Source organism: Vigna unguiculata, chromosome 5 (assembly GCF_037176805.1).
Source record: "Vigna unguiculata cultivar grain cowpea cultivar isolate G323 ecotype 2 chromosome 5, ASM3717680v1, whole genome shotgun sequence".
Lineage (NCBI taxonomy): Eukaryota > Viridiplantae > Streptophyta > Magnoliopsida > Fabales > Fabaceae > Vigna > Vigna unguiculata.
The window spans coordinates 38,433,467-38,505,555 of record NC_140796.1 but is presented as its reverse complement, the minus strand read 5'-3'; the positions used below and the strand labels follow the sequence as shown (position 1 = coordinate 38,505,555).

Genomic DNA, 72,089 nt, shown 5'->3' with positions numbered 1-72,089 from the left:
AATTTAAGAGAAACCAAATATTCCCCTCTAATATTCAGTAAGTTTGTTGTCCTATAAATTACATTTCTCTGATTTTTATTATATTTATTATTTGCTATCCATTGTTTCCTTCATGCCATATTTAGTGAGGGAAGTTTAGTGAAACAAAACTCCTTTGATAAGCTTGAACTTAGTATGTTACCTCCATCCAGGGATTTGAATTTTTAATATAAGTTGCAATGCAAGTTTAGCTTGCTCTCTTTGAAGTTGAAATATTCTTCTTCCTTCTTCAAAGCTACTACCAAATGCCGAGCGAGCGATAACATCACTAGCCAGATTCTGAAGGAAAGGCCATGCATCTATTTCACATGATCCGTCTGAAGACAACATTCCTTCCCATTTGTTAACCAGATCATTGCAACTTTCGAAGAACAATGGTAACATAGTCTGTGGTGCAACAAGGAAATCACTTGGAGTTAGTATCACTTCACTCAAACTAAACACAAACACATGCAGACTTCAATATGCTGTTTCTTATAAACCAAGTTTATGTTCTTCAGAAATTTATATGCTGCATTCATGCAATATGGTTGCATAAAAATAGCAGGAAGAATCTACTTGTCACCTCATATTGTTTCTTGCTTTTCTGAATTACAAGTTTTCATATGTTTAAATTATGACAAGAAATAAAGTAGGGAAGAAGCCGAAACATAATACATTAGAATATTTCGAGCTGAAAGCAAGCATATCTTATATTTTACTTACAAACAACGTTTATATTTATAATTATTGAAAAGTAAAATCACACAAAAAGTTAAGAGAAGTAAATATCAATAACTAAGAGGTTTGCTCTTGAAGCAAAAGTTGTAATTAATTGACGTGCTCCTTAAGTAAAAGTGGTATTCTATTATGAATTTATTAGCCATCCAAACTAAACAGAAATATAAAGACACTTGCAATGCATAAAGCAGATATTTGACAGCACAGAAACAACATTATCTTCAACAACGATAACACAAGGGCGGATGCGTTCAAGTTAATAAAATTTAGATATTGTGCGTGGTTAACTGTCAAACAAAAGGACTTTTCTTTTTCTTTCTATGATTCTGCTACCCTTTTTATCATTATTTATTATATTAAATTATATTTTGTCTTTGCTGAAAATATGTTGCTTGCCAAATCTGTGGTGTATTTCTAGGGAAGTAAACATTTCCTTGTTAATGAAGAAGAAAACAAACACATGCACATACAAAACCCAATTCGCTATTTCTTTTCTGAAATGTTTTAAAACAGATCAGAAGTCTATATCTATATATAAAATGCAAACAACTGACCTTTAATTTTTCTAGATTGAAAGCGGGGTTGATCAACCTTCTGTGCTTGCTCCACTTTTCTCCTTCGTGGTCTATAAGGCCGGTTGCTAGTAACTTGACAAGTGGATTTGTTGAATCAGGCTTTGGGAAGTCATACATCTTATTAAGCACATCTTTGATTTGCTCAGGATCTAAGATCGTCACCCTTGGCGTTGGTCCTAGCCAGATGAAGGACTTCTTACCTGCATACCATCGGCTATTTATGAGGATAGAATTAAGAGGACATGCTACCTTGTAAGCGGATTGTTCTCATTAGAGATGAATTAGAAACCATGGGAACCTTTTGCTACACAATGAATGCACTCCTTAAGTGTATTAAGATGGAAAAATTAGCTTAATATCATGTATTTATTTACCCCAATATTCTGTTTAAGTTTATAGGAAATTTTATCTCAGCATAAAAACCTTCACCATATACTAGTTAAGATTTCATCATTTATGGTCCCCAATTCATCATAATCTGGTATGTCGGACAATGCAGGGAGCACCTTTTGGAAACAAAGGAAACAAAGTGATGAAATTGATTCCTGCATTATAATCTGTTATGTCCTGACTGGGGTTTGTTTCTAGTGGATTTTTACTCTGCTACATTAGCAAGTGTGTGCACAATGGTTACATGTTCTCTACACATTCCAATCAATGAAAAGGAAAATGATAGAGTACTACCATAATATTCAGTGTATGTACAAGGAGAGCTAAATTAGGAGACTGATGCGACAAATTGAGATTTCACCTTTCTTTCTGAACTTTCCTCTGTTTTGTGCGAATTTTCTAAAGGTGTTCCACAACTTTTTTTCAAAGAAATGACTTCATTTTACTTTCTCGGATTACTTGGAAGTTTTAAAAGATAGGGCTAGTTTGTGTTAAGCCAAAATCAGTGTAACTTTTCTCTTATTTTTCCTAAAAGATCTTTCATTATAAAAAATTTTCAAAGAGCCTATTTCCACTCTTTAATCTATCTAAATTTCTGTAACAAAAATTAACACCCCATATACAACTCCTCAACGATCTTGTAACATAAACCCAACAAACACAACACACCGAATAATGGAGGATAAAACACAGTCACTGTATGTAGAACACTAAAAAATGAAAAGGGGCGAATGAGAATGAATTATCAAAATAAAATAAAAAAATGTTTAAAGAAGGTAAATAGATGAAAACTGCAAAAAAAGAATAGAAAAATACCATGTGTGTTGACACTATGATGAATGTAGGAAGACACGCGTGGCACTATGTCATCAGAGAGATTCATGGGTCTGGACAAGGCTTCCTTTCTCATTTGGAGAAACTCCTTGCTGTCTCCAACAAAAAGCTTGTATGGATTGCCTTGAAAGCCTTGCTCTCTTAGCAGTTTTTCAAGTCTCTTTGGTTTCAACCATAACCAGTTCAGAATCTTCCATCCCCATATCAGAACCAGTATCACTATGAGTGTCACAATTGTGGCCCATGCTGCTTCCATTTCTGTCTTGATTTTAGTAAGGGCAACGAGAACCCAGAAAGATGATAAAACCTGAGGAACCAAAACCAGAAGTCTTCACACAACTCAAAGAGGCAAAGACTATTGTGTTCGTGTTCCACACAACTCTTCAAGATATCAATTTCAACTTCGTTTGGTCTTTTTGTCTTCTTATGATTCCAACAAGAAAGTAACGATGATTGTTATGTTTTAGTTATAACTTCTAAGGTAAATAGTAGATTATAATAATAAATGGTATATTTTATTTTAAGCATAGTTCTCTGTATTTATTTTTTTTAGTTTCAACTAGGTTCTTATTTTCTTAGCATTGTGTTGACCACTTTAAATATGTATCATGTCTCATTTCATCAATTTTTTGTGATTGTTTTAATTTTTTAATTTTTTTAAAATTATTTATAACAATCACATCAATATCGTGTTACGTGTTAAATATGATGACACATGTCAGTGATGACATGTATCAAATCATTATTTGAATATTAATTTGATCCATACATTTGTTTTTTAATTCTAGTTCAATTTCAAATTTTTTAATAATTTTTCAATTTCATCCCCTTCAAATGAAGACTAAATTTAACTTTTTTATAAACATTAAAATAGTATTTTTATTAAATATTTTAACAATATTAAGTTTATTTAAATTTATATTTTACGTTAAATTTTATTTATATTTTGTTTGAAATTTTAAATATATTTATTTTAACTTGTTACAAAGTTGTTTTAAAATTTTATATTTGAATTTATAAAGTTGTTATTTTTAAACCAACTCTAACATTTGTATAAAAGTTATTAATATATAATGTTATATAAATATTTGAAATATAAATTTATCAATTTATATATTTAAAATTTTAAAATAAAATTTAAATAAAGTTTAATGTAAAATATAAATTTAAATAAACTTAATATTGTTAAAAATATGTAATAAATATATCACTTTTAAAAAAAATATCATTATAATATTTATATCAAAGTTAAATTTGGTTTTAATTTGTAAGGGATGAAATTGAAAATTTAAAAAAAAATGGGATTAATATGGAATCAAAATAACAAATGTATTGACCAAATTGAGATTCCGGCAATGACTTCACACGTGTCACAATATTGATGTGACACGTGGCATAAATAATTTTCAAAAAATAATTAAAAATATTTTAAAAATTTAATAATTCTTTTTTTTTTAAAAAGAGGAGCTAATATATGACACATGTAAGGCCCATGAAAATCCACCTTACTAATTCTGCCCTAAACTAAAGGGGGCTACCCTTGTAAGTGGGCCTAAAGGGCTGGCCCAGTAGATAAAGTCCCTTCCAGTTGCCCTATGTCTCATTTTCCACTCTTTCACAGAACTTTGAGTCGCAGCCGTCAACCCCCCTCTGCTAGGGTTCTGCCTCTGCTGTTACGTGAGCCCGGAAGTTCCATCACCCCACGTAAGTGACTTTCGTTTTCGTGCTAGTTCCATTTTTTTTTGTAACTCTTTCGTGATCTGTTGTAAGAGTCTTGGCTAACCCCACCGGTCTGGTTCTGTTCCACTCTCACCGCAGCACTGTAGTGCATCCTTGGAGCTGCCGTACTCGTGGTCACGTAGTAGGGATCTTTGCTAAGTTTTTCCATGTACAGGAAGTTAGAGTTTCAAGTTTCGAGTCATCCTTTGATCTGTGTATGAGTTTATTGTTGGTTGTACGGTTTGATCCTTCATTTTGAAGCGTGAGAGTAGCTTGTATGGGTGTTTTGGCCGGAAATCATGGCTGCTGCAGGTGAAGTAGTGGCGAGACCTGTTGGTCTCGCTCAGGCGAGCCAGTCTCGCCTAGGCGAGACAATTAGGGGCTCGCCTAGATCAGTTATGCGAGTGGTCGCCCAGGCGACCCGCTCCTTGTTTTTGAGCGAGCGAGCATCTCGCCCAGGCGAGAAGGGACTCGCCTAAGCGAGATCCCGTGGTGGCTCCTGGTTCCTCCTTCGAGCCCTCGCCTAGGCGAAGGGGTTCCGCCTGAGCGAGAACGTCTCGCCTGAGCGAGACCCATCAGCCTGAGCGAGGGACTGGGCGAGACAGTGTGTGCAGGTGAAGTAGTGGCGAGACCTGTTGGTCTCGCTCAGGCGAGCCAGTCTCGCCTAGGCGAGACAATTAGGGGCTCGCCTAGATCAGTTATGCGAGTGGTCGCCCAGGCGACCCGCTCCTTGTTTTTGAGCGAGCGAGCATCTCGCCCAGGCGAGAAGGGACTCGCCTAAGCGAGATCCCGTGGTGGCTCCTGGTTCCTCCTTCGAGCCCTCGCCTAGGCGAAGGGGTTCCGCCTGAGCGAGAACGTCTCGCCTGAGCGAGACCCATCAGCCTGAGCGAGGGACTGGGCGAGACAGTGTGGTGTTTGGCTGCGTATTTGCTCTCTTGTGCTTGGAATTGTTTAGGTATGACTGCTATGATAAGATGCATGTACTGGTGTATGAATATATGCCTAATGGGTTGCTATATATGCGTGACATGATTCATAAATGATGAATGATGAGTGTGGTGGGGACTTAGCATGTGAAATGAGTATGTGGTTTGAAACTAAAGGAACATGGTATTGACATGAGAGGAGACCCTAGACTCATGGGGTGACGATGATCAGATGTATGGATTCAAAATGTGATGCGCATGAGGAATAGATCTCATGGATGGGTATGGAATTGTAAACATGACTTTGATGTTCTCCTACTGCTGTTTTATGAATGTTTGTCTGTGTCAGCGTGTAATTCCTTGGGGTCTCTAGGTGAGCCCTCCGGGGCTACGTTTCAGTGGTCGGGACGTAATTCCATGGCCCTTGTTAGTGGGTATCCATGGTGGTGCCCCATCTGTATAACTAGGTAAGGATTCAAGGTAAGGTTGCATCCTGACACTCTGAGGAGCCAGTTAGTCTCACCTAGAGCGGACTGACTGCTGTGGTGAGAGTAGCAGGAGGCCTGAAATCCAGTAAGGGCTAACCTTGTGGTGAGGGAAATTTGATTCATCATAACACTTGTATTACATAGCTCAGGATCGAGCAGCTCAGGGTCGAGCAGAGGTATCTACCACAAGTGCAAGCATCCGCTGAATCCGACCAAGTTATACGTATCCGGATGAGTCGAGTCGAGTCGTAGTGTATTGAATGAAGAGTCATAACATGTTTGGTTGTTATATGGATATGAGATGATGAAAATATATTTGACTGTATGATGAATATGTGTTGGCTCTAGCTTACACGTTTTGTTGCGTGATTGTGTTGTTTGTGGCTGTTCTTCCTTGCGATGATCATCAACTTGGTTGATAGGAGCAGATGGGCGAGGTTCTCGTGATCAACAAGGGAATGGTGATTCCGCTACCTAGCCATCCGGGCTGGACCTTATACTTCTTTCCTTCATGTTTTCTTTAGGGCTATGGCCCCTGTATTCGTGGTTATTAGATTGTAAACTTTTAGTTAAATAGTTATTCTGCTTTTGTTGGCATCGTGGTGTGCCTAGTGTCGTAGGGGTGATGTTGAGAACCCCAGAACTGCGTTGTTATACTATCTTATGTGTGGCGTTTCCTTTAATTGCGTTTATAAATTAAATGGGACGTTACAACACATACTTAATGTTGTTAACACCCAATGGCGGATCTTCACCAAAATTTTTGGAGAAGCCAAAATAATATACTCAAAATTTATATATTTAATATTATTGTGACTAATTCAATAAAAATGAATACATGATCTAGTACATATATATTATCAAAGAAATTACACAATCTAAAGAAATGTCTATCGTTTTTTCATATTTTTGAACTCATGGTAATTGAATTATAATTAGATTTTTCAGTTAACTTTTTTCGATGTAAATAATCATATTATCTGCAAAATATTCATCTTCCGTTTTATTAACATACATTTGATTCAAAAAATATTCACAAGCTTTCATTTCATTGTTATGCGATAAATAACCATATTAACATGTTTTCATCTTCACCAGTAGTTTCTCTATCAATTTTAAAAAATAAATTTATTCTTTTGTTTTTCATTAATATACCTATTTAAAAAATAAGTTTAAGATTAAAAAATAATTTATCATAATCTAATCAAAAGTTGAGAGACATAATTACTAAAAAAACTATGATAATCAAGTTACAACTAAAAATTAACTATGAAAAATCACATAGTACATTGTTTCTTCTTTTATATTAATAAAAAAATTAGTATACAAAAAGGTCGTGAGATAAAAAGAATGTTAAATGTTAAACAAATAGTTCACTATCAAGTGAGACAAGAGAACGTTATCTTATTTATTTATTTATTTAACAATGGAAGAGAAAATATAAAAAGATGAGGATAGAAATACTGAGTTTATACCTAGCTTTTTTTTAGTAATAAAAGAAAATAAATAAAAATAAAAGAAGAATACAACATATGAAAAATTCAAAAAATAATAAGAGAGAAAATAAAAAATATCTTAATAATTTTATTTTCTTATATATTTAATTTTATATTTTATATTTATTATTGTACTTTATGAAATAAATAAAAAATACTTAATTTAATTTTTATTAATTTTGAATATAATATTATTTAATTTAAAAAAATATTAAAAATTTAAAAATTTAAAAGATTTAAAAAAAATAAATGTAAAATAATGAAAAAAATAAAAAAAAAATTGGGAGAGGGGGGACCGTGGCACCCGCCTGCCCCTTGCATCCTCCGCCACCGTTAATACCCTACTAACAGAAATGGCATACTTGTTAAATATTTTAAAAAATGTGAACTTAATTAAGACTTAAAAAAAATCTCAGAAGAACCTGATCAAATAAATATTTAACTTTTTGTTTAGTTTTGATTAGTTATATTTGTGAATGATAATTGATTTAGCAAATGTTGGTCTTGTGTTCTTTAAGATTGTACATAGGAACATTCAACAGCTACTAATTCTTTTCTAAGGAACATTTTTTGTAAATGGCAAGCGAGCTTCTTTTGAAACTTGAAAATTTTTAAAAATCTTGTACTTTTGATGCAAGAGAGAATGTGCTTTGCATCACCATTAATAATATGTTATCACAGAAAAACCACGTATAAAAACAGAAAACAAAAACAAAAGCTACGAAACATACAAAAATAAACTCTTTCAAAATAGATTTAATAAAACAAAAATTAAAGAATTGATACCTATTTAAAAATATTTAAATTAATTGGAAGAGGTAAAATACTAAACTTCTTAAAATGAAAGTCTATTATCAATCTCAAATAAATTGAGGAAAATAAAAAAACATGATAAACTAAAAAGTATCACATTCTAATGACATGATTAAAACTATTATTCCACAAAATCTTAATAGCCAAAATAGTTCCGTAAACTAAAAATAATAAAATTGTCCGAGTCAACCTTGCGATTCCATTAATATTAATTTAAACACGTTTTACATCAGCCATCTTCTAAATAATTTGAGCAACCTGAACTCTTTTCCAAACCTCGTTTGAATTAAAAAGAAAAATACTTCAACATGAAAAAAGGTATTATTATTATTAATTGAAAAAAAAATTACATGTTTATTTGACTGAAATCGGTACATGTGAAAATGAAAATATTTATTGGTTGCAGTCCGTCCATTTATTTGATGATAAGGACAGACGACGTAAATAAATATTTTTTTTCTTAAGAGTGGGTTTTCGGTGCTGAGAAGGAGGGAGATAATGAATTACTGGATGAGAATCAATTTTTAAAAATTACTACAATTTACTTTATTATGTTTATTTAAATTTTTGTCAAATTAATTAAATTGAAAACTTTTAAAGTACTCCTTTATTTCTCATATCCTTCTACTTTATTCAATAATTGAATTTTTAATTTTATTTCTTACTTATTTATCTCTTCTATCATTTTTATTTCTTTTATTATAAACAAACAATTCATAAAATATACCGTAAATCCTTCGAATTTGTAATTTCTTATTCATATTTGAGAATTGATTTAGGTAACCATCAAAAAACAAAATAAAATCATATATATATATATATATATATATATATATATATATATATATATATATATATATATATATATTATTTTATTAAATTGTCTATTTATATCTTTTTTCATATATTTAATGAAATAGTTATATGAAAAAAAATATAAATAGACAATTTAATAAAATAATATATATATATATATATATATATATATATATATATATATATATATATATGAGTATTCAAACCCCCACCGATTCAAAAATAGTAAATAAATTTAACAAACAAAATGACAACTAAATTAAATAAGAAAGTTAGTTTTTATTTTCAAATCCAAATGATTCAATTTGATTGAACTTTATAATTCGCTCAAATAAAAAAATTAATGATTCAAATATTATTATCTTACATGAAGGAGGGCAACGGGTGAGGTGGGCACAGGTTTCGGTATTCCATATCTATTTTCGTAAAAAAAATTTATCCTCATTCCCATACCCAAACTCAATGGGTATCTTGTACCCATACCCATACCCATCTTCTTACAACTTCAATATTAATTTTAATTAATTTTTATAAAATAATAAAAAATTATGATAAAGGAAACATAATATTATCAAATATTTAATATTAGAAGGATGGTTGGTTCTTCGATATCAAATACTTTAAAATAAATTATAATTGTTTACATTTTAAATTATAATACCAAATAAAATTTCATGAAAACCGAAACAATTATTAAATTTGCAAATATTAATGAAACATAGTTGATAAAATTTAAAAATATTTTTTAAAAAATATAAAAGAAAAACAAATATTCAAATTAAAATATATTTTAAATGTTTGTTTACTTCAATCTTTTAAATTGTAATAAATATCTTTTTTATACACTAATAAAAGTTATAATACATCATTTGATCAAAATGATATAAAGAACAAATAATAATCATAATAAAAGTTTAAAATAAATTATAATTGCTTACATTTTAGATTATAATACCAAATAAAATTTCATGAGAACTAACACATTTATTAAATTACAAACATTAATGAAACCTAGTTGATAATCATAATAATAATAATAAAATTTTAACATAGATATTCTATCTTTTGAACTTCAATTATATTGAATGGTGATAAAAAAATATTCATGACAATTACATTAAATTTTTATTTTCTAGTAAGTAAAAGTTATTTATACAATTATAGTGAAAAAATTACAGTATGATTGATAATGGGTTAGAAAATAAAAAATAATTAGATAAAATATATTGAAATAGTATTCTACATAATGAAAGTAAACAAGAAATAAAAATATTAAAAAATTAACAAATGTTTACAAACAATTTGAGAGACTAATGAAAGAAATCGCACAAAAGGAAAATAAATGTATAATTAAGGGTAGGATAAGTTAAAAAATATCTTAAAGATCTAAGAAAACTTTTCAAATATCAACATATATACTCAGTGGTTGAGAAATAACAAAAATTGTTTTAGTGAAATAAAAGAGTTCTTCAAATGAAACAAAAACTAATAATAATAATAATAAGTAAAGGATTTATTGTTATATTACCTAGTAAACGGAAGGTTTGTTCTATTAAATACTTAAATTGAGAGTATTAAACATTCTCATGTGAAAGGAAAATATACAATAAATAAAAATATTAAAAAATAATAGAAACATTCAAATGTGAGACATAAAATTTTTTAATTGACATACATCTTTTTAACATAATTACATAAAGATTATGATAAGATGAAAAATATAATTGAGATGCGAATGAGTTTCATGACAAACGAAATAATTAGAAGAAATAAAAAATAATATATATATATATATATATATATATACATATATATATATGGTTACTTAATTAATTGAGAATATTTTAATAATTTAAATGGGTACGGGTATTATGGCTCCATACCCATCCTCATACCCAATTGAAAAAGTCGGGGATTCCCCATACCCATACCCATGCCCAATGTAACGTCCCAATTAAATAGCTAAAGCCCATTAACTAAAACGCCACATACATAACATCCAGAGAGTACGAAGGTTTGGAATAATGAAGTACCCCGTACCCCAACATATCCATAAAACATAAAAGAGGCCCCACACGACCTAAAACAATACACTAGAGAACTAATAGTACGAGTCTTATACAAGTAAGCAAACATAGCAATAATACAATCTTCAGCGGTGGGCCCCATGCCTGTCCAGTCCATCAAGCGGTACCGTCTCTCTCACCATTACCACTGCCAGATGTTCTCCTATCTGCTCACATCAATAGGATTGATGATCATCGCAATAAAAGAAGAGCCACATACAAGACAACCCAAACAAGCAACAGGGTAAGCTAGTGCAAAGAAACCTTATATCACAATAGTCAACATGCAAATCTTAGAGTCAAACATGGATAGTAGACATTCACACGTAGATTACCAAAATCAATTAAAACCCCCAAGATCTGACTATCTGGATGTGCATAATGAGGCACCACCACGTGGCAGTGGAATTACATCCTAGCAGTGAGGCATCACCGCGAGGTCTTCGCGGAATTATACCCTTACAAGAGGCACCACCATGTGGCCTACGTGGAATTACGTCCTGGCCCTGAGGCACCACCACGACCCCCCGTGGAATTACGTCCTTTTGTTGAGGTACCACCAGGAACTCCTCTTAAGAGGGTCCATGGAATTACGTCCAACAAATGAGGCGCCACCAAGATCTCTCACTACAAGAGTCATGGAATTATACCCTACCCATACCTTGTACATGTTTCACCCACCAAATCAAGAATTTTCCCATAACATTAATATCATGTATAATCGACAAGTCATACAACTCATGCTTTTCAATTCATACCCAATAAAGCAACATACCATTTTCCATCTCGAACTCACATATAAATCATGGCATCATCCCGTACCCTCCTAGTAAAGTATGTAGATCAGACAAGCAAGTCACACGCGGTGGATCATTCAACAATTGCACCCAAAACTGCCCGCAGCCTCGCTCAAGCTAACAGGTCTCGCTTAGGCGAGGGAGACCCTTCTCGCCTGGGCGAGAGCGCGACAGGGAAAACCATGGTTCTGCGATGTCTCGCCCAGGCGAGTCCCATCTCGCCTAAGCGAGACTTCACCTCGCTAAAAAAGGAACCAGGTCGCCTGAGCGACCGTACACACAAAAATGCTTGGGCGAGCCCCTGTTAGTCTCGCCTAGGCGAGGCATGCTCGCTTGGGCAAGAAAACCAGTGTTCGCCACTGTTCATTCACACAACAAACATCACACCCAAAGATCACAACGACATTTTTAAACAAAACACAGTAGCTTGCAGTCCACAAATCATACAATAATATTAAAGCCAGCCAAAAACGACTTAGACACACAAAACCTAGCTTCCCTTACCTGGAAGTAGCTAGAGGAAGGTTTCGACTCCAACAGCGAGGACGCGAAAGCTCTCAGGACAGATGAACAGACTGGAACAGAATAGCGGAGTGAGCTTTTAGAGTGGTTCACCATGAAATTCCAACTAGAAACCCTAGCATACGAATGGAAAAGGAATGAGGAAGCGTAGGATACTTACACGAATCAAGGAGACGAGGCTGAGCTCACAAGATCGGGATCGTGGTTAAACCCTAGCAGAGCTCCTGGTTGCGAAAGGAGGGTTTGACGGCTGCGTAAAATCTGAAGAGTGAAGTGGGAAAGAAGTGTGAGGGCAGACTTAGAGTCTCCTTTTTCCTTATTGGGTCGGCCCTTAGGCCCAACCGTTTGGGGAAGCCCTTAAATTAAAGGTAAGTAATAAAGTGATCCTTACACCCAGTCAATGCGGAGATTCCCCGTCAAAACGGGGACGGGTTCGGGCAATACCCACGAAGACGACGAATTTATTTTCCATCTCTATACCTGATATCTCATTTATAGAGTATATACATGTTTGAAACAATATTTAGCTAATAATTTAGCTCGTGTCTTTAATTTCATTTTATATTTTGTCCATGCATGTCTATTTATTTAATAATGGTAGATAAATATAGTTCTCATTACCTAGACTCATCTTTGATGTCATCCACTTCTCTTCACCATGGATCATCGTATAGATGTTGCAACTCTTCCTCTTGGTGTTGAGCAGTTAACTTTCTAAACTTATACAATTTAATTTATTTCATTGTTTAAGTGCTCCATAGTGAAACAATTGATGCAATTTCTATAAAAACTCAAGCTCACAAAAAATTATATAAAGTGTTATATTTTATTCTTTCTTTAGTACACTTGTTAGCTTGTTTTCATAAGGATATGGGTTTGGAGTATATAGAACGAAGAACTGAAAAGGTATTTCAAGACGTTAAATTGTGGCTTAATGAAAGTCTCATTCACCTACTTAAAAAGGCTTGTGGGAAAAAGTCCTAGGAAACAAAACTTTTGGTAGCATGTTGTGAACAAAAATAGAAGAAATTATCTTCGTGGAAAGGTAGTGACAGAATTGCAGAGCTTTAGAATGGGTTGGACCGAGTCTGCAGTCTTTTTTTTGTACAACATTATACTACTACTATACTAGATCATTAAATTCACAAAAAATAAAACACTTACATAAATTATATAAATTATATATTGATTCACCCGATCTTGCATTTCGTTAGATTCTCCTTTAAGCGCATATTTTAAAATGTTTCACTAGTCAAATAAATGATTACAACAAGATACTAACTCATAATGTTGTAATCAAATTAATATTACTTCAATATTGATAGTAACTAGAGATGGCAAATAAACCCGTTCATATGGGTATTGCCCGAACCCGTCCCCGTTTTGACGGGGAATCCCCGCATTGACTGGGTATGGGTATGGGTATGGGGAATCCCCGACTTTTTCAATTAGGTATGGAGATGGTTATGGGTAGGTACATATCCCCGCCATAATACCCGTTCCCGTCATATCTCCGTCATCATTTAAATTATTAAAATATTCACAATTAATTAAGTAATCCTATATATATATATATATATTTATTTATTTATTTATTTTTCAATTTTTTATTTCCTCTAACTATTTGGTTTGTCATGAAACTCATTCGCATCTCCAATGTATTTTTCATCTTATCATAACATTTATGTAATTATGTTAAAATGATGTATGTCAATTAAAATTTTTTTATGTCTCATACTTGAATATTTCTATTATTTTTTAATATTTTTATTTATTGTATATTCTCCTTTCACATGAGTATGTTTAATACTCTCAATTTAAGTGTTTAATAGCATAAACATTTCATTTACTAGGTAATATGAAAAAAAACTCTTTACTTATTTTTATTAATTTTGTTTCATTTGAAGAACTCTTTTGTTTCGCTAAAACAATTATTTTTCAACCATTGAGTATATATGTTGATATTTGAAAAGTGTTCTTAGATGTCTACCCTTAATTATACATTCTTTTTTCCTTTGTGTGATTTTTTTCAATAGTTTCTCAAATTGTTTCTAAGACATACATTTGTTAATTTTTTAATATTTTTATTTGTTTTTTTTTTTCATCATGTAGAATACTATTTCAGTATATTTTATCTAATTATGTTTTATTTTCTAACTCATTATATCAATCATACTGTAATTTTTCACTATAATTATATAAATAATTTTTATTTACTATAATATCAAAATTTAATGTAATTGCCATGAATATTTTTTATCACCATCCAACATATATCGGAGTTCAAAAGATACAATAATCATCTTAAATTTATTTTATCATGTTTATTATTTATTATTTGTGTCATTTTGATTAAGTGATGTATTATCATTTTTATTAGTGTATAAAAAAAGAGATTCATTAGAATTTAAAAAATTGAAGTAAACAAACATTTAAAATATATTTTAATTTCAATATTTGTTTTCCTTTAAATTTTTAATTTTTTTTAATTTTATCAACTAGGTTTCATTAATGTTTGCAGTTTGCAAATTTAATAAATGTTTTAGTTCTCATGAAATTTTATTTGGTATTCCAATCTAAAATGTAAACAATTATAATTTATTTTAAAGTATTTGATATCGAAGAAATAATCATCCTCCTAATATTGAATATTTGATAATATTATGTTTCCTTTACCGTAATTTTTTATTATTTTATAAAAATTAATTAAAATTTATATTGAAGTAGTAAGGAAACGGGTACGGGTATGGGTACGAGATTATACCCGTTACCCGGTGGGGATGGAGATGGGATAAAAGTTTGATACCCGTTGGGTTTGGGTATGGGGATGGGGATGAATTTTTTTTACGGGAATGGGTATGGGATAGTGAAACTCGTCCCTGCCCCGCCCCGTTGCCATCCCTAATAGTAACCGAAATATTAGTACAATGAATATAATCCAAAGTCATATCCCAATAAACTTGAATTAATTTTTAACAAATTATTTCTTATATAAAATCTACACAAAAGGTTGAACAAATAAAATAAAAATAACAAAAGAAGAATGGTAAATAAAAAAAAAGGTTAAATAAAAAATAATGAATGAGAGAAAGTGTCAACTCGACTAAGTCTATTGTTTCCTGAGGTATTGTCTTTTTTGGAGCATGGAACTCCATCATGGTTTTGTCCTTAAAAGGCAACTATGAGGGTGGATGGAGGAAGGAGTATTTAAATTGCGTTTGGCCTTGACTCCTAAACGATGTGGGACTTATTGGGTGTACCGGAACAAACCCCCTAGTCGAGGGAAAATGGAGTTATCGTCCCCACAGATGGCACAAATGTGCTGACCTGACCCAAGTTCGTCCGACAGCATCGTTACGAACAATGACCACATTCCCGAGGTATTGTCCACTTTGGAGTGTGGAGCTCCATTACGGTTTTGTCCTTAAAAGGCGCATCAGAGGGTGGAGGGAGGAAGGAGTATTTAAAATGTGCTTGACCTCGACTCCTAAACAATGTGCAACTTATTGGGTGTATCGAAACAGGGTCAGGTCGGAACAGAAAGCAACTGACTTTTTCAACACAAAATTCATAATTAGTTATTATTCAATTAATTATTGTCTTATATTTCAAATTAATCCATGTAACTTCTTGAATAATTTGTATGCATCCTTACTATTAAACAAAGTAACTTATCAATTAAAAACAAGAAATTTTTAGATTAATTATAACAAATTTAACAAAAATAACTTCTCAATCAAATATTACAATACCTAATCATGTTTACTTTTTTACCTCTTGTATCAACTAAAATGATAATTAATCAAAGTAATTTCTTGATTAATTCTTTTTTTTTAATAAAATAAAGCTAATAATATAGAAAAGAAGAAAAGGAAGAATAGAGAATGAGAGAATAGGGAATAAATTTTTTGTGTGTCTTATTACTAATAGGAAGAGTCCTACTTATAGATACAACATGTAACCTATAAAGGGTACAAATGAAATAGTTAATCCAAATATTTACATAAAGAGTAATGAATCATATCAGTATCAATCATATGAGTAGCTGTATCAAATCAATGCACGACCATTAATTCATAACCCTCCTCCTTGGGTGTCCATTGATAAGAGAATGTGTCTCGTTAAAACTTTACTAGGGAAAACCCTTTGGGATAAAAACCTAGTGAAGAAAAAAGAGTACAACATTTTGTATTCTTTAATACAATATTGTTCATCACATATTCTATTTCTCCCCCTCATGTAAACTTACATCATTAAGATGAGAAAGTCCAAAGTTGAGAATCATTTGCTCAAAATTTCTTCTTGGCAATTGAACAATACACTATTGTCTTCATATATGGTTGATGATTCCATCTTTGTTGGGGATAGTCACAAGTTTCTTTCACATGTTAAATTATAGACCTTAACCAAATACGTACACAACTTACCTCATGTAATAATATAATTTTTATATGATAAGACAATGTTGTTGTTATGGTTTGTTTCATAGACCGCCATAAAATCATTGTGCTACCACATGTGAACAAATATCCTGTTTATGATCAACCATTGCGACATTGTGAGGATATGATAAATACCATACATCTGCATAATCCATTAGATCTTATTTTGAATCATTCGGATAAAATAAGTTCATATTCACTAATTGTACCCTTAAGGTAACAAAGTATATGTTTTACTCCAATCCAATGTCTTCTCGTAAGTGAATAACTATATATTGCTCATAAATTTACAACAAATGTTGTATCAGGTCGAGTATAACTAGCAAGATACATTAGTGATCCTATAGTACTAAGATATGGTATTTCATGACTAAGAAGTTCTTCATCTTTTTCTTGAGGTCTAAAAAGGGACTTTATTAAAATCTAACGACCTCACCACCATTGGAGTGCATAATGAATATGATTTGTCCATATAGAACCTTTTAAGCACTTTCATGATATAAGCTTCTTGATGTATACAAACACCTTTGTTTAAATACTTAATTTATAATCTCAAACAAAACTTTGTCCTTCCAAGATCATTCATCTCAAATTCTTTCTTTAAATAATCAATTACATTTATGAGCTCATTATGCGTTCCAACGAATTTATTTCATCTACATAAACAACAATTATGACATTCATTTTCGGATCTTTTCATATTAATACAAGGACAAATATGGTCATTTTTATACCATTCCTTTAACAAGTACTCAATAAGACAATTATACCACACACGTCCTGATTGCTTTAATCAATAAAAAGACTTGTTCAATTTTATTGAATAACTGATTACATTATTTTCTACCTTTTAATGGTGCTAAGTTTCGTGAATAAAATCAACTTCTTCATAGTTTTTATCTTGTTTAATCCTCAAGTTCATGTTGTTTTTGTATTGTTTTGTATTTTAGTTGTTTTATTTTTGTTTTAACTTTTAATCTCTATTATGAGTGTGTGAAATAAGTCAATAGGGAGCAATTATGGTGGAGGAAAACAAGTTGGAACTCAAGGAAGCATGATTGGACAAAAAAGATTGATTTTTGGACAAATATCCATGTTGGGGCGAAATCAAGCCCAACACTGCAAAGATGGAGAAATGACTCACCTATAGGTATATACTGCCTTGGACTACCGCGGGAAGGCCAAAAAATGACCTTTGGGCGCAGGCTGACTCGCTGGGCAAAAATGACAGTCTAGATCTACAGTATTTGAGTCGCTGGGCAAAATATGGCTCGCCCAGCAAGTTACATGTCTGAGAACATCGATTTTAGGCCTCGTTGGGCGAGAATATCAATCCCAATACGTGAATAGGATTATTTAATCATGTTTCTACGAGAGTATTAAAGGATTTCTCATTTTGCACGAAGAGAAACACCTTGGGTTTCCTTCTTCATCCATGGAGGTTTTATCCCTTTTGGGTTGGAGAAGATGATGGGCTACAAAATTGGAGGTGGAGATGCACATGGGAAGCGCAATTGGAGCATGGAGCAGTATTCAAGAACCTTGGGAGAGGGATTCTTTCTACTATATGGTTTTAATTTCTTCCCTATTCTTCAATTTTTTAAAACCCTAAGTTCTCCACCATGGAGAGCAATTTCTATTTGTTGAGATTAGATGTAAATCATTAAATTCTTGTGTAAAATTGTGTTTTTAATTTATATGCTTTTCCAATTCATGTTAGTATTTGATTTCCATGCTTAATGCTTGATGTGAATTGTTCCCATGCTTGATTTGTGATTCTTAAGGTGTTGGGAAACATCTTTAGAATCTAGATTTGAAATTAAATACCTAATGGATTCTTGTATATAGGAATAGAACTTAGTTCATTAATAATCTTAGATTCTTGAAACTAATGCATGATTTCACTTGTTGAGGATTCAAGGAATTGAAATTTGATGAGTGATCATACGCTCAAAGGCTCTAGGAATAAGATTTGAGTATTCTTGTGAATTGATTTTAACATGAATATGGAATTGGGATAATTTAGAATGCATGAGAATGAAATGGTTGAAGTCTAATCTTAACAAATTGTAAATACACTATGTTAATTTCTTATTGCACACCAACTGTTTGATAAAAATACAAAAAAGAGTTTCCATTGTGTTTGTGTGAACTTTGTGTCTAATTGAGTCGTGAATTGGGAGAGTTGTCATGCATTGCACAAGTCCCTTGGGAGAAAACGATAAAATACTTATTACTTGCTATGTGCGACCAATGCACTTGCCGTGTTCATTTTTCACTAACAAGTTTTTGGCACCATTGCCGGGGACTTGTGTTACAACACAAGGTGATTTTAGCATTATTGTTGTTTATTTCTTTTTCTTGTGCTTTCTTTTATGCAGTTTATTTGTTGATATTTATGCTTTCCATTAATTTGGTTTGTGGTTAATGCTTTTCTCAGGGTACGCCTTATTGCATGATGTAGTTGTTGGAAGGTCCTAGGAATGTGATTTCAACAACCGAACTAACCAAATTAAATCAAATATGGCAAGTCGCCAGGGATGGGATTGTGTGTTTAGCCCACATTGTTCTAGTTCTTAATGCAAGTCTTGATGCATGCTTAGGCCAAGGGATTGGTTAAGATGTGTCAGGCTTAGATAGGCACAACAAGAGGAATTTGAGTGTTTTTACCTTAAAGAACGGGGAAAGTAGTATTCATCACCTTTTGAGAGTATTAGGTGATCTTACAACAAGAGGGATCTGAGTAAGGTTACTTGGAAAATATTTTTTAATCATTCTGCATATTGGAATTGTTGTTTGGTTAGTGTGCTTATGTTTATGTTTTGCATTTTTCTTTTCTTCTTGTGATTTTTATGTCTCCTTGTCTTTATGTTTTTCAATTATCAATTCTCAAATATTGACTTTTATAAAAATGTGGACTAACCAGTTTGTTTGAGTATCTTTTGTGTTCTTGTGAGTGTTAAGTATCTTTTCACTAACAATAACCCTCTTTAGATTTTTCCTTATTGGGCAAATTAAATCCTTTAGGGATTTTCATGTAGGTTGTAACATCATCCATTAGATGTAAATGCATACCTTGTTGTGCAACTAGGATAATCAAATATTTTAATGTCGTTGCATCCAATACTAGTGAATATGTCTTTTCATAAATAAATACTTGGTTTTGTGAAAAACCTTGAGCAATCAACTATGCTTTATATCTAACAATTTCATCATTCTTTTTTTTTTGCGCAAAAATTCATATGTACACAACCGGTTTCACTCCTTTAGGTGTGCGAACTATAGGTCCAAAAACCTTTTGTTTAGCAAGCAAATATAATTATGCTTCTTTGCATATTTTTATTTTGGTCAATCATTTCTTTGTTGACAATCTTCAATGATCATTGGTTATTGATCCTCATTGTCATTCATAACATTCATCGCTATATTATATGTAAAAGTTTCGTCAATGTTGACTTCATTTTGGTTCCATATTATATGATTCATGACATAATTTATTGAGATCTCATCTTTTACTAAAATTTGAGGTACTTGAGGTTCTTCTGGAATTGAATCATTAATTATGTCAAATGAATCTTTTGAGATTTTCACCTTTCCGATTAGGTCATCTTTCATTTTAGCTTATTTTCTCATTCGAGAGTTTTTATCTTTGGAGCCAATAGGCTTACCACACTTCAAGCGTATCTTTGGAACCAATAGATCTACCACGCCTCAAGCGTGTTATAAATTAATGTCAAATATATTCGCAGCATTAACAACTGGTATATATGATTTGATTACCCTTTTTTGTCAATAAGAACATCTAATAATTGATTGACTAATTTTGTAAATGAATTATCTTTTGAACTTCCAATTCACATTCTTTTATACGAGGATCAAGATAAGATAATTATAATTCATTCCAACCAATATCCTTTTTCAATTGTTTTCTTTCTTCCCCTAATGTTGGAAAAACTTATTCATCAAAGTGACAATCGAAAAGTCGAACTATAAATATTAGGTTACTGACCAAAAACCAATTGCATAATAGCGTATGTGTGATAACTTGTTGGCTTGATGCGAATCAATAATGTAACTTGCAAAATTTCATATCACCAAGTATCCATTGGAAGATTAGCTCACATAAGTAATGACCTTGCAACCAATTTTAGACGTTTTAGTAATGATTGCGCAAGTATATTTTGAGTATGAACATGTGTCATTGGATGTTCAACTTCAATTTCAATTGATATACAATACTCATGAAAAGCATGAGATGTAATTTCACCAATATTATCAAAACATATTTTCTTAATCAGATAATCTAGGAAGTGAGTTTTTAACTGTGCTAATAACTTTGCAAATGCCTGATTGTGAGTTGATAATAAACAAATATGTGACCATCTAGTTGATGCATCAATTAAAACCCTGAAATATCTAAATGATCAACATGGTGGGTTTATTGGACCACAAATATCACCTTGTATCCATTCTGAAAATGAGATTGACTCATTTCTAATTTTTCTGGTGTTGGTCTTATTATTAATTTTCCTTTGTTAACATATAGTACATGAGAACTCATTGGTTTGAAGATGTTTTTTTAATCTTAAGTGGGTGTCCACATGAATTTTTCAACCTTTTTTTCGCATCATAATAGATCCAGGATGACCCAATTGATCATGTCAAACAAGGAATTCATTTTGATTCGTAAACTTCTAGTTTACCATGATATGCATTTTAATTGTACTAATATATGGGTAGTACAAATCATCCAACTAATCATGCCAAACAAGACATTCATTTTGATTCGTAAACTTCTATGCATTTCAATTGTACTAATATATGTGTAGTACAAACCATAAGAGAAGGTTGGTAATTTCTCCAATACACTTTTTTTTCAACTCAATCATAGAGATATAAAGATATTTTATATTTTTTCATTGTTTGTCTTGATGTGATATCCATTTAGACAAATATCCTTGAAACTTCGTGGTAGAAGTATAATAGCTCTTCCGGAGCCTTCAAATGTATTTGTAGTACTATAAATAATACTAACATTGATGTCTCACATTACCAAACAAGAGACAAATTTATTACTCTTGAGAATTGTACGAGTTGGTGCACTATCAATAAGATACATACCCTCATCATTGGTGTTAGTGCTAACATTCATTCTTCATATAAACATAAATATCAATATGAGAAAATCTTATTTTTTAACACTCTTATCACTAATGAGGTGATCAATGCTTCCATTTGGTTTAGCAAAGAAAATAACAATATCAAGAGGAGTAGCATCCATATGGCCATAATCAAAATCACCATCTTCATAAGCAAAGTGTGTTTCTATGTTCTTCTCATTATTTTTTAAGATGCTTTGGTGTACAACAAGTACAACTCAAATGATCTTTACCACTGTAATAATAACTTATATTCTCATCTTATTTGCCATTATTTTCACACTATTGTTCAATTTCTACTGATAAAATGTCTTTTTGAAATTTTCTTTATGACCATGTCCACAATCATGATCCCTTGACCACAACCACAACCAAGGCCACGATTATGACCATGAAAATATTAATCAGAAATATTGTTCCATTCACTTGAGAATGAAGCATAACCAATTGGGCGGATCTCATGATTTTTCGCAGTCATTCAAAGCCATGAAATAAATTTAGAATATTTGTGAAATCTCTTTTCACAATATTGTTGTTGCAAAAGCAAATTAGTTGCTCTAATGCTTTGTTTCTTTCTTTAATGGTATCACCAAGATCCATTGCATCTAAATGTGTTTCAACATATAATATCCAATATAAGTAATTCTTCCTTAGAATATTGTACTAGACCTAGGCGATCCTGGGTAACTACTTGGCCTAAACCGCCTATGTCTAGCTCAATTATAAAAAGACGGTCAACTAAACAAGACAACACACATGGCAGCTCGGGCCGCCTACACCAAAGAATAGCGCATAAGAAAGAACCGTTAATCCCAAACTTAGAAAAATTGCAGCAAGGCCTCCAGTGTCAACTCGCTAACATAGGACTTGGGCTTGGCTCAGGCCCATCCAGAACCTGAATATTGTCCCAACGCAACGAAGGGGCCCAACCCCTAAGAAGGGACAGACATAATTAATGACTCTATAAATACACGTGAACCCCAACAATTAAGAGGTACGCTTTCATTAATTCACTAATATGAGATTTGATTATTGTGAGCCTTTGCTGACTTGATCGTCAGAGCCCTTTTCGCAGGTAACCCCTTAAGGGTCCAGACCGCCAACATTAGGAGAAGGCACATCCAAGCCAAGGAACAACCAGTCCGAGAAGTCAGTGATTGAGGTTAGATGTGATTTGTGCTCCTTAACATTTTGTTATTGTTTCCGCAAGAACAAATATCAAGGATCACAAATTCAAATTTTGCAACGTTTGACGTGTTTGGAATTAACACATAAAATAATAATAATAATATTAATAGTAATCACCATCTTAATAAAATAATAATAATAATAATAAGACGAAGATAAAAATTGATAAAGTCAAATAATTCTTATCACAAGAATAAGAATATAAGATAAAATTATAAATGAGGAAATGATTAGAAAGAGCCTAGATTGAGACACGTAGAGCATTGTCGTTAGAGAGAAAAAATGCTTCCACAAGCGTTTAGTTGGTTGGAGCATCATGTTGATAATGTGTTATAAAATAAAGCTAATAATATAGAGAAAAATAGAAGGAAAAATAGAGAATGAGAGAATGGCGAACAAATTTTCTATGTGTCTTATTATTAGGGATGTCAACGGGGCGGGTAGGGTATGGGTAGTAGATCTCCCGTATGCTACCGCTAGATAAATATTTGCCTCGTACCCGTACTCATATCTGCCTGGCATCTGTTATGCGGGTACTCGCATAATTTTTTAATATCCACGAATATCCATGAGGACCCATGAGTATTTACAAAAAAATAAAAATAAATATTTAGCAACATATTTTAATCATAAATTCAAATAAAATACAATACATAACAATCATAAATTTTAAACAAAGTCCAAATAACCCATTTAAATAGTGTTGAATAACAATTTACAAAGAAATGAAAATTTTTTAAAACTAATTGATAAAAAAAATAACTCATTCAAAATTAATATGTTAATATTTTAATCATGTTTTTTATTTTTTTAATTTAAATTAGAGTATAGTGGTTACAAGTATCCACAAGTACGGATACTATGATACCCGTATCAGCCCCGTTAACATGCGAGTATTAAAAATATTTGTACCCGTTACCCGCAGGTATTCATTTTCAATATTTATTTCCTACATGTTTTGGGTTTTATCCACGGATACTCACGGGTACAAATTTTTTTGACATCCCCTACTTATTACTAATAGGAAAAGTCCTATTTATAGATGTAACATATAACCCATAAAGGATACAAATCAAATAGTTAATACAAATATTTAGGTTAAAATACTCTGTGGTCTTCGTTTTTGTACTAAAATCTCAATTTGGTCTTCATATTTTTATTAGTCTCAATTAGGTCCACATTTTTATAAATGAGTAACAAGTAGGTCCTTTTCGTTAGTAGGGAACTAACACCATTAAGTAGGTGCCACGTGTCTGCTCGTTTATTTGATTTTTTAATTTTTTTTTAATTTTTAATTTTTTTTAAAAATTTTGTTTAAAAAATATTTATGACATGTGTCACGTCTATAATGTGCGACATGTCAATCTAATATGGTGACACGTGTCAAGTTATTATATGAATCTTAATTTGGTCCTCATATTTGTTAATTTCATTTGATCTTAGTCCCAAATTTTTTTAAAAATTTTTAATTTCATGCACTCCAATTTTAGACCAAATTTTAATAAAATTAAGTTTATTTAATATTAAAATTTTAAATATATTTATTAATTTTTTTAAAACTGTTTCAAAATTTGACATTTGAATTTATAAAATTGTTATTTTTAAGTCAACTCTAAGATTTGTATAGAAACTGTTGATATATAATGTTATACAAATATTTCGAATATAAATTTATCAATCTATATATTTATAATTTTAAAATAAAATTTAAATTAAGTTTAATGTAAAATATAAATTTAAATAAAATTAATATTGTAAGGCCTGATTTATTTTTAAATGGGCCTAACGCTGGCCCATAGGGTGTCCAAAGCCCCTAAAGAAGCCTATCACTCTCATTCTGCAATCACTTGCAAAAACATTCACCTTACTCTCTTCTTTTCTCTTAACAAAAGCTCTGCTAGGGTTTGAGTGATTTCTCCCTTATCCTCTTCGTTGAATGCTTCCTTTGGGTAAGTTAGACTACACTCTTTTCTTCTTTTCCGTTCCTGTTGTTCAGTTTTAGTTTCGGGCCATTCTTGCTCCTATGTTCGTGCTCTACAGTAGTTGAGTTTGTTCTCGGAGCTGAGGTGCCTCTACTATCGTGTCTAAGTCCCCCCTCAAGTTCAGCTCTTCCAAAAAGGTAAGGGAAGCTAGGGTTTCACATTTTTAATGTATATTGTATGTTTTTCAACTCTGTTTTGTATTTTTGGTAATTTTCTGATGTTTAGCATGATATGAATCGGTACTGTGCTTTCCTCTGGATGAATCTGTATGTTGACATGCGTCAACAGTGGAGGAAATCTGATATTCACGCCTAAGCGAGTGAGTCTCGCCTAAGCGAGAGTATCAGAAGCTCTCCCAAGTGCTTGCGCAAGCTGTCGCTCAGGCGACGAGCTCCAGTTTTGAGCGAGAAGCCATCTCGCTCAGGCGAGGAGGTCTTGCCTGAGCAAGAAAATGCGAGAGGACCACTATTCCTCTTTTCGAGCTCTCTCCTAGGCGAAAGGAGCTCACTTGAGCGAGAGAACCCTCTCGCCTACGCGAGGCCTTTTAGCCTGAGCGAGAATTAGGCGAGAATGTGATCAGGTGCTGTTTTCTTCTCTGTTCTTGAGTGATGGTCACATGTTTGGTTGGATTACTATGTTAAAGTATGAATAGAGTGATTTTGCATGTATTGAATGGTTGTTGGGCTGAAATTGATGAGTTTGGTATGATAATGGTATGGAACATGAATGGATGGTTGATTATAAATGTTGACATGGAATTGGTATGCATGATAAATTTATGCTTGGTTGGTGAGACATGATTTTTGTGTGGTTTATGACGTAATTCCATGAATCTCTAGGTGAGATCTCATGGTGGTGCCTCATTGGTCAGAACGTAATTACACGATGGTTTCGTGGTGGTGCCTCATTGGCCAGGACGTAATTCCATGGCCCTTGTTAGTGGGAGCTCATGGTGGTGCCTCATGATTAAGACGTAATTCCATAAAAGTTCGTGGTGATGCCTCATTATATAATTTAGAAAGGATTCAAGTAAGGACTGCATCATGACACTTTAAAGAGTCAGTTAGTCTCACGTAGAGCGTACTGACTCAAGTGGTGAGAGTAGCAGGAGGCCCTAGACTTTGGCAGGATAATGGCCTTAGAAGTTTGAAGGCTAACCTTGTGAGTGGTAGGGTGAAACCCATTGGCAATTGGCTCTGTAGAGCAGTAGAGGCCACCACAAGTCCAAACATCTAGTGAATCCAACTGATTACATGTATCCGGATAATTGTGTCTTGAGTCTTAGTGTTTTGCTTGTCAGTCATTATATGCCTGGGTGGATTTATGTACGCTTGACTTTTTAATTGTATATTCAATCGCATGATAAAAACCTTTTTACTCTAGCTTACCCTTTCTTCTTGTTTATATGTTATATGTGTGGTTTTCTCGTTTTGCGATGATCATCAATTTATTGATGTGAGCAGATGCGAGAACCTCTCATGGTCATCAAGGTGATGGAGATTTCGCTGCTTAGTTCGTCTAGGGTCAAATCCCGCTTATCTTCAAGTTTTCTTTTAGGGCGGTAGCCCTTTTATTATCTTTCTCTTTGAGCATTTATTTTGAATGGTATTAAACTTCTTTCTTATATTGTTATTGCCATCGTGGTGTGCCTTGATTTCTTTCCTAGTTTATTCTGGATAATTGTAAGGAATGACATTAAACTCCATGACTTTTCTCTTTATATTATTATATGTGACGTTTCATTTAATTAAGGTTATTATTTAAATGGGATGTTACATTTATGGTATCAAAGCGGTCATTCCTTAGAGTTTGTGGACTTGTGTGTCTGCTTAGCTTTTGTTGTGTCTTCCTACTGTCATTAGCTGAGTTTCTTGTTTGATGAAGTCTAACTAATGGTTTTCTTGTGTGCCTAGTGATATGGCACCTCCTCGTAGAAATCCTCAATCTTCTTAGGGTGATATACCATATATCGCAAGGGCGATATAAGCTATGGTGGCAGCCATGACTCATTAGAGTAATGCGATGATGCAACAACATGAGGCGTCGATGCAGTGCCATGCAACATCATTGGAGCAGCAACAATTGGTGATGCAGTAGATGTAGGCTACAAGAGTGGCTGCAGAGGATGCCTATAGGCAGCACATAGAGGCCCTCCGATAGCTAGAAGAGAACAGGACAGTTGCCCCTGTCTACGGCCCTAAGCCTAGACCTCCAGTCCGGGAGTGGAGTTTGGAGGACTTTCTGAAGCACCACCCGGTGAAGTTTAACAGCAAGACCAGTCCTGATGTCACAAATTAATGGCTGAAGGATATGGAGAGAATCTTCGATGCGAAGATGTGTCACTAGAGAACAAGCTGGCATTTGCGGTGTACATGCTCACCAGTGACACAGAGTATTGATGGATCAACATGAAATCCATCATGGAAGAGAGGGAGGAGCCAGTCACGTGGAAGGCCTTTAGAGGAAAGTTCCTCTCTAAATATTTTCCAGACAGCGTCTGATACGCTAAGGAGGTGGAGTTCCTCCAGTTGACTCAGGAAAGCAAGTCAGTAGTAAAGTATGCAACGAGGTTTAAACACCTCAGTCGTTTCTATACCATGCCACTTGACGAGGAGTGGCATTGCAGAAAGTTTGAGAATGGTCTAAAGGAAGACATCTGTTTGATGGTTGCCACACTGTCCATCAAGGATTTCGCAGCCTTGGTGGAGAAGGTCAGAGTTGTAGAGAAGATGAAAGTTGAGGTGGAAGTTCAATGCCTACAGCACTAGAGGATCGCTGGACCGTCAAGGTCCAAACCAATGCATGAAGAGAGGAGGAAACCGTATGATAGGCCTTAGCCTCAATCTTAGGGGCCTAGGGGTTTTCCTTCACAGTAGAACAGAGTACAATGCTTCTAGTGTGGAGGTCCTCATCTGAGGAGTGTTTGCCCTCAACTAGAAGGCTTCGGGAGGTGTAATAATTATGGCAAGGAAGGCCACTTTGGCAAGGACTGCCCCACTCTTGCTAGGGCGATGACACATGCCTTAGTTTAAACTTCGGCTCAGAACCAACAGAGGAATAGAGGCAACAGGGCTCAGGCAGTAGGCCGAGTATACGCCATGATTGGAGTTGAGGCAGCTAGTTCAGGTAACCTTGTTATGGGTCTTTGTGTGATAGCTGGAGTGAATTATTGTGTGTTGTATGACTTTGGAGCGACACACTCATTTGTGTCAGAAGCTTGTGTGAAGAAGTTAGGTCTGTCGGTGTTTGAGCTGCAATGTGATCTTGTGGTATCTACACGGGCGTCGAGTATGGTCAGGACATTGTCCTTGTGTGCTAGATGTCCAGTGGAGGTAGAGGGATGCGTATACAAAGTAAATCTAATATGTCTACCTCTACAAGAGTTGGAGGTGATCTTCGGGATGGATTTGCTCTTTGCCAATTACATTCTTATAGATTACCGAGAGAAAAGGCTATTTTTTCCCAACTCAAAGGAGCTTGAGTTGGTATCGTCTCAAGGGGTCATGAAGGAGATACAAGATGGCGCGCAGTGCTTCATAATTTTCACTCATCTAGAGGTGGAGAAAAAGGAAGGGAAGTTTGTTATACTGCTAGTGTACGAGTTTGAGGATGTGTTCCTGGAGGAAGTACCAGGATTGTCTCCCAGTAGAGAAGTTGAGTTCTCTATTGATCTGGTACCAGTAACCGATCTAGTGTCGATGACTCCATATCGTGTGGCTCCGACAGAGTTGGTAGAACTCCAGAATCAGATAGAGGAGCTATTGGGAAAACAATTCATATGACCCAGTACTTCCGCCTTGAGGAGCACCAATGTTGTTGGTGAAGAAGAAGGATGGGAGTTCACGTCTGTGTGTGGACTATAGACAGTTAAATAAGATGACAATCAAGAATAAGTATCCCTTCCCGAGAATAAACGACTTGATGGATCAGTTGCATGAGGCGTCGATGTTCTCAAAGATTGATTTACGGTCGAGGTACCACCAGATCTTGGTGAAGGCGAATGATGTACAAAAGACAGCCTTTAGATCCCGATATGGACATTACGAGTATGTGGTTATGCCTTTTGGTGTGACCAATGTTTCAGTTGTGTTTATAGACTACATGAACAGGATCTTTAGGCCATTCTTAGATAAATTTTTTGTAGTTTTCATAGACGACATACTCATATATTCCAGGACTCATGAGGAACACGTCGAGCACCTGAGACTGGTGCTTGGTATTTTGAGAGAGAAGCAATTGTATGCTAAATTGTCCAAGTGTGAATTCTGGATGGATGAAGTGCAATTCTTGGGACATGTGATATGTGAACAGGGTATAGTAGTGGATCCACCAAAGGTTAAGGCAATGGTAAAATGGGAGAGTCCCAAGTCGGCAATAAAGATCAGAAGCTTTGTGGGTTTGATGAGCTACTATAGGAGATTCATAGACGGATGCTTCAAGATAGTGGCGCCTCTAACACAGCTTACCCGGAAGGACCAACCTTTTATTTGGACGGATAAGTGTGAGGAAAGCTTTCAAGAGCTTAAGCGAAGGTTGACGAGTGCTTAAATACTTGTGACCCCTGATGTTGGTAAACCCTTTGAGGTTTACTATGATGCCTCTCATCTAGGGCTGGGTTGTGTGTTGATGCAAGAGAAGAAGGTGGTGGCGTATGCTTCAAGGCAACTTAAGGTGCATGAGAGAAACTACCCTACTCATAACCTAGAGTTGGCAGCTATAATGTTTGCCTTAAAGATTTGGAGGCACTATCTGTATGGTGCTCAGTTTCGTGTATTCAGTGATCAAAAGAGCCTCAAATACTTGTTTGATCACAAGGAGCTGAACATGAGACAAAGGAGGTGGATGGAATTCTTGAAGAACTATGATTTTGAACTCTTATACCACTCGGGGAAGGGGAATGTGGTCGCAAATGCTTTGAGTAGGAAGATAGTGCATACTGCACACCTTATGATCAAGGAGGTAGAGCTACTAGAGAAATTCAGAGACATGAAGCTGCAAGTTGAATTAGAATATGAGTTCGTTAGATGTAGTACTCTGACTATATCTAGTGACTTCTTGAACTTAGTCATAGAAAGGCAGTTAGTAGATGCTAGTCTGGCAAGAGTGAGAGAACAACTTGGATCAGATGAAGTGAAGGATTTTGCCTTGGGTAGTGATGGTGTACTGAGATTCTAGGGTAGGGTTTGTGTACCCGATGATACTGAGGTGAAAAGGTTAATCCTTGAGGGAGGGCATAAGAGTCGTCCTAGCTTGCATCCTGGTATGACTAAGATGTACCAAAATCTCAAGGAGACCTTCTGGTGACAAGGTATGAAGAAGGATATGGCACAATTTGTATCTACTTGTTTGACTTGTCAAAAGGCAAAAGTTGAGCATCAGAGATCTGGTGGAATTCTGCAGCCCTTGGACATACCAGTATGGAAATAGGATAGCATAGCTATGGACTTTGTGACCCATTTGCCACAAACCTTTAGAGGCCATGATGCGATTTGGGTTGTAGTGGACCGATTGACCAAGCGTGCTCATCTCTTGGCAATGAATTTAAGGATGTCCATGGCCAAGTTGGCTCAATTATACATTAAGGAGATTGTGAGGTTACATGGAGTACCGTCGATCATAGTCTCAGATAGAGATCCGCGGTTCACTTCATGATTTTGGCTGACGCTACAAAGTGCTTTGGGTAGCAAGTTGACTATGAGTTCAGCTTATCATCCCTAGACTGATGGCCAGTCAGAGAGAACGATTTAGTCGCTTGAGGATCTATTCAGGACATGCGTGCTGGATCATTTGGATGGTTGGGATGAAATTTTGCCCTTGAAGAATTTACCTACAACAATAGTTTTCATGCAAGCATCGGCATGGCGCCATATGAAGCTCTTTATGGCAAGAAGTGTAGGACTCCTCTGTGTTGGTATCAAGATGGAGAAGCAATGCTAGTTGGACCAGAGTTACTGGAACAAACTACAAAGAAAGTGAGAATGGTGAGAGATAGGATGCAGGCTTCTCAGAGTAGACAGAAGGCTTATGCAGACCGAAGAAGAAAACCCTTGGAATTTGCAGTTGGAGATCATGTGTTCTTGAGGGTGACCCGAACCATTGGTGTGGGAAGGGCTCTTCGCTCGAGGAAGCTCTCGCCTAAGTTCCTTGGCCATTATCAAATCTCGAGGATGATTGGGCCTGTGGCTTATGAGATTGCTTTGCCTCCTTAGTTGGAAAATCTTCATCTAGTATTCCATGTGTCATAGTTGAGGAAGTATGTATTTGATCCGTCTCAAGTGTTGGAAGCCGAAGATGTACAAATCAGGGAGGATCTCACGATGGACATGTTGCTTTGGAGGATAGCCGAGTTGAGGAACGTAGGGGAAAATCAGTCAGTCTTGTCAAAGTCATTTGGGATCGGAGGACAGGTGACTCTACTTGGGAGTTAGAGGAGAATATGAGGAAGTCACATTCGCATCTGTTCTCTTGGTAAGTCTTCATTTTTGAGGTCAAAAATTTTTGTTGTTGGGGAGAATATAAGGCCTACTTTATTTTTTTGCCCTAATTTTTAAGGGCCTATCCTAACCAGATGGGCCTAAGGTTGGCCTATAGGGTGCCCAAAGCCTCTAAAGCAACCCAACACTCTCATTCTACAATCACTTGAAAAAACAACCACCTTACTCTCTTCCTTTCTCTCAACAAAAGCTTTGCTAGGGTTTGAGTGAGCTCTCCCTTGTCCTCTTCATTGAACACTTCCTTTGGGTAAGTTAGACTCCACTCTTCTCTTCTTTTCCATTCCTGGTTTTCGGTTTCAGTTTCGAGCCATTCTTATAGGCTCATTCTTGCTCCTATGTTCGTGCTTGAGTTCATTCTTGGAGTTGAGGTGCCTCTACTATCGTGTCTAAAATCCCCTCAAGTTCAGCTCTACCAAAAAGGTAAGGGAAGCTAGGGTTTCACACTTTTAATGTATATTGTATGTTTTTCAACTTTGTTCCATGTTTTTGGTGATTTTATGATGTTTAGCATGATATGAATTTGTATTGTGCTTTGCTCTAGATGAATCTGTGTGTTTGCCTACGTGAACAATGGAGGAAATCTGATATTCTCGCCCAAACGAGTGAGTCTCGCCTAAGCGAGAGTATCAGAAACTCTCCCAAGTGCTTGTGCGAGCAGTCGCTCAAGCAACGAGCTCCAGTATTGAGCGAGAGGCCATATCGCTCAGGCGAGGAAATCTCGCCTAAGCGAGAAAATGCGAGAGCACCACTGTTCCTCTTTTCGAGTTCTCGCCTAGGCGAAAGGAGCTCGCCTGAGCGAGAGAACCCTCTCGCCTAAGCGAGGCCTTTTAGCTAAATGAGAATTGGGCGAGTGATGAGTGCATATTTTTGCCCTCATTCAGTGTTTAATTTTGGGTATTTAATTGAATTTATGTGCTTAAAGAGTGATTTAATTGATAATTATGATAATTAGGCTATTTGAGCATGTGTGATAAAAATGTCTTAGAAAGTGATTTTTAGCTGCATAAATATTTTTGGAGATTTTAACATTTGTTAATGCAGCTGAAGTTAAGATTAAGCTCATTCAAGGTGGGAAAATAAATTGATTGAAGTTACAAACCACCTTTTAATAAGGCTAAAATCAACAAGTTCTGGAAAAATCACTTTTGTACCCCATACATTACTTATACACTCCCTCTTTTTAAATAGGTCTCACCAAAAACCTATTTTGCACTCCCTAATATGTCTATTTACACCCCTCCTACCACTTAAACCCAACTCACTCAGATCATGCCATGTGGTAATCCTCACCTTTCAAATCAGGCCAACCATATGCTAACACGTGGCAACAATCCTTGCACTAACAAGCTGTCCATGGAAGGTTGCCACGTCATTATCTTCAACCCTAGCCTCTTCTCCTAGAAACCCTAGCAGCCATGGCCAGCAGCACTCAGCCGCCACTCTCGCCGTCAACTCGCTGGCAGCCACTGCGACAATCACTTGCACGTTAAATTTGCACCAGATCTACGCAAGCATTGATGAAAAACGCTGTAGATATCGAGCTCCATGCAAAACGGGAAGCACCCATGGCAGCACCACCGTCGTCGTAGTAGACGCAGCCACCACCATGGAAAATGCGAGCCAGAACCACTGCAGCGTTGAATCCGAGCCAGAACCTGCACCATCCTCATCTCCACGGTGCAAGCAGCCCTCTACCACCGCGCCTTCGTTGGAGAAGACGACCACCGCGCCGTACGCTGTTGGAGCAACTACAAGCATTTGTGAAACCCTAATTTGGGAGAGAGAAGGAGCTGCCACATGTCATCCTCTCAATGGACACTGAATGGTCAAAGTTTGTCAAATCTAGTCAAAGTTGGTCATAAAGTCACAGACTGGTCAAAGGAAAGGGGTTTAACTGCAAATATTGATATATTTTATGTTCTGCAAAATTGGACTACAAAATTAAAAATGGGCTATTTAGAAAATTAATACAAATATTATTTGGTGATAATTTATCATATATCTTTAAATAATTAATTTATTTAATTATATCATAAATTATTGACCAACTATATTTGTTAAATAGTCTATATCTCTCCAAATATCTTTGAATATTTATCTTTATCTTTATTTTAAAAGATATTTGAGAGGTTTTAGCAACAGAAAAGCCCAGTCCAATTCCTATATAAAGAGACCAAGGGAGAAGTAGAAAAACAAACACGGGACTTTGGAGTTTTGGAACTCTTAGGGGTGCCTAATTTCGTTTCCTTTTTCTCTCTTTTCTTCTCTCTATTCTTCTTTTTATTTTGTATTCAATGGATTGCTAAACTTCTTGGGTTGATTCCATTGTAATTTCTTAATTGGATTCTGAGGTTAGATCAATTAATTTCTTTGTTCTTTTTATTATTGTTGAGGTTTTAATTCATCTATGTCTTTTATCTTTGAATCACGTAAAAAGTAATGATTTTAAATCTATATGCATGTTGATCATATGAGTTCAAGGGTTTTTAAATCTAATTGAGACTTTACTTTGATTTTATTTAGAAACTTTCATGTGATTAAATGAGTTTTTACCAATAATTGAGACTTTACTTTTATTAAAGGTATTTACTCTAACGAAAATTAATTGAGATTTTACTTTGATTAATTAAACTCTTTATTTGGTGAGGAGATAAAAGAATAGACATGATTAGGCATAATAAAATTTGATTGAGACTGTACTTTGATTGGATTTACTGTGGATAATCTAAAAGTTCTCACTTTTAATTGAGACTGTACTTTGGTTAAAAGTGAGAGTGCCAACAAATTAATTGAGACTTTACATTGAATAATTTTTAAATCTACAACAATAATTAATTGAGCAATAATCTTTAGATAACCGATGATGAATCTATTTTGAAAAAGCAATGGAATTAATCTATTTTCTTTACTATTTTTTTTATTTTTTTTATCTTTTAAATTTTATTTCTATCTTTGTTTATCTTAATCCCCTGTATTTTTTATTTTATTTGACTAACTCATTTGTATAGTTTTATAAGAACTAATTTGTTAAAAATCAATTCCGTGTTCGTTGGGAGACGACTTAGGGTTACTTTACCCTTTCTTTTTTCTTGACTACTATCTTAGCAATACTGAAATTGCTATAGTTCAGTAGTATTAATTTGATCGCGTCAACGACAACATTATTAAATTTGGCGTCGTTGCTTAGGCGAAAGGAGCTCGACTAAGCAAGGTCTTTTAGCCTGAGCGAGAATGTGCTCAAGTGTTGTTTTCTTCTCTGTTCTTGAGTGATGGTCACATGTTTGGTTGGATTACTATGTTAAAGTATGAATAAAGTGATTTTGCACGTATTGAATGGTTTATGGGCTGAAATTGATGAGTTTGGTATTCATGGTATGGAACATGAATGGATGGTTGGTTATAAATGTTGACATGGAATTAGTATGCATGATAAATTTATGCTTGGTTGGTGAGACATGATTTTGGTGTGGTTTAGGATGTAATTCCATGAATCTCTAAGTGAGATCTCATGGTGGTGCCTCATTGGTCAGGACGTAATTCCATGACCCTGTTATTGGGAGCTCAGTGTGGTGCCTCATGATTAGGACGTAATTCCACGAAGGTTCGTGGTGGTGCCTTATTATATAATTTAGTAAGGATTCAAGTAAGGACTACACCATGACACTCTAAAGAGTCAGTTAGTCTCATGTAGAGCATACTGACCCAAATGGTGAGAGTAGTAGGAGGCCCTAGTCTTTGGTAGGATAATGGCCTTAGATGTTTGAAGGGTAACCTTGTGAGTGGTAGGGTGAAACCCATTGACAATTGGCTCTGTAGAGTAGTATAGGCCACCACAAGTACAAGCATCCAGTGAATCTGACTGATTATATGTATCTAGATAATTGTGTCTTGAGTCTTAGTGTTTTGTTTGTCGGTCATTATATGTCTGGGTAGATTTATGTACGCTTGAATTTTAAATTGTATGTTCAATCGCATGATAAAAACCTTTTTACTCTAGCTTACCCTTTCTTCTTATTTATATGTTCTATGTGTGGTTTTTCCTTTTGCGATAATCATCAATTTATTGATGTGAGCAGATGCGAGAACTCCCCGTGGTCATCAGGGTGATGGAGATTCCGCTGCTTAGTTCGTCTTGGGTCAGATCCCGCTTATCTTCGAGTTTTCTTTTAAGGCGATAGCCCTTGTATTATCTCGCTCTTTGAGCATTTATTTTGAGTGCTGTTAAACTTCTTTCTCGTATTGTTATTGGCATCTTGGTGTGCCTTGGTTTCTTTCCTAGTTTATTCTGGATAACTGTAAGTAGCGACATTAAACTCCATGACTTTACTCTTTATATTATTCTGTGTGACATTTCATTTAATTAAAGTTATTATTTAAATGGGATGTTACAAATATTTTTAAAAATATGTAATAGAAATATCACTTAATAAAAGTATCATCATAACATCTATATAGAAATTATATTTGGTCTAAATATGTAGCACATAAAATTGAAAATTTTTAAAAAAATTTGGGACTGAAATCAAATCAAATTAACATATATGTGGACCAAATTGAGATTCATACAATAATTTGACCTGTGTCACTATATTAGATTGACACGTGGTACCATATTAGATTGACACGTGGCATAAATATTTTTTAAAAAAAATTCAAAAAAATTTAAAAAATATTCAAAAAAATTCAAAAAAAACGAAGAGTTGACACGTGACACCTACTTAACAATGTTAGTTTCATACTAACGGAAAGGACCTAATTATTACTCATTTACAAAAATGTAGACCTAATTGAGACTAATAAAAATATGAGGACCAAATTGAGATTTTGATACAAAAACAAGGATTAACGGAGTATTTTAACCAAATTTACATAAAGAGTAACTTAATTCATAACATAATTAAAGTTTTTAGCTTTACTCACAATCCATTTTGACTCATATAATTGTTATGTTATGTAGGTTTAATACCATGTTAATATGCTACAATGTAAAAATCATTAATTTTACGTAATCAAACGATAAAAGACAAATAAAAATAAATCACAAAAAAAAAAAAATTATTCCATCTAATCACCAACTCCATTAAGAAATTATAACACGATGACCCTAGAGGCTTCACACTATAACATAATAATGAAGAAAATAGAGGGGAGAATATGGAAAAGAGAGGGAGGGCCAACCGAAATTGGTCTTCTAAAAGGGTTCCTAAGATCCCTCGTGGTGTAATTTCCTAAGTCTTTTTATGTAAAAATTGAGGTAGACCTTTTTCTGTCTTTTCTTTCTGTTGAAATATTTTTTCTATTAATGTAATCTCCTCCACAAATATATATATTTTAAATAAATCAAATAAGTCCATGATAATTAAAATACTTTACTCGATAAAAAAGTTAAAATTCAATCATTTGAATTTACTTCTCTATACATAATATTTATATTTGAAAAATGAAACCATTTGAAAAGAGATCACTTCAAATTCCATATATTCAAATGTTCCAAAAACTTGTGAAACTGTCTATTTAAACATAAGCTAAAAATACCAGATAAAGGAATTTCTTGAATGAAACTTTTAAGGGATCGTTCATCAACAATGCTGAAAAAAATTAAACAAAGAGTCGATCATTTAAACTATCAATCTTTTAAAACAACTAAGTTTAAAGTATCGTAGTTGGATGTATTTTAGATTGAAATCCTTTTTATGTGTTTTATCAGTTAAATTACAAAGTAACAATTCATAAAAGGTATTCTCACACACAAACATGTACAAGGGAAAGCCATTAAACATATGATAATATCCCAGAAGTCATTTTGTTATTACAGAATAAGCGTTATTGTTACCAACAAGTAAATGGAAGTAACTATTAAACATACGACAGGATCTAAGAGGGATATTGTTATTATTACATTACTAGCTTTTAATGTGTTCTATTCTCATATTTTTACTTTATGGAGAATGATATGAGCACCATACTGTGGTTGAAGAGTGATTGACATAGTTGGAGCATGCGCATATGCCGGAGAAAGTTCAAATGAGAAATGCTGTAAAATCATTGACAAAGCCATCTTTGCTTCCAATAAAGAGAAGTTTTGTCCAATGCATATTCTAGGACCCCATCCAAATGGAAAGAATGAAACTCTACCATTTGTTGCTTTCAGAACTCCCTCAGAAAATCTCTCTGGATTGAACTGATTAGCATCTTCACCCCAAAATTCATTGTCATGGTGAACCAAAACTGTTGGGAGGAAAACATCCACTCCAGCAGGTAATGTTATGTTTCCAAGTTTCATATCTCTTTTAACAACTCGAGCCAACTCAAGTGCGGGTGGGTATAATCTAAGAACCTCATTCAAAATCATAGTCACCTGATACAAAAATGATTTGTAGTGAGTACAGAGGACATACAATTTAATATAAGATATAGAATACAGTACTTACAATCTTTAAGCGATTTAAACCATCAAAACCTGGCTTCTCATTGCCAAAGATTTGAAAGACTTCCTCTCTTGCACGTTGTTGCCAATTAGGGTACCTGCTCAATAACACCATTGTCCAAACCAGCAAAACTGAAGTCGTTTCTTGCCCTGCAAAGTAGAATAGCTTACATTCCTGGATTACATCTTCAAGACTCATTCCAACATTCTTATTATCTCCGTTTCCATGTTCTTGAATTTCCTTTTGATTCGACTCCAAAAGTATACCCAATAGGTCATTATTACTGGCTTCACCTGCTTTTAGTGCTTTCTCCCTCCTGTAAATCATATCCTTCAGCGAAGCTTTTATATGTCTGTCAATTTCCTTCATTCTCCTATGGCTTTTTGTCGGTAAAAACCTAAAAAATATACATTTTTCCATCCCATTAATTGTTTACATCAAGAGGGTGCTTTTTCATAACTCAAATGCATTTCTCTGATTTCTATTATATTTATTATTTCCTATTCATCGTTTGCTGCATGCCATATTTAGTAAGGGCAGTGCAGTGAAACAAAACTCGTTTAATAAAGCATGAACTTACTTTAGTCATCAAATCAAACCAGTTAATTACCTCCATCCAGGGATTTGAATTTTTAATGCAAGTTGCAAAGCAAGTTTAGCTTGCTCTCTTTGAAGTTGAAATATTCTTCTTCCTTCTTCAAAGCTACTTCCAAATGCTGAGCGAGCGATAACATCACTGGCCAGATTCTGAAGGAAAGGCCATGCATCTATTTCACATGATCCGTCTGAAGACAACATTCCTTCCCATTTGCTAACAAGATCGTTGCAACTTTCGAGGAATAATGGTAACATAGTCTGTGGTGCAATAAGGATATCACTTGGAGTTAGTATCAGTATTTATTATATCAAATTATACTGTGTTTGGTGAAAATATGTTGCTTGCCAAATCTGTGGTGTATTTCTAGAGAGAGTAAACATTTCCTTGTTAATGAAGAAAACAAACACATGCACATACAAAACCCAATTCCCTATTTCTTTTCTGAAATGTTTTAAAACAGATCAGAAGTCTATATCTACATATGAAATGCAAGCAACTGACCTTTAATTTTTCTAGATTGAAAGCAGGGTTGATCAACCTTCTGTGCTTGCTCCACTTTTCTCCTTCGTGGTCTATAAGGCCGGTTGCTAGTAACTTGACAAGTGGATTTGATTTAGGCTTTGGGAAGTCAGACATCTTGTTAAGTACATCTTTGATTTGCTCAGGTTCTAAGATCGTCACCCTTGGTGTTGAACCAAACCAGATAAAGGACTTCTTACCTGCATACCATCAGGAATTAAGAGGACATGCTACCTTGTAAGCGGATTGTTCTCATAAGAGATGAATTAGAAACCATGGGAACCTTTTGCTACACAATGAATGCACTCCTTAAGTGTATTAAGATGGAAAAATTAGCTTAATATCATGTATTTACCCCTATATTCTGTTGAAGTTTATTGGAAATATTATCTCAGCATAATACCCTTCACCATATATTAGTTAAGATTTCACCATTTGTGGTCCCCAATTCATCATAATCTGGTATGTTGGAAAATGCAAGGAGCACCTTTTGGAAAGAAAGGAAACAAAGTGATGTAATTGATTACTTAGTGTGCACACACCGATAATCTATTATGTCCTGACTGGGGTTTGTTTCTAGTGGATTTTTATTCTGCTACGTTAGCAAGTGTGTGCACAATTGTTTTACCTTCTTTTCTGAACTTTCCCCTGTTTTGTGCCAATTCTCTAGTTTGTCTTGAGCCCAAATCAGTGTAAATTTTCTCTCATTTTTCTCCAAATGAGCTTTCACTATATAAATTTTTCAAAGAGCCTATTCCCACACTTTAATCTATCTAAATTTCTGTAATAAAAATTAACACCCCATATACAACTCCTCAATGATCTTGTAACATAAACCCAACAAACACAATACACTGAATAATGGACTATAAAACACAGTCTCTATATGTACAACATTAAAAAAAAAAAGGACGCATGAGTGTAAATGATCAAAATAAAAAAACAAATGTTTAAAGAAGGTGAATAGATGAAAACTGCAAAAAAAGAATAGAAAAATACCATGTGTGTTGACACTATGATGAATGTAGGAAGACACACGTGGCACTATGTCATCAGAGAGATTCATGGGTTTGGACAAGGCTTCATTTCTCATTTGGAGAAACTCCTTGCTGTCTCCAACAAAAAGCTTGTATGGATTGCCTTGAAAGCCTTCTTCTCTTAGCAGTTTTTCAAGTCTTTTTGGTTTGAACCATAACCAGTTAAGAATCTTCCATACCCATATCAAAACAAGTATCACTATGAGACTCATAGTTATGGCCCATGCTGCTTTCATTTCTTCCTTGAATTTGGTAAGGACAATGAGAACAGAGAAAGATGATAAAATTTGAGTCAGCAAAACCAAAAGTGTTCACACAGTTCAATAGGCAAAGACTATGCTGTTCCACACAACTCTCCAAGTTATCAATTTCAACTTTGTTTGGTCTTTTTGTTCCTTATTATCCAAACAAGAAATTAACTATGATATGTTTTAATTATAACTTCTTGGGTAAATAGTAGATTATAATAATAAATGGTAATATGTTATTTTAAGTAGAATAAAAAAATATCATGTTAATATAATAATTTTGATTTTTTTTAGTTTTGTTTCCGTATAATTAACAATTAATATATAATTAAATACTTATTTATTAAAAGAAAAATTAATATCAATTTACAATGAATTTGAAAAGGATTATTAAAAGTTTTAAATTTATAAAACAATAAAATAAAAAAGTAAAAAATTATTTTAAAATCCTAACACGTGATAATGATTAAAGATTAAATACATATTCAAATTATTTCAATTATTAACCAAATTCAAATAGAATTAATGGAATTATAATTTTTGTTTGAGAAGATATATCAGAGTAAATTTATTTATAAGAGTATAACAGAATTTTTACTTTTATTTAATTAGATATTATTATTTAGTTTTGCTTTATATTCAAAATTTATACTAAAAATGATTTAATATTTAAAATAATTCTTGAATTTATTCATTGATTATAACGATAAAGTATTAGGTGTGATAACATGATTCACTTTTTATAAATTTTAAAAATCTATATTTAAAATGCATTTTAATTGATTAATATTATAAAAATCTTTATGAAAAAAAATTAAGTACATGCATATATTTTCAATTAAAGGAATAAATTAGAGGAACAATTTGTGTCACAGGAATCGGACAATGAGGGAAATAAGTAGATTTGAGAATGAAAAATATCATCTCTCATTCTTTCCTTTCCATACATTAATTTAAGTGATAAAAGGAACAAACACCATAAATCAAGATTTTGTTTTCAAGACTGTGCTTTCTGTTCTGAGAAGAGAAAGATAATGAATTACTTGAAGACAATTCATTATAAAATATAAGTTTACTGTAATATTTTTATTTACTTATCGTCAAATTAATTAAAATAAAAAAAATAAAATGATTTTTATTTCTAATACATTTCTACTTTATTAATGAACAAAATATTTAATATTATTTCTTACTTATTTATCTCTTCTCAACCTACTTATTGTCATTTGTATTTCTTTTATCTGAAGCAAACAATTATGCAAACAATTATGAAAATATACAATAAAATCTTCTAATTTGTAATTTCTACTTTTTATTAGATAGGTTCACATATTTAGATAAACATAAAATAAAAAAATAGAAATATATATATATATATATATATATATATATATATATTATTTAACAAAATTCTAACCAGATGAGTGTTGTTAAATTATAAAATATAAAATGCGATCATATTTTCTTTGTAAGAAGAAAGTTTTTTCATTAGAATAGATAATATAAAATATAAGTGTTTTTGTCTATTAAATGATATAATATTACTATAAAAATATATTAGTGGATTTTAAAATTCTAATTACAAATAATCTATAAATAAAACTAATTTTAATATCGACGAATTAATTTGTCGAAAATTTTGTCAGTAATTTCATATATTTATATTCGTTGAAAAATCTATCACTAGTTAATTCAATCAAATTAATAAAAATTAAAAATTGAACAATAAAAAAAACTTCAAAAAGAATATATCATTCATAAAAATGATTTATTATTGAAAAATATTTATTCTAAATTTTAATTACAGAAAAATATTTATTTATAAATAATATAAGATATAGCATTTACTTATAGAAAAACATTTTTAAAACTTTTCTTTTACAATATAAGATTTTATTCACTATTATAGGAAATTGTTATTTTTTAAATTTTTATGTTAATTTATTCATTTAATTTTTATTGTAAAAAATAATTTTAATCATAAAAAAAGTATTTCAAATTTTCTTTTAATATTTTTCTAGCTATTAATTATTGAAAATTTATTATTCATTAAATTTTTGTATTAATATAAGATTTTTATCATTCTTAATTATGGATACCTTATTATTTTTATATTTATGTATTAATTAATTAAAATTTGTATGTAATTCAATCAAATAAAAACTTATCTAAACATTAATAATAAAGAAAAAGATCTTCGAGAAGAAGATAGGATTTACAAAATTGCTATATTATAGGAAAAAATTTATTTGGAATTTCTTTTATGATAAAAATTTTATTTCTTAAATATATAGTATTTATCTATAGAAAAACATTTATTTTAATTTTTTCTTTAATAATATTAGTATGTGTGTTAATTAATTTATTAATTCATTTAAATTTTATTCTTAAACATAACTTTAAGTATAGAATTTTTTTCATTTTAAATTTATATAAAATTATTATTATTTACTATTAGTATGTTTTTATTTTTTTATTTATAAGTTAATTCATTAAAATTCATCTATAATTGATCTAATCAAATTAATAAAAAATAATTAAAATATTAATAATTAATATATAGTATAAGACATAAAATTTAATTATAGGAAAACGTTTATTTTAAAAATTTTCTTTTATAATATTAGATTTTTGTCACTATTATAGGAAATTTTTATTTTCTAAATATTTATGTTAATACATTCATTTTAATTTTATTGTATAAAATAATTTTAATCATAAAAAAAATATTTCAAATTTTCTTTTAATATTTTTCTACCTATTAATTATTGAAAATGTATTATTCTTTAAATTTTTGTGATAATTAATTAATTCAAAATAATTATTTGAAACATAATTTTAATCATTGTAAAAATTTATTTTAAATTATTATAAGATTTTTATCATTCCTAATTATTGACACTTTATTATTTTTATTTATTTATTAATTAATTAAAATTTGTAGTAATTGATTCAATCAAATAAAAAAATAACTAAAAATTAATAATAAAGAAAAAGATCTTCGAGAAGCAGATATCATTTACAAAAATGCAATATTATAGGAAAAAAATTATTTTGAATTTCTTTTATAAGAAAACATTTATTTCTTAAATATATAGTATATATCTATAGAAAAACATTTATTTTTATTTTTTATTTTAATTTTAATTAGTTTTTGTGTTAATTAATTTATTAATTCATTTAAAGTTTATTGTTAAATATAATTTTAATTATATAAATTCTTTTATTTTAAATTAATAGAAAATGTTTTATTATTACTAATTACTTAAAATCCATCTATAATTGATCCAAATTAAAAAAAATAATTAAAATATTATTAATTAATATTAGAAAAACATTTATTTTAAAATTTTTCTTTTATAATATTAGATTTTTGTCACTATTATAGGAAATTTTTATTTTGTAAATATTTATGTTAATACATTCATTTTAATTTTATTGTATAAAATAATTTTAATCATCAAAAAATATTTCAAATTTTCTTTGAATATTTTTCTAGCTATTAATTATTGAAAATGTATTATTCTTTAAATTTTTATGATAATTAATTAATTAATTTAAATATTAATTTGAAACATAATTTTAATCATTGTAAAAAAATTATTTAAAATTAATATAAGATTTTTATCATTCTTAATTATTGATACTTTATTATTTTGTATTTATTTATTAATTAATTAAAATTTGTAGTAATTGATTCAATCAAATAAAAAAATAACTAAAAATTAACAATAAAGAAAAAGATCTTCGAGAAGAAGATAGCATTTACAAAAATGCAATATTATAGGAAAAAAATATTTTGAATTTCTTTTATAAGAAAACATTTATTTCTTAAATATATAGTATTTATATATAGAAAAACATTTATTTTAATTTTTTCTTTAATAATATTAGTTTTGGTGTTAGTTAATTTATTAATTCATTTAAATTTTATTGTTAAATATAATTTTAATTGTATAATGTTTTTTATTTTAAATTAATATAAATGTTCTATTATTATTAATTACGAATATTTTACTATTGTATTAATTTTTAAGTTAATTACTTAAAATCCATCTATAATTGATCTAATCGAATTAAAAAAATAACTAAAATATTAATAATTAATATATAGTATTAGATATAGCATTTAATTGGAGAAAAACATTTATTTAAAAAAAAATTCTTTTATAATATAAGATTTTTGTCACCATTAGAGGAAATTGTTATTTTTTAAAATTTTATGTTAAGTAAATCTTTTAAATTTTTTTGTATAAAATAATTTTAATCATAAAAACAATCTTTCAGATTTTCTTATAATATTTTTCTAGCTATTAATTAGTGAAAATTTATTATTCTTTAAATTTTTGTGATAATTAATTAATTAAAATATTAATTGGAAACATAATTTTAATCACTGTAAAAAAATTTATTTTAAATTAATATAAGATCTTTAACATTCTTAATTATTGATACTTTATTATTTTTTTATTTATGTATTAATTAATTAAAAATTTTATGTAATTGATTTAATGAAATAAAAAAAAAACTAAAAATTAATAATAAAGAAAAAGATCTTCGAGAAGTTGATAGCATTTAAAAAAATGCTATATTATGGGAAAAAATATTTTGAATTTCTTTTATAACAAAACATTTATTTATTAAATATATAGTATTTATATATAGAAAAAATTTATTTTAATTTTTCTTTAATAATTTTAGTTTTTGTGTTAATTAGTTTAGTAATTTATTTAAATTTTATTGTTAAATATAATTTTAATTATAGAAATTTTCTTATTTTAAATTAATAGAATTTTTTTATTATTAATTATTAATATTTTATTATTTTTTTTAATTTTTAAGTTAATTAATTAAAATCCATCTATAATTGATATAATCAAATTAAAATATTAATAATGAATGTATATTATAAGATATAGTATTTAATTATAGGAAAACATTCATTTAAAAAAACATTCTTTGTATAAAATTTTTGTCACTATTATAGGACATTGTTATTTTTTAAATTTTTATGTTAACTCATTTATTTAAATTTTATTGTAAAATATAATTTTAATCATATAAAAAATAATTCAAATTTTCTTTAATATTTCTCTAGCTATTAATTATTAAATAATAAATGTTTTCCTATAAAGAGGATAGTATTTATACAATCTTCCGTAATCGACTCAATCAAACAAAAAATAATTAAGATAACTTATAATTAATTAAACTGTTTTAAACTAAAAATAACTGAATTGTTAATAGTAAAATTAAACCTTACTATTTTTTAGTTAAAGTTTGAAGAACTGTACTACAAACAATTAACTTGTAGTGCACTGAACTGTAATACAAGCAGTGACATACTTTCGGTCATGTAGACTCGGCAGTTTAAGCTTTTAACTTGGCAGCTTTCGGTATGGTTTTGGCCAATTTGTAGATTTCATCAAATCTTTAAATTTTTATCTCAAAATTGCCGAAAAATGACAACTAAAATTCAAGTTAGTCAAGTTTAAGAAGATTTAATTAAAATTAGAATCAAAGAAACACTATCATAGAGCATCGAAGGCTGTTAAGGAAGGTGGAAAATTTGTGACAGTAGCAGCACTATACTTCTAATGAAAAGGAAAAGAAAGTGTTTCTTAGGTAATGAAAATAAAGGCTTGAGAAAACTAAACAGGCATGAAAGATAAAACGTATTTAGGAAAGCCATTTCAACCTTTCTTCGTCTCCATTCTAGTTTATTCTTTTAATCATTGTCGTCAAATTCAAGTTTCATAGATGATTTTATTTGCAAGTTTCATGATGTGATGTTCAACTATCTTGTTAACTTCTCTTAAAAATGATTATGGTAGGTGGGGTGGGGTTAGATGTTAAAAAAATCTATCATTCAAAGTGCAATTTATAACTTATAACAGTTAAATTCAATTTATATTATATACAGTGCAGTTCTGTTTATTAAGAAAAAAAAAAATAGTACAGTTCAGTTCGTTTGAACTGTTTTTCAGTTCAGTGCAGTTCAGGTGAACTACTTTTTAATTCAGTGCAGTTATTAATAGTGCAGTGCAGTTTGATATATTTTGGCCTGTCCTAAAGATAAGTAATAGAGAGCCAAATCATCAAAAAAATATAATATTTATGGATCAACATTTATTTCAAATATTCTTTATAGGAAAACATTTATATAAAAGGAATATAGTATTTAATTATAAAAATACATTTATTTCATATTCTTTCCTTTATAATATAAGATTTTTATTATTATTAATTATTAATATTAGATTTTTTAATTCTTTTATTAATTAATTAAAATCTAAACTAATAAATAATTAAAATGAATAATAAAAAACGAAATCTACAAAAAATATAACAGGAAAAAATTTATTTCAAATATTCTTTATAGGAAAACACTTATTTAAATAGATTATAGTATTTAATTATAGAAAAATATTTATTTCAAATTCTTTTTTTTTAAATTATAGTATTAATTCATTAAAATTTAAACTAAAAAACAACTAAGATGAATAATAAAAAACAAAATCTTCAAAAACAAAACATTTATAGGAAAACAAATACTTCAAATATTCTTTATAGTAAAACATTTACTTAAAATGATTATATATTTAATTATAAAAAAATGTATTTCAAATTCTTTCTTTTATAATATAAGTTTTTAATTATAGTATTAATTTATTAAAATATAAACTTAAAAAAATAACTAAAATGAATAATAAAAAAAGAAATCTTCAAAAAATATAACATTTATAGGAAATAATTTATTTCAAATATTATTTATAGAAAAATATTTATTAAGAATATAGCATTTAATTTTAAAAAACATTTATTCCAAATTCTTTCTTTTATAATATAATTATAAACTCAAATAATGTAGATATGATGATGGATGTTTTGAAAATATTAATATCGATTTTCCTAATTTTGAGCACCCCATTGATAATATGGAAGATGATTATGAGGATGAATGGGAACCTTCTCCTGAAATGTTGAGATTAGTGGAACAAAAAGCTAAAGAGATAAAACCCCATCAAGAGAATGTTGAAGTGCTCAACTTGGGAGATGTAGGAGAGATAAAAGAAGTGAAAATTGGCACTAGTGTAAAGAAAGAAATACGGGAACAATTGTGTGCTTTACTAAAAGAGTTCAGGGACGTTTTCGCTTGGTCATATAATGACATGCCAAGACTAGATACTAACATAGTGCAACATAAACTCCATCTCAAGCCAAAGTGTCCTTCCGTCTTGTAGAAGTTAAGGAGAATGAAACCAGAAATGTCCTTGAAAATTATAGAAGAAATAAAAAAGCAATATGATGCTGGATTTTTGGCTGTGGCGAGATATCCCCAATGGGTAGCAAACATCGTACCCATGCTTAAGAAGGATGGGAAGGTTCGAATGGACAATACAGCCAGATTCTCACTATTTTCATTTATTGCTGGTTTCTCGGGTTATAATCAGATCAAAATGGCGGTTGTAGATATGGAAAAAACTACCTTTATTACATTGTGGGGAACATTTTGCTATAAAGTGATGCCTTTCGGTCTCAAGAATGTTGGGGCACCTTATCAAAGGGTGATGGTAGCTCTTTTTCACGACATGATGCACAAAGAGATTGAAGTTTATGTGGATGATATGATCGCTAAATCTGAATCTGAAGAAGAACAACTCATCAACTTAAGAAGATTGTTTGAAAGGTTGCAAAAGTTTAAACACTGATTAAATCCGGCTAAATGCACATTCAGTGTGAAATCAGGAAAGTTATTGGGTTTCATTGTTAGCCAAAAGGGGATAGAGGTCGATCTTGACAAGGTGAGGGCAATAATAGAAATGCGAATTCCCAACATGGAGAAGGAGGTGCAAGGTTTCCTAGGTAGGCTGAATTACATTGCTAGATTTATCTCCCAATTAATCGCTACCTGTGAACCGATTTTCAAATTGTTGCGTAAAAATCAAGCTCTAGAATGGAACGAGGATTGTCAAAACGCTTTTGATAAGATCAAACAATACTTACAAGACCCGCCGATACTACACCCACCAGAACCCAAAAGACCCCTTATTTTGTACTTAACTGTATTAGAAGAGTCCATGGGTTGTGTTTTGGGCCAACACGACAAAACTGGGAAAATTGAGCATGCAAAATACTATTTGAGTAAGAAGTTCAGGGATTGCGAGAAAAGATATTCTATGCTAGAACGAACTTGTTGGGCACTAGCATGGGCTGCCCAATCTTTGAGACTATACATGTTGAGTCATACTACATGGTTAATATCCTAGATGGACCCAATAAAGTACATTTTTGAAAAGCCGGCTCTCTCTAGGAGGATAGCATAGTGGCAGATGCTTTTGTTAAAATACGATATTGTATATGTCACTCAAAAATCCATCAAAGGTAGTGTTTTGGCTGAGTATCTGGCTCAACAACCCATTGATGATTATCAAGCAATGCAACCCGATTTTTCGGATGAAGATATCATGGCTTTGTTTGAAGAGAGTGAGAGAGGTCAAGATGAAAAGGCATGGACATTGTTGTTTAATGGTGCATCTAATGCATTAGGGCATGGAATAGGGGCAATGCTTATTTATCCGGAAATTCAATACATACCAATGACAACAAGACTATGTTTTAATTGCACAAATAATATCGCAGAATATGAGGCATGTGCCATGGGCATTCGAGCAGCAATTGAATCAAAGGAAAAAGTTTTGAAGGTGTATGACGATTCAACTTTGGTTATCCATCAGTTGAAAGGAGAATGAGAGACCCGAGATTAGAAATTAATCCCTTATCAAGCTTACATCAGAGGGTTGATAGAGTATTTTGATTTTATAACATTCCAGCACATTCCTCGTGAAGATAACCAATTAGCCGATGCTTTAGCTACCTTGTCATCAATGTTTGAGATTGCTCCAAATAGAGAACTACCAATGATCAAAATGGAGAGTTCTGAGGATCCAGTGTATTGTCATTTCATCAAGGAGGAGTCAGACGGTAAACCTTGGTATTTTGATATCAAACATTATCTTGAAACTCGAGAATATCCTGAAAGGGCAGCTGAGAATGATAAAAGAGCATTAAGGAGATTGGCTGCTAGTTTCATTTTAAATGGGGATGTCTTGTACAAAAGAAATCATGATATGGTTCTCCTCAGATGTGTGGATGCAAAAGAAGTCGAAGTGATATTGAAAGATGTTCATGAAAGTACTTTTGGCACAAATATGAATGGGCATTCAATGGCCAGAAATATTTTGAGGGCTAATTATTTTTGGTTAACCATGGAAAATGATTGTTGCATGCATGTGAGGAAGTGTGAGAAATGCCAAGTATATGCTGATAATATTAACATGGCACCCATAACTCTAAATGTTTTGACATCACCATGGCCTTTTTCAATGTGGGGAATAGATGTTATTGGAGCCATAGAACCGAAAGCATCAAATGGACATCGCTTCATACTAGTTGCAATTGATTACTATACCAAATAGGTAGAGGCGGCTTCTTATGCCAGTGTGACCAAAAAGGTAGTGACGAGTTTCATTAAAAGAGAGTTGATTTGCATATTTGGTTTGCCTAACAAGATCATCACTGATAATGCTACCAACCTAAATAATCAAATAATGGCGAAATTGTGTACATAATTTAAGATTCAACACCATAATTCTTCTCCTTACCATCCGAAGATGAACGAGGCAGTTGAGGCTGCTAATAAAAATATAAATAAGATTATACAAAAGATGGTGGTCACGTACAAGGATTGACATGAGATGCTTCCTTTTGCTTTGTATGGATATCGTACGTCAGTACTTACTTCAACTAGGCAACACCTTTCTCTCTGGTATATGGAATGGAAGCAGTACTCCCTTTTTGAAGTAGAAATCCCATCCTTGCGACTGTTGATGGAAACCCAATTAGAAGAAGCAGATTGGGTTCAAGCCATACTTGAGCAACTTAACCTCATTGAAGAAAAAAGGTTAACTGTAGTGTGTCACGGACAATTATACTAAAGAAGAATGAAAAAAACGTTAAAAAGGTGCGTCCCAAAGAGTTCCATGAAGGGGATCTAGTTTTGAAAAAGATCTTACCTATACAAAGGGACTACAGAGGCAAATGGACTCTAAATTATGAAGGCCCGTATGTGGTGAAGAAAGCATTCTCTGGTGGGGCACTAATTCTCATAAGGATGGATGGGGAGGAGTTACCATTGCTAGTCAACTCTGATGCGGTTAAAAAATTCTATGCATGATGATTCCATAATAGAGGATGCTACGAAGGATATTGACATTTCAAGTTTTTGTATTTCACTTTATTTGATAAAAAATATATATATCATTTGGGTTTTCATAAATTTTGTTATAAAAGTGTCACACTGAGCTGGTAATTAAAAATAATGAAAATATTGGTAAAAAGGTTTTTTTGTGTTAAGAAAAAAATCACAAATGAATTCGCTAAATGCCAAAAAAAGGAAAAGAAAAGGAAAGGAAGGAAAAGTAAGAGTTTTATGCATGCATTCATGCAGCCTCATCACATCATACCATCATATCATACCATAAGGGCAATTTTTCACTTGTGCTCACTCTACTTCTTCTTCAAATGGAATTCACATTGTGTTTGTCTACGCTTAAATCAATATTCAGGTTTTCCTTCAGATGTAGACCCTTTCCTCGGGATTGGTTTAATTTTTCAAAAAAAAAAATCATATTTGCAAAAAGTATATATTTTTGGATCGGGGCCCTCTACATGGTAATGGTCGCCGAATCCTTTGGATGTAGACCTTCTCCTCAGGATTAGTCTAATCTATTTAAAAAAGAAATCATATTTGCAAAAAGTATATGTTTTTTGATCGGGGCCCTCTATATGGTAATGGTCGCCGAATCCTTTGGATGTAAACCCTCTCCTCGAGATCGGTCTATTCTTTTTCAAAAAGAAATCACATTTACAAAATGCTTTTGGATCGGAGCCCTCTACGTGGTAATGGTCGCCGAATCCGTTGGATGTAGACCCTCTCCTCGAGATTGGTTTAATCTTTCTCAAAAAATAAATCATATTTGCAAAATTTTTATGTCTTTGGATCGGGGCTCTCTATGTGGTAATGGTCGCTGAATCCTTTGGATATAGACCCTCTCCTCGGGATTGGTCTAATCTTTCTCAAAAAGATATAGTTTGCAAAAAGTTTATATTTTTCCGGATCAAGGCCTTCTACATGGCAATGGTCATTGAATCCTTTGGAATTGAGGTTGTTGGTTTGTGACCTTTGATTTCATGTTTGGTCTTTGTTTCTTTTGAAACCGGAGGAAATTAGTGTCTCTATCTTTACTAATATTTCTTTGAGAATATGAAAATATAAAATTTTCATATTATCAAGAAAAATCTAAGTAAAGAGGGGCATCTGTCAACACCCAATTTCGTCTAGCTAAATAAATAATAATAATTTATTTTTTCAAAAAAATAATAAAAAAAAAGTAAATAATTTTTTTCTTTTGTTTTTTTCTTTGTCTAAATAATAGGATACTAATAATAATAATAATAATAATAATAATAAATAAAAAAGAAAAAAAAGATTGTTTTAATCTTTTATGTATTTTCTTTTGAGGCTTTGTTTCTATTTTAGCCCAAAATACTCTATACACCCACATTGTTTTTTCTTGCAACTAATAGAAGCCCAAAATTTAATTTTCTCACTCCCACTCTATGCTTTGTCATTTCTACTCCATATCAAAAAGTTAGTCTAATAATTAGAAACAAAATATGTTCAAAAATTTAGAATCATTTACTCTGATTTTGTGCTCTAATTTTATGACACCTCCTTTTCCAGATGAGGAAAATAGTAATATGTTTCTCAAGAATATCTTTTTCTAATTATAATTAATTTGTCCTGATCACCTTTGATTTTGTGCTATGATTTTTTTGTGATTTGATTCCCATAATGTGATAATATTAAGACCATTTCTTGCCTTCTAAAATTCGTTGTAATTAAGACGAACCTTTTTATGAGATTACTTTAGATTTAAATTGTTATGTAGATAACCCATCAAACAAAAAGAAAAAAGGATTTTTTCCTTGCCTTGAGAGACATCTTTTTAAAAACCCAAAAACCCACTGTTCATCTAGCTCTTGAGTTCTTTTCCATAATCTTAAGCACCAAAAACCCACTCCCTCACTTATGAAATTACTCATTCAACCACTCCCTATAAGAGTATTGGTAAGATTGTATTAATCTTTATCTACGTTGATAATGATATGATTTTGGTCTTCGATGTTTTTACAGCAGCTGATAGTGCGTACATGGTTTTTCCAAGCCTATAACGATTTAATCATTTGTTTTATTATTTAAAACCCTTTAAATCTAAAAGCTTGATTTAATTCAAAGTGTAATGACAATTTTGAAAAAGTGGCACAAATTTAGTTGTACTTTCCAATTCAATCAAAATGATGATAAATAGGTGGGTCCCGTTTTTTAAGTATATATTTATATATCGTTCATATATTTGAAAAAGAATCATACATTGATGTGGGTTTTAGTGCTAAACGTTAGCTTTTACATGTTTTTCCTTATCATATTAATAGCTTTTCAAATGGTCCATATTATAATCAATTTCTACAATGACTTTCGTTTCTAAGTAAATAATTAAAATTCACTTTTAAAAAAGAAATACTATAATGATCGTCCGCATCAGCTTAGTATTTTATTTTCCTTTTTTCATTTTTTTAAATAAAAAATAAAAAAATAAAATATGTTTTTTAAAAATGATCATCTACATCCGTTTCGTATTTAATGTTTCTGTTTTATTCAATATATTTCCAAAAATTTAAAATATCAACGTTTTCATTCAAGGAAAAAAACAATCAAGTTGTTTTCAAAATTTTTTTCCTAAAAGTTTTTTCAAAAAGAACTACGTGCCTCTGATTATCCATTATGAATGGAAAATAAACTTTTAAAAAGGAGACCACATCCATTTGTATTTTAATTACAGGTACCGTCTTAGGACGAGCGTTGTAGGGTGCTAACACCTTCCCTACGCGTAACTAACTCCTGTACCCCAAATCTATTTTCATAGACCTTGCTCTTTTTTTATGGTTTTCCGCAGTTTCCTATAATAACTATTGTGGCGACTCCAAACCTCTTTTTGTTTATTTATTTTTTGGTTCGTCGTCCCGTCGTGATTTTGGTTATGACATATCCCCTTTCTCTTTGTGCCGTAAACTTTCTACATATAAGGTATGTCTAGTGATAGTGATAGTTCTTTTGCATCGGGGTCAAGTAGTAGGGATAATGATTCAGTGAGTGGGTCTAGTAGTTATATGTTTGGTGAGGTATGGGTCTAAATGGAGGTTATTCCTAACGTTAGGGAGGATCCCCAAAGGAAGTGGCTGAGAATAGTATGCCAGCGAAGACCGGGTACAAGTGGGTGGCTCCGGATGTGAGGACTCAGTACTCCTTGTTCAGATGGTCCCGGTTACTTAACTTGTGGCTGGGTTGTATTCCTATTTTTGAGAAGGATACTTCTCCAAATATCCTCTCTCTGGAATGGGTTAACGTCATTGAATGCATATGCCATGATCAAAGAGAGGCAGAAAAAAAGGGTTCTTTTATATGTATATGTGCCACTTCTGTCAATTGCATATGCGAATTCCCTTCAATGATTTCACCATGGGCATATTACAGCTACTGAATGTTATGCCAACCCAGTTACAACCCAAAAGCTGGGGATACCTGCAAGCATTCAGGGTGTTAAGCCGATAATTATACCTGCATCCTTCTCCTGAATGCATTTATATTTTTATGATACACGTCAAAGAAATCTGGTTACTTGGTTGTCCCTTGTTAGCCGACTAGGCATAAACATGTTGGACAAATAATGAGGATGAGAGTACTAAGTTCCCATTCAGCTGGACAGATAATCCTCGATGTTATAAAGGGTTGAAGAAGGAGGAGTTGTCAGTGGATGACAAACGAGTAATAGAAGTTTTAGGGAGATTTAGCGATACGTTGCTCACTAAGGGCTTAGCTAGAGTTTATTTATCAGTAGATCCACTTGTTGATTTGGAAGGTATCATTTTTTATTTTTTCTGTTCTATTTAGTGTAAGAAAGATAACCAAGTGTTTGTTTGTGTTGTAGGGCATATGGCTTAGTTGGGGAAAAAGAATCTGAATCTTTTAAGGACTTTGCATAAAGAACAGGTCGAAAAGTCCAAGAACGCGGGAAATACCAAAGTTCTCAACCTACAAGAACCCAGGTGGAAGTTCGAGTTCATAGTGGCTCAAAAAGGAAAGCAACAGCTCTCGTCCAGAAGGGAATTGGAAAAGATATTAAGAGAGTAAGGGCTGAGCTACTAGGGCCAGGGTCAACATCTGGGCTTAAAAAACTCGAAGCTTGTTTTATAGAGTTGCTGGAAACATCCGTCTGTCATGATATTGACATTAATTGGCAGAAGCGGTACTATCTTCCATAGATAATATGGAACCCAATGCAATGGTGAAGGCTATGCTGGAGTTTAATAGAAAAGCCTTGATTCTTGGTCGGAGGGTAGGCAACTTACTATAGAGGGAGATTAAAGAAAGAGGAAAAGCCAAACTAGACCAAGCTCATGAGGAATTAAAGGCTTTGGAGGCCAAGTATGAGGAGGACAAGGCGTCTTGGGATAAGGAGAGGGAGGAATGAGCGACTGAGAGGAAACGTGTTGGTTCTTGGAGGTTAGGTAACTAGACTCGAAAAAGAAAATGAAAGAAAAAATTAAGTATTTGGAGGCCGACAATGATGAACTGAAGGAAAAATATGCTGGTATTGAGAATGAGTTGGAAGACTTAAAGAAATACATAATTCAGGAACATATTAACGATTTTAACAAGGGCTTAAGGCAGGTGGTGTTATTCTGCAAGGAGGTGGATGTTGTTGATCCTAGATATGACATCAACAAAGATGTCGTCGATGAATGCCTGATAGATGAAGAAAAAATGAGCTTGAATCATGCTGTCGAAGAACTAGAAGACGTTGGTGGTGATCCTATAGTGGAGGAAGAGACTACTATCCATGAGGAAGCTAACATTGTTGTTAAATGATTATATTTGGATTATGTTTTTATGCGTTTAAAGTTTGTAATGATTTGCACTTGTCATTGACCTTGAACATTTATGACCGCTCTTTGTTTTACTTGTTTGATTAATTTGAGGTATATTGTCACTTACTTCATATTTGTGTTATTGCTTGTTACTTTTTAAGATGTTGTTTCTGCTTTCGTATTCTTATTACTTGATTCTCGTTTGTAATTCGTTGGCTGCCTAGTATTTTTACTTGTAATTTTTCGTCCATGACTGCCTGCTTACGTTTCACATTTCGCATAGTAGTTGAGATATATAAAGTTTTGAAAAAATTGTAGTAAACGATAGTAATTGAGATAGCAAGGACATGTGTTTTTCTTAGTAAGCGATACGATTTTTTTTAAGAATTATTGAATGCGTTCGACCTGGAATGCTACAAAAGCAGGCGGCAGAAAATTAATAATTTGTAAACAAACGTGTTTGACCAGGACCGCTTATTAAGGTAGGCGGCAGGGAAACCATTACCGCTTATTAAAGTAGGCTGTAGGGAACTAATAATTTAAAACAATAGTGTTCGACTAGGACCGTCTATCTAAGTAGGCAGAAAGGAACTTAGAGAATGGAGTTTATTTTAAAGAAACCCTAATTTTATTAATTGTTTAAGACATCTCGTTAAAAACTCCCTAACCAAAACCCTCCTCAGGGAAAAATGTCGGGTGAGGAAAAAGAGTACACCTAGGGTTACATGGGATCAACTTGTATCGTCCATCTTAACTAAAACAAAATTTGAGGTGGGATACATTCCACATGTTAGGTATATGTTGTCATGACAACTTACCAACTCTCCTTTTATGAATGCATGCGGTTGGAGTTTGGAGTTGTGTTTTCTTGCTGCCCTTTGCTTAGCCGCTATGTTTCTTATTTGTGCCTTCTCGCGTAACTCGACTACCAAGTCTAGTCTTATGTGTAAGCTTTCCTCATTGAGTTTCTTGTTAAAGTTTAGTCGTCTTAGGGAAGGTTCTCGGATCTCCACGGGTATCATGGCTTCTGCACCGTATACTAAGTTGAATGAAGATTCATTTATGGATTCTGGTGTGAATCTGTAGGCACATATTACTTCCAACAATTCTTCTGGCCATTCACCAACCTTTTCTTGAGTTCAATAAGGATTACTTTCTTAGCGACTTCAACCTGCCCATTAGTTTGGGGATTGTCAACATCCAATTTTGTTTAGGTGAATAAATTTATTTTCAAAAACAAAAATGTGAAACAAAATTTTCTTCAAAGATTTTCAAACTTTAAGTTTAGAAAAAAAAGAGATGAAAAAAAAGGAAAAAAAGAAGAAGGAAGAGCCCAATTTGTTTTTAATTATCACATACCTTTTCATAAGTCCAATAACCCAACGTACCATTTGTTCCTGATAAAGAAATTAGTGATATGATTCTAATAATTAGAAGGAATATCTCTTCAAATGGTAAGAATCAATATTACTAATTTGGATTGATTTTGTGCTCTGATTTATTAATGGTTAAAATAAATATTACTAATTGGGATTGATTTTGTACTCTGATTTATTAATGGTTAGAATCAATATTACCGATCTTGATTGATATTGTGCTTTGGTTTGCTGCGATTTGATACCCATAATGTGCTGCTATCATGACTAATTCCTTCCTTATATTGTTCATTACAATTAAGACTGAGATTGCATTGATATTGCAAGGTGTGAATATAAATAGACAGTTTGTTCCAGGAAAAGGGACGAGACCGAAAAAAGGCAATTCTCTATACTTCTATAATTCTTTCTCATCACCACTCCCACACACACCTTTTTTTTATCTCTCTTTAAAAAAAAAAACGTATTGAAGGAGGTCGAAAATAGAAAGAAAATATTCGCTACACTTCCTCTTTCTCTTTCATTACCACACACCTCCTTTCTACCTTTGTTGGGAAACAAGAGGGTGAGATTGATATAGAAGAGAACATATATCGAAAAAATTTGAAGGTACGTCATTGCCAATTTCTAATTCTTTTGATTTATTTTTTTCATTTTTCATTATATAGTTTTTATTAGTATTCGTCCGATCGCTCGCGTCGCGTGACACCAATTTTTCAAATTTTTTCTCTTCAAAAAATATAAAAAAATATATATAAAAAACTAAAATAAAAAAATTTTTTCTTTGTTTAATTTTTAGTGTCTATCTGATCGCTCGCATCGCATGACACCTATTTCCAAAAACAAACATAAAAAAGTTTTCAAAATTATAAAACAATCAAATAAAAAAGTTTCTCAAATAGTTTTTCATAAAAACTACGTAACCCAGGATTCTCCATTGTGAATGGAGATACGTAGGAGCGAGGATTAATCCTCGTCGGGCCAAAAAACCAAAAAAAACCAAAAAAATATTTTTGTTTCTTTTGTAAATTCATTTATTATTATTTTCGGGGAAAATAATTATTTTGAAAAACCACATCATCCTTTTTGCACGTTTAATTAAAGGTACCGTCACAAGACGGGCGTTGTGGGGTATTAACACTTTCCCTATGCGTAACCGACTCCTGGATCCCAAATCTATTTTTTTTTTGCAGACCTTGTCTTATCCTTTTTGATTTTTTCCGTAGTTTTCCAGAATAAACTATGGTGGCGACTCCAAACTCTGTTTTTGCAAATTTTTATTTTTGGTTCGTCATCCCGTCGCGATTTTGGTTGCGACAGGGATGTTCTACTAAACTGATAACGTGTTTTATCCCCAAATCAGTGTAGAATTTCACGAGTTCTCTATTTATGAACTGCCTCCCGTTATCTGTTATGATGGTGTGCAACACCCCATACCGACATATGATGTTTTTCCAGACAAACTATTGGACCTGTTTGGTTGTAATGGTTGCTAAGGGTTGAGCCACTTTGTGAAATAGTAAATTCCTACCAAGAGAAACTTAACTTTCCATTTTCCTGGAGTAAACGGTCCTAATATGTCCATTCCCCGTTTTGCAAATGGCCACAGGGAATAAATATGATGCAACTCCTCTTGCCTTACATGAGTGAGGTTGTCATGCTTTTGACATGGTATGCATCTTTTGACAAAGTCATGCCAATCAACTTCCATGGTTGGGCAAAAGTAGCCAACCTGCAGGATTCTAGTTGTCATAGTGCGAGATCCAGAATGATAACCGCAAATTCCCTCGTGAACTTCTCGTATAATATACCCAGTTTGCTCTTTAGTGACACATTTTAGGAGAGGCTGGCTATATCCCCATTTATAGAGCTCATCCACAATCATTGTATATCGCGCCTCTTTCCACACACATTCTTTGTCCACTAGGTTTGGTATGTTTCCGATTTTTAAGTAGTGTATGTATGTTGTCATCTAGGTTTCACCATTTTGTTCTATACTCATGCAAGTGTTACTCGTCGAGGGTGCCGCCAACGTTTGCTGGAGCAGGGATTTACATTTTCCCTTTTTTGTACTCGCTAGCTTAGATAGGGCATCTGCTTTGACGTTCTCTCCTCTAGGTACATGTTGTATTTGCACTTCATCAAAACTTGTATTAATTATATTACAGGCCAGGTGGTAGTATTGGAGAAGCAACAAATCTTTTATTTGGTATTCATTATTGAGGTGACCTACTGTAAGTTTGGAATCATTTTTGCATACTATATAATGTGCTCCTACTTCTTTGGCGAGTGGTAATCCAGCTAAAATGACTTCATATTCTGCTTGGTTGTTAGATGTTTTGAAAGCGAAATTTAACGACTTCTCTATGATGATCTAGTTTGGCCCTTCCAAGACAATGCCGATTCCTGCACCTTTGGGATTGGAAGACCCGTCTACATGTAGTACCCACCAGTCATCCTCTTGCCTACCTTGCAGATCCCTAACAAAATCTGCCAAGCATTGGGCTTTTGTGGGGTTATGCGGTTTGAAACATATGTCAAATTCTGAGAGTTCTATGGCCTAGGCGAACAATGACTTGGTGATTCTTGAAATATGGCCTCAACCTTCTTGATGTTGTAACTAATGATAAAGCCACTTTTCCACCATTTGGTATCTAGTTTCTGGATCTTGAAGTGTTCTGTTGACAAAATACATCGGTAGTTGCTATGTATACTATTATAGGTTCCCTTATGTTAGGCTTTCGAAGGATCATAGGGGAACTTAGTATTTCCTTTAACTGGTCAAACATTTTTTGACATTCTTCACCCCACGCAAATTTGGCTGACTTCTTAAGTAGCCGAATCATTGGTCTGATTTTGTTTGCGAACCTAGCTAGGAATTGTGATATTGTTGTTAACCGTCCTATCAGTCGCTGTATCTCCTTGATGTTGGTGGGACTTCGCATTTCTATGATGACCTTACATTTTTCAAGGTTGGCTTCTACCCCCCTTTGTGTTAGCATAAATCCAAGAAACTTCCCCCCGTTTGCTCCAAACACGCATTTCTCCGAATTCAATCATAAGTCAAACTTTCTAAAAGCTGCAAAGATGACTGCTAAGTCTTCAGAGTGTTGCTCTAGGGTTGGTGATTTAACCACCATATCATCAACGTATACTTCCATGCTTTTGCCTATCATATGGCTAAAGACCCTATCCATTAGTCTTTGGTAAGTAGCCCTTGCATTTTGAAGGCCAAATGGCATGACCTTATAATAATAGTGTGCTTCTTCGGTGATTAAGACAGTTTTTATCATATCTCCTAGGGTCATGGGTATCTAATTATAGCCTGAATAAGTGTCCAAGAAGCTTAACATGTTGTTTCCCGCCGTACCATCAGCTAGGCGGTCAATACTTTGTTGGGGGTATGCGTCTTTGGGGCAAGCCTTATTTATATCAATACTTGCCAGTAGGTTTTTTAACGAGAACTATGTTCACAAGCCATGTTGTATATTGTGCTTCCCCTATGAATCCGACTTTGAGAAGTTTGTCCGCTTCTGCCTTAGCGGCTAACCTTCTTCCTTCGCCCAGTTTCCACTCTTTTTTGCCAAACATACCGTGCTTCCTTAAACACGGATAATCGATGGACCGCTATGCGGAGATTAACCCTTAGATGATTAACCACGGTCTAAGTGAACAGGTCCGCAGTGTTCTTCAATGTCTTCTCTATGACAACTTCTTCGTGTGGTTTTAACTCACACCCGATTTTAAGGGTGCGGTTATTGTTTAGTGCACAACTTCTTCTCTATCTTGGAGTCGCACTCGACCTTGAGATCAATGTCTTCTCCTGCCAGTGCTTTGTCGGGTCCAAGGGTTCTTTCAACGTTAATGGCGGCCAGAGCCGATTCCTGTGGCTGCATGTTTGCCACATAACATTCTCGTACTAGTTTTTGATTTCCATGGATGGTGAAGACATTGCTTGTAACAGATGAGAACTTTATAGCTAAGTGAGGAGTAGATACGACTACTCTCAATGTGTTGAGCGACGACCTTCCTAACAAGATATTGTACGAGGTATGCGCTTATACCTCCAAGAACTGTATGGGTACAATCTTGTTCAGGTTGCCATCGCGGAAGACTGCATGTAAGTCGATGTATCCTTTGGTGCATACCCGTTCTCCAGAGAAGCCGTAGATGAGTTCATCATATAGGGTGATCATTGCTTCTGGGATTTGTAGTTTTTGGTAAGTTTTTCAATAGAGGATGTCTACAGAATTGCGTTGATCGATAAGTATTTTTTTTACCACAAAGTTTTCGACCTCTACTGTTATCACCATAGGGTCATCTTGGTCTGGATCTACACCTTGAAAATCAATGTTGGTGAATGTTATAGGCGACATTCTTCGCCTTCTATGGGTGCATGTTATGATGTTGATGGACTGTATGCTTCACAAGTGACGTTTTCTAGCTGAGGCCAGACTCCTCCTCTTGCGAACCCCTCAGAGATTGTGTTAATGGTTCCTCTTAGTGGTGGTTGATCGCTAGGGTGACTATCATCTTTTGAGAGGGGGTCTCTTCTATGTTCTTATATACTTTTGTTGCTTGGCTGGTGGTTTGGGCGATTTGATTCACGACCATATCGCGATCGCGAGCTTCCTTTGTCACTTCTAATGAACCACTTCAAGTGGCCGACCCGTATCAATTCTTTAATTTTGTCCTGTAGGGCCTTACATTCATCCATTGTGTGGCCATTATTACGATGGTACTTGCAATATTTAGACATGTCGGCATTTGGTGGGTTCAAGGCCTTTTGAAGGGGTGGGATGAGGTCTGTCTGTAGAGCCTTATCTAGGATACATGATCGCGAGGCGCTTAGGGGTGCGTAATGCGAGTACCTTGGCGACTTGGGGTCCCTCGGCCTGGGGTTTGCTCTTACGAAGACTTTCTCAACCTTTCTTCCCATGGGTTGCAAGTCGGTTTGTAATTTAGTCCGCAACATCTTCATTTCCTTCATGCAGATGTGGTCGGCTGTTGGAAGCTTTAGCTTGTGCATTGTGGTGGGGGGGGGGGGGGCGAAGGAAGATGTTATCTACAAATGGTCCAGGCTTTAGGGCTAGGGCCATGCATTGCAAGACCACGTCCTGCGTCAGATTTTTTACTCTTAGGGCCGCCTTACCAAAGCGGTCAATAGAGGTCCTCAGCGTCTCGTCTCGTTCTTGTTCGACACTAAGTAAGGATAATGGTAGTCTGGTTAGGATGGTTTCTCGCAAACTGGGTGGAGAAGAGGATGGACTAGGTGTCAAAATAATCTAGAGAGTATGGTAGAAAGGTTGTGAACCATTCTAGGGCTGGTCCTTTGAGGGTTGTAGGAAAGGCCTTGCACAAGACCGTATCCTCAGTTGTGTACAAGCTGACATAGGTGACATAAATCTGCACGTGCTCGTCAGGGTCCGTGTCTCCGCCATATCGCTCTAGGGTGAAGGCCTTCCATTGTCGCGAGAAGGGGGTTTTAGTGATGCCATGAAGGGATGACGGCACTTTTGCTTGCTTACTACTATAGGGTAGCTGACAACAATTAGGGGTGGTAGTGTGATAGGTGCGGTGGTGAAGGTGTGAGGGGTGGGGTTGTATTCACTTTCCTCTTCAATGGCTTGATGGAGGGGAGTTTTGGACTCCACATGAATCTCCTTCTCCTTGCCTTTCTGAGCAACATCCATTTCTATCTTCCTTCTCAAGCGAGAGTTCTCTTGTTTTTAATGTGTCCATCTTCTCCGCGCTGCGCTTCTTGTACTTAGTGAATTCCTGCTGCATCTTGGCCTGTCCTTCAAGGATGGCGGCAAGGTTAATCTGATCCGTGCTGACATCTCTGGGTACAAGCTCAACATCTTTTGCAGCCCCAACTTTGTTACGAGGTGAAACCATCTTCAGAAATTCTCAGATTGTTTTGGTAAGATATGAATTCTAGTCCCATAGTGGGCGCCAATTGTTCTGCAAGAATAATAATGTGATATTGATAAAGGATTATATTGTTTCCTTTTAAGATTATTGAATATGGTGTGAGTTGATTAAGAAAGCTAAGTGAAATCCTCATTGGACATTAAGATAGCAAGCTATCTAGATGTGAAGGTTCCTTTCACAAAGCTCAAGAGAAGAAGATGATGGATGGATTCAAAATAAAAAGGAAATGGAAAGCACATAAACCATAGAAAACCAAGAACAATTAAAGGAAGAAGAAAACATAAAATGGATAGGAAAGAAATGGTAAAAATGTGAGAAGCACGCCACTACAAGGCTAGGCTAGAAGTCATGGCAACCTTGAAGATGAGTGGATGTGTGCCGCCACTTGCTATGCAAGATAAGGCTTAAAAGTATTCACTCCCTAGGGAGGAAACTCTCACAAATGGTTGAGACACAAGAGTGTTTTTACTTCAAAATGTTCAACCCTTTTACATGTCTAGGAGCACCCCTTATATAAAAGAGTTTAGGGGCCTTTAAGCAAATAAAAGATACCTAAGGATGTCTCTACAAAAACATAACCCTAGCTTGTAGAAACTAGGTCAAATAAGGTTACAAAAATGAGAGACAAAAGAGCCAACTATGGTGTGTGCAACGCTAATTTCGTTCTAGCACAAAAGGAGACAAAAATGTGTCTCATATGTCTCCAAAAAGTGGCCAAAGTGTGCTAAAAACAAAGGAGACCAAAGGTACATAGGTACACTTGTTTTATGCCTTTTACTTTATGCTTTATGCCTTTGCTTTACTCTCTCATCCACATCATTTATGCTCCCCAATCACCATGCGCCACCTAGCATTGCTTTCTTACTCCTAATTAACCTACAAAGCAAATAAACATAGATTAGCATGTTGGCTTAAGTCAAGTCAACTATAGTCAACAAGTCAAACCTAGTCAAAGGTCAACAAGTCAACTAAAGTTGATTCAACTAAGTCAACTTAGGGAATCAAAAATAACAAACATAAATGAAAGGGATGAAGGATTAGTGAACTTCCTTTCTAAACATGCTTAGTCTTCTTAAGCATGTGCCTCCATCCTTGGTTGGGGTCAATCCTTCATCATCCTCCCCTTCTTGGAGAGAATTTGACCACAAATTCTTTAAGCCTTTGTAGATGGAGCTTGACTTGATTTGGGGGAGGTTTTGCGCCTCCATTTTATGAGCTCTTGTTCCCTCCTTTCTAAGGGTACTACCCCTAGCTTTGGTTAGGCCATCCCTCTTTTCTAGACCACTATTCCTCTCATGCTTACGCATTGAGTCTTCCTTTTGAGCCTTGCAAGAGAAGGAAGAATGGTGATGTCCATCTTGCTTTGGAAATCTTTTTTTAGAGGCAAGTAACACTTTGGAGGTAACTTGCTCTTTTTCTTTTTCATCTTTTCTCTTATCTTTCACTTTATTTTGGTCCTCATTTGCTTGATTGGGTGAGAGAGGTAGGAGTGTGAACTTCTTGCCTTGGAAGGAGAAAGCATAGGTGTTAGCATGGCCATCATAAAAGACTTTTCTATCAAATTGCCATGGCCTACCTAGCAAAATATGAGTTGCTTCCATAGGCACAACATCACATAACACCTCATCTTTAAAATTTCCAATTGAAAAGTTAATGAGGACTTGTTGAGTTACTTTAATGTCTTCTTTCTTAAGCCATGATAGCTTGTAGGGCTTGGCATGAGGGATAGTTTTCAAGCCAAGATTGTCCACAACCCTTGTGCTAGCCACATTTACACAACTTCCATTATCTATGATGAGGGGACATAGTTTGTCATTGATATGGCACCTTGAATGAAAAAGGTTTTGTCTTTGAGAAGGGTTAAGTTCCTTGGAAACTTGTCTTAGTTGGTGCCTTATCCTTAACAATCCACCTTCAAGGGGTTTAATCCTTTCACTTGAAGAAGAAGTGTGGGAAGAAGTAATTTTGGGGGAAGGGGGAGAAGAATGTTCACTCTCTACTTCTCTTTTAAGGTTTAAGGCCATGGTTCTTTTGGTAGGACAATTTAAAGCAATGTGATTATAACCCAAACATTTAAAACATTTAATGGAACTTGATCTTGAAGAAGTGGAATGGTGAATGTGATCACTTGGTGACTTACTTTTACTTGGTGGTTCTTGATGAGAGTTAGAAGGGAACTTATCATGTTTCTTTTTATCCTTTCCCTTCCATGAGTGACTAAAGTAATGGTTGGGTGAGTAACTCTTCCTTGCCCTTCTTTTTCTTTTCAATTGAATTTCAATCCCGAGGGCAAGTGTGAAAACATTTTCAAGAGTGGAGTACTCATACAACTCTACTTGGTCTTGTATGTCTCTCCTAAGACCACTCATAAATCTTTTTATTTTCTCTTTGTTAGTTTCTTTTATTTCAATTCTACGCATTTGAGACTCTAATTCTTTAAAGTACTCACTCACACTCATAGAACCTTGGTGAAGCCTTTGGAGCTTCAAAAGAAGTTCCTTCCTATAGGAGGGAGGAACAAATCTACTGCGCATAAGAGTTTTAATGTCCATCCAAGAAGCCGCGGGTGGCCCTTGGTCATAATTCTTACAAACTTTATGCCACCATGTATTGGAATACTCCAAAAATCCTAAAACTACTAGATCAACTTGTACTTGATCCTTTACATGATTTTCAATGAAAATTTGATCAACTTTAGCTTCCCAATCAAGGAAGATTTTGGGATCACTTCCACCATAGAACTTAGGAATCTTTGGAGTTTGCTTCTCTTGTGATGGGTTACGCCTAGAATGCCTTCTTTTCCTAGGCTCTCTTTCTTTCTCCCTAGCTTCAAGCCTTTGAATGTGCTCTTGGATTCTTAGGTCACTTTGCTCCTTGTCTTTTCTCAATTGTTCAAAGGCCTCCTTCCTAGACAACTCCAAATCCCGAAGCAATCTCATCAATGTATTGTTTTTGTTTGGTGTAGGTCCATTTGATGAACTTGCCATGATTCCTACAATAAAACCACTCAAATCCGAGACAAAATAAATGGATTAGAGGTTAGACAACATGAAAACCGAGACCAAATCCAACCCAAAATGTAACCCAAGTGTTTAGATCACTCTCCCAAAGTAACAAGGCAAGGCTAGCACTCAAAATCCACCAAAGGAGTGAAGCAAACACTTTTAAAAACTTGCTCAAAACCTTTCAAATGCAATACAAGTGATTCGGCCACAACATCCCAAGAGTTTAAAGAAAAGAAAACTACTAAGACAAAACAAAGAACACCTAGTGACAAGCAAGAAAAGCACAAAAACAAGGAAAGCTAAACTCTAAAGAAGAAAAGTTTGAGACAAAACTTTTAACAAGACTAAAACAAGAAAAAGACATTTTAAAGACTCTATGGAAAGTACTTGACAAGCATCTTCAAGTCTTAAATCATGCATACACCACGAAAGATCATAACCAAGTTAAAGCATGGAACTAATTAGCCAATATCACTAAATTCTCAAGTATGAAAAACTAGTAGCATAACACCTAGTGAAAAACACACTTTTAGTTCACCAAGGAGAAAGGTTGCTCTCGGTTTTTAAAATTGGTGCAAAATTTTCTTCTTTCACAACTAGTTTCATAAAATGGTGAGAAAGAGTTTTAGGTGGCTTGGACACTTAGTTCCTCAAGTTTTAGGCCAAAATCAATTTCATGGAGCTTACATCAAGCAAGACATAAAGTGAAAGCAATATTCAAATACTTGGAAAAACAAGAATAAGAAAACTTCAAGTAAACATATGACATATGACTCAAGCTAAAGTTAGGCACATTTAAAGACTCAACATGACATACACAAAGACACAAACATGTAGCTATCATGCATTTAAACTCATGGATTTCAGGCTCAAAGACTAAGGATCCAAAGACATGTTATCCAACCACATTTAGGAGCTTAAAGAGGTGCAAAATCCGTAGCCAAACTACCACAACAAAACTTGAAAACGCTGATTCACGTATTCTTGGCAGATCTTACCTTTGCTCACTAATTTGATCATAACTTTCTCCATAGAACGCCAAATGCATTTGTTCTTTTTTGTTTGGAAACTAGACTCAAAGAGCTTTCTTTTGACACCAAAAACGTAATTTTTGCACTGCTGAGCTGGTGCAGTTTAATGTTTTAAAATTGGCACGTTTTCCGCCAACACTGTTTTTGTGTGTAATGGAAGTGGATTTGACGCATACAAAGATAGCTACAAAAACACAAGGTTAGCACATGAAAAACACCATATTCAAGATAACCTGGCTCAGATACCAAATGATGAAGGACTATGTTGTTTTCTTTTTAAGATTATTGAATATGGTGTGACTTGATCAAGAAAGCTAATTGAAATCCCTACTGGACATTAAGATAGCAAGATATCTAGATGTGAAGGTTCCTTTCACAAAGCTAAAGAGAAGAAGATGATGAATTGATTCACAATGAAAAGGAAATGGAAAGCACATAAATCATAGAAAACCAAGAACAATTAAAGGAAGAAGAAAACATAAAATGGAAAGGAAAGAAATGGTAAAAATGTGAGAAGCACGCAATTACAAGGCTAGGCTAGAAGCCATGGCAACCTTGAAGATGAGTGGATGTGTGTCGCCACTTGCTATGCAAGATAAGGCTTAAAAGTTTTCACTCCCGAGGAAACTCTCACAAATGGTTGAGACACAAGAGTGTTTTTACTTCAAAATGTTCAACCCTTTTACATGTCTAGGAGCAGCCCTTATATAAAAGAGTTTAGGGGCCTCTATGAAAATAAAAGATACCTAAGGATGTCTCTACGAAAACCTAGCCCTAGCTTCTAGAAACTAGGTCAAATAAGGTTACAAAATGAGAGACAAAAGAGCTAACTATGGTGTGTGCAAGGCTAATTTCGTTCTAGCACTAAAGGAGACCAAGAAGGTGTCTTATGTATCCAAAAGTGGCTAAAGTGTGCTAAAAACAAATGAGACCAAAGGTATATAGGTACACCTGCTTTATGCCTTTTACTTTATGCTTTTTGCCTTTTCTCTTTCTTCCACCTATGTTCCATCTCATCTCCACTTCTCCACTAAGGTTACGCCACATCACCCACCATAATTAATCTTACTTACACCTACTAAACACATAAATAAGGATTAGTATGTTGGCTTAAGTCAAGTCAACTCTAGTCAACAAGTCAAACCTAGTCAAAGGTTAACAAGTCTACTAAGGTTGATTGAACTAAGTCAACTTAGGGAACTTCAAACATAATAAAAACAATGAACATGGATGAAAGATTAGTGAACTTCCTTTCTAAAGATGCTTAGTCTTCTTAAGTATGTACCTCCATCCTTGGTTGGGGTCAATCCTTCATCAGTTCAATAATTTGTGTTCTAGTTGCCCCCACCACCAAATATCTGAGCATCTACTTCTTTGATATTTTTATGAAGGCTTGCACAATATGGATAGAAGCATGATTGATGCTGCAAGTGGTAGTGCTCTTGGTAATTCGACCCCAGCACGAGTGAGGAAATTGATTGAGAACATGCCTCTAACTCTGAACAATTTAGCACAAGATATGATTCCATTGTTGTTAGAGGGGTTCATGATGTAAGAGCTGCTCAGTACACCAAGAAGTTATTCCATATGATCTAAATATCTCAAGGGCAAAAATACATCGCAGGAAGTTCTTTCTCTGTTGTAGTATAGTTTGCTTGAGCAACATTTAACGTCCTATAGGCGTAGTAGATCACTCAGAACTTCTTATCAATCTTTTGTGCTAAGACAACTCCCAAGGCATAATTTGATGCATCACACATGAGCTCAAATGGGGTTGTCCAATCAGGCGCATGAATGATAGGAGTAGGGGTTAGGGCCTTCTTGAGGCAATCAAAAGTTTCTTTGCATCCTTCATCAAAGATGAAGTCAACAACCTTTTGCATCAATTTGGACAATGGGGGGCTTTCTTGCTAAAATCCTCGATAAAGAGCTTGTAAAACCCTGAATGGCCAAGAAAAGAATGAACCTCTTGCATAGAAGATGAGTAAGGCAACTGTGAAATAACAGAAATCTTGGTAGGGTCTACTTCTATGCTCTTACTCGAAATGATGTGCCCCAAAACTATACATTGTTCTACCATGAAATGACACTTATCAAAATAGATAACAAGGTTAGATTGGATGCATCTATTCAGAACTCTATACAAACTAACTAAACATGCATCAAAGGAGGATCCATACACAATAAAATCATTCATAAAGACCTTTATGTAGTTTTCAAGAAAATCACTAAAAATGCTAAACATGCACCGCTAGAATGTGCTAGGCGAATTGTTGATAAGTATGGAAAATACTTCTTATTCATGTTTGATTGGAGAAGAAGTGAGGTTGTACTGTAAGGACCTTGTCACCCAACGAGTGTGCAAGTCGCCCAACGAGATAGCCAGGTCGCCCGATGATGAAGGATTGACCCTAACCAAGGATAGAGGCACATGCTTAAGAAGACTAAGCATGTTTAGAAAGGAAGTTCACTAATCCTTCATCCCTTTCATTTATGTTTGTTATTTTTGATTCCCTAAGTTGATTTAGTTGAATCAACTTTAGTTGACTTGTTGACCTTTGACTAGGTTTGACTTGTTGACTATAGTTGACTTGACTTAAGCCAACATGCTAATCTATGTTTATTTGCTTTGTAGGTTAATTAGGAGTAAGAAAGCAATGCTAGGTGGCGCATGGTGATTGGGGAGCATAAATGATGTGGATGAAAGAGTAAAGCAAAGGCATAAAGCATAAAGTAAAAGGCATAAAACAAGTGTACCTATGTACCTTTGGTCTCCTTTGTTTTTAGCACACTTTGGCCACTTTTTAGAGACATATGAGACACATTTTTGTCTCCTTTTGTGCTAGAACGAAATTAGCGTTGCACACACCATAGTTGGCTCTTTTGTCTCTCATTTTTGTAACCTTATTTGACCTAGTTTCTACAAGGTAGGGTTATGTTTTTGTAGAGACATCCTTAGGTATCTTTTATTTGCTTAAAGGCCCCTAAACACTTCTATATAAGGGGTTCTCCTAGACATGTAAAAGGGTTGAACATTTTGAAGTAAAAACACTTCTCCCATGGCTTCTAGCCTAGCCTTTTAGTGGCGTGCTTCTCACATTTTTACCATTTCTTTCCTTTCCATTTTATGTTTTCTTCTTCCTTTAATTGTTCTTGGTTTTTTATGATTCATGTGCTTTTCATTTCCTTTTCATTTTGAATCAATCCATCATCTTCTTCTCTTGAGTTTTGTTAAAGGAACCTGCACATCTAGATAGCTTGCTATCTTAATGTTGAGTGTGGATTTCACTTAGCTTTCTTAATCAACTCACACCATATTCCATAATCTTAAAAAGAAACAAGATACTCCTTCATCACCCAGCGAAGAAGTCATCTCGCCCAGCGAGAGGACGGTTTTTTGAAGTGGTTATAGTTTCGAAAGTTACACAAAACTGACGTGCTGGAGTGTGGGAACGTGACAAAACCAGGGAAAAACACGAGAAACGCCATTCTAGGGCAAGGAGAACTCAAAATCACTTCATTCATTCCATGAATTTCACCCATCTTTTGTTCTCTAGATGCTTAAGAGTGACTAAACTCCTTTTTCATTGGGGTTTGATGTAATGAACTTGTACTCTCTGGAATTTTCCTATGCAATGTAATATTTGTCTTTGTTCATATGTTCTACCTCAATTATTGATGTGCATGATGGAAATCTTTGCTATTTGGTTGTATCTAATTATTGGAAAATGAATTGGAACTTAACCTTGGATAGAACAACTATGAGATTGGGTTCTAGGAATACACGTAATCTCTAGGTCATTCTATACATCAAATCTTAATGCAAGTCGTGTTTTAAAATAGTTAAGGAATTAATGTTTTGGCATATTGACTTAAAACTTGCTTCTTAGGAATTAGTGGCTAGTATGCTTATGATGTGGATGTTTGAGCAAGATAGACAGATTTGTAGGAAATATTGCGTTAGTATGGTTCATGAAATCCAACCTTGGTGAAGTCTTTCCTAAATTATTCCATAACTTTAGTGTTTAGTAATTTTTGCACGTTTATCTTGAATTAAAGCAATCTTTAATGTTGACATCATTGCTGAAATTGGTAAATAATTACAATTAGACAAATGAACACAAATCCCTTGGAAAAACAATCCATGGACGTCCATTTTACTACTTGTAACGAATTGGTACACTTGCCAAAGAGTTAACAATTGCATAGGCTAAAAGGGATCCTCCTATAGGCAAAAGTGCCAAATGGGCAAGTAATGTGGCTTTTCCTAATCCTCAAGAGCAATATGGATTTGAAAATAACCAGAAAAATCATCAAGAAAACAGTAATGGGATTTACCTACCAAGTGCTCAAGCATTTGGTTAATGAATGGCAGAAGGAAGTGGTCTTTCTTGGTTGCTTGGTTGAGACTCCTATAATCGATGCAAACTCTCTAGCTGTTTTGCACCCTGGTTGGGATTAACTCGTCCTAATATGAGCATGAAGAATCTCTTGATAATTGTATGTGTGGCTAAAGTGAAACATATTGTTTTGATCATCATAAAAAAGGGGGAGATTGTTGGAAAAAGCAGAAGACAAACTTAAAGTTAAACAAGATTTTGATGATGACAAGGAATCTCAAAGGCAATTGGAAGACAATCTGAAGAAAGTATTTTTATGTTTAATGTCATCTTGTAAATAAGTTAAATATGTTTTAAAGTACCTTGGATAGACTCATAATCAACAACATGCTCTTAATTCTTCTGGACTTTCTTATTTTTGTAAAATTCATTGTGATAATCGATTAAAGTCATCTTGTAAATAAGTTAAATATGTTTTAAAGTAATAGACTTAGAATAAACAACATGCTCTTAATCCTTCTAAACTCTCTTATTTTTGTAAAATTCATTATGATAATAAATGATCTTAAATTGTTCTTAAATTTTTCAAAAACCTACTAGAATAATCGATTATCTCCTTGGATAATCGATTATCTGTTCATAATTTTGGTTTTAGAAAATGCACTGGAATAATTGATTATCCCTGATAGTTTCGGATTTGCCTTCTTAGCTACTGAACTCAAATTTCGAATTGCTTTAAATAGAACTCATTTTCACTTGTAAAACATACCTTTTTGCGAACAAAAGTTCTAGTGTTGTGATTATAAAGAGTTTCTCTGAGTGTTCTTAAAAGAGCTTTGAAAAGCCTAGTGTGAGTGGAGCGATAACTTTTCCTAAGAGGCATTATTGGGAGATTGGGTGTTGCTGTTGTTGCTAGGAAAGCTGGTCAGGTTCTTTGTGTGATTTGGAGGAAGTATTCTTTCATTTCTTGTGTCTTCAAGAGAGGTGTTTTCTTTTCCTTAATCTTTTAATATTATTGTACTATGATTTTTATAGTCATTAAGTTAATCTCTTTAT

General features: G+C 33.6%; 4 protein-coding genes across 4 annotated transcripts in view; 2 read left to right on the top strand and 2 right to left on the bottom strand.

Annotated features, from left to right (window-relative positions):
* Window positions 1-2,963, bottom strand: part of LOC114183024 (cytochrome P450 72A68-like) — a 4,185-nt gene extending 1,222 nt beyond the window's left edge. Inside the window, exons 1-3 of the mRNA XM_028069855.2 lie at window positions 2,541-2,963; window positions 1,314-1,534; window positions 182-426 (exon numbers count right to left, since the gene is read on the bottom strand). Coding sequence (XP_027925656.1) covers window positions 182-426; window positions 1,314-1,534; window positions 2,541-2,814 — 740 coding nt within the window. The 5' untranslated portion in view covers window positions 2,815-2,963. The remainder of the gene's footprint in view (window positions 1-181; window positions 427-1,313; window positions 1,535-2,540) is intronic.
* Window positions 2,964-27,269: 24,306 nt separating this feature from the next.
* On the top strand, window positions 27,270-28,754 carry LOC114184604 (uncharacterized). Its single transcript, XM_085673429.1, has 3 exons — window positions 27,270-27,364; window positions 27,557-27,683; window positions 28,017-28,754. The coding sequence occupies exons 1-3, from the start codon at window positions 27,270-27,272 to the stop codon at window positions 28,752-28,754; spliced, it is 960 nt and encodes a 319-aa protein (XP_085529555.1).
* Window positions 28,755-37,223: 8,469 nt separating this feature from the next.
* On the bottom strand, window positions 37,224-40,406 carry LOC114184183 (cytochrome P450 72A68-like). The gene is made up of 5 exons (XM_028071454.2): window positions 40,011-40,406; window positions 38,994-39,211; window positions 38,505-38,749; window positions 37,898-38,291; window positions 37,224-37,824 (listed from the first exon to the last, which is right to left on the bottom strand). The coding sequence occupies exons 1-5, from the start codon at window positions 40,282-40,284 to the stop codon at window positions 37,393-37,395; spliced, it is 1,563 nt and encodes a 520-aa protein (XP_027927255.2). The 5' UTR covers window positions 40,285-40,406; the 3' UTR covers window positions 37,224-37,392.
* A 7,158-nt stretch (window positions 40,407-47,564) lies between these two features.
* Window positions 47,565-49,775, top strand: LOC146886408 (uncharacterized). The gene is made up of 4 exons (XM_085673428.1): window positions 47,565-47,986; window positions 48,035-48,153; window positions 48,682-49,022; window positions 49,131-49,775. The coding sequence occupies exons 1-4, from the start codon at window positions 47,565-47,567 to the stop codon at window positions 49,773-49,775; spliced, it is 1,527 nt and encodes a 508-aa protein (XP_085529554.1).
* The last annotated feature ends 22,314 nt before the right edge of the window (window positions 49,776-72,089 follow it).

Excerpts from the sequence above, each read along its gene's own strand:
- LOC114184604 (XM_085673429.1), top strand. The coding sequence starts at position 27,270 with ATGGCTGAAGGATATGGAGAGAATCTTCGATGCGAAGATGTGTCACTA. Across the intron at positions 27,365-27,556 it reads ATGCTCACCAGTGACACAGA|TCGTTTCTATACCATGCCAC; the intron begins GTATTGATGGAT and ends TAAACACCTCAG. Across the intron at positions 27,684-28,016 it reads TCGCAGCCTTGGTGGAGAAG|AACCAACAGAGGAATAGAGG; the intron begins GTCAGAGTTGTA and ends ACTTCGGCTCAG.
- LOC114184183 (XM_028071454.2), bottom strand. The coding sequence starts at position 40,284 with ATGAAAGCAGCATGGGCCATAACTATGAGTCTCATAGTGATACTTGTT. Across the intron at positions 39,212-40,010 it reads TCATAGTGTCAACACACATG|GTAAGAAGTCCTTTATCTGG; the intron begins GTATTTTTCTAT and ends GATGGTATGCAG. Across the intron at positions 38,750-38,993 it reads TCAATCTAGAAAAATTAAAG|ACTATGTTACCATTATTCCT; the intron begins GTCAGTTGCTTG and ends ATTGCACCACAG.
- LOC146886408 (XM_085673428.1), top strand. The coding sequence starts at position 47,565 with ATGTCCTTGAAAATTATAGAAGAAATAAAAAAGCAATATGATGCTGGA. Across the intron at positions 47,987-48,034 it reads TTAAGAAGATTGTTTGAAAG|TGTGAAATCAGGAAAGTTAT; the intron begins GTTGCAAAAGTT and ends ATGCACATTCAG. Across the intron at positions 48,154-48,681 it reads CATGGAGAAGGAGGTGCAAG|GTAGTGTTTTGGCTGAGTAT; the intron begins GTTTCCTAGGTA and ends AATCCATCAAAG.